Source organism: Peromyscus californicus, unplaced genomic scaffold (genome assembly GCF_007827085.1).
Source record: "Peromyscus californicus insignis strain IS unplaced genomic scaffold, ASM782708v3 Scaffold_17__1_contigs__length_78620276, whole genome shotgun sequence".
Classification (NCBI taxonomy): Eukaryota; Metazoa; Chordata; class Mammalia; order Rodentia; family Cricetidae; genus Peromyscus; species Peromyscus californicus.
In genome coordinates, this window is record NW_026294469.1 from 22,482,510 (window position 1) to 22,554,598 (window position 72,089).

At 40.2% G+C, this 72,089-nt stretch overlaps 1 protein-coding gene across 1 annotated transcript; it reads left to right on the forward strand.

Moving 5' to 3' along the window:
* Nucleotides 1-1,422: 1,422 nt before the first annotated feature.
* Wdr36 (WD repeat domain 36) lies at nucleotides 1,423-34,233 on the forward strand. Its single transcript, XM_052741805.1, has 20 exons — nucleotides 1,423-1,537; nucleotides 3,422-3,554; nucleotides 5,259-5,313; nucleotides 6,554-6,686; nucleotides 6,905-7,080; nucleotides 7,391-7,511; nucleotides 8,331-8,396; nucleotides 9,164-9,250; nucleotides 10,562-10,707; nucleotides 12,991-13,105; nucleotides 13,668-13,833; nucleotides 14,016-14,124; nucleotides 16,712-16,791; nucleotides 22,260-22,367; nucleotides 24,025-24,122; nucleotides 24,513-24,658; nucleotides 26,486-26,605; nucleotides 26,764-26,845; nucleotides 28,160-28,347; nucleotides 30,276-34,233. Exons 4-20 carry the CDS (start codon nucleotides 6,587-6,589, stop codon nucleotides 30,423-30,425), a joined length of 2,058 nt encoding a protein of 685 aa, XP_052597765.1. The 5' UTR covers nucleotides 1,423-1,537; nucleotides 3,422-3,554; nucleotides 5,259-5,313; nucleotides 6,554-6,586; the 3' UTR covers nucleotides 30,426-34,233.
* Nucleotides 34,234-72,089: the final 37,856 nt, after the last annotated feature.

The following is a 72,089-nucleotide window of genomic DNA, read 5'->3' on the forward strand; positions in this document are numbered from 1 at the left end:
TGTAATTATTTTAGTGCTCAGCATCTAGAATACTGTATAGAGTTTTTAGGTTAGTCCAAGTTGCGATTTACTTTTCAGTTTTTCTTGGAATTATTTTGTTTAAACATGTTCGCAGTGATAGCTATTTAGTTGTCCATCTGCCAGAATTTTGTATATTAAGTGCTGATTTTTTTTCAACTTCTCAAAAAAGATTTTTCTTTCTTTAGAATTCTGTTATGTCTGCATGCTATACATATTTATGACATTGAAGTAAAAATTTTATACCCTGATTCTCATCTTTATTTAAATTTGAAGTACAGTCGTGAAAATATTTTATGTATATTTAAGATTTCCGATCATTCCAGAGTCCTTAACAACCACATTTCTTTTCTGTTTTCCTAGGTAACTCTGTTCCACGGGATATCTGTTGCAATGGGCAGCTGATCGGAGGCTAGTCTTTGCTGCATATGGGAATGTTTTCTCTGCATTTGCCGTAATAAAGAGGTTTGTTATGGTTTTTGTTTTGTTTGTTTTTCGAGACAGGGTTTCTCTACAGAGTATCCCTTACTGTCCTGGATCTTGCTCTGTAGACCAGGCTGGCCTCGAACTCACAGAGATCCACCTGCCTCTGCCTCCCCGAGTGCTGAGATCAAAGGTGTGCCGCCACCACCACCTGCCTTTAAGGTTTAAATTATGAACTACTTTAATTTGCTTTATTTTATATCAGTTTCTAAAGGAAGAGAAGATGGGTTTCGTGTGTGTGGTGTGCGCAGCGCTGCAGCCGCGCGCTTGTGCGCGTGTGCACGCAGTTGAATAAACATTAAGTATGCACTGTATGTTTGAGGTTAGGGGAACAAAGTAAAGACAAGGAGATGTTGGAGGCTATCAGCTGTGGGGAAACTGACCACCTGCTGGGCAAAGGACCAAGGAAAAGAGTAGAATTGTTGGGTCCTGGTGGGAACCGAGCCCTGGAGGAGAAAGTTATGGAAGGACTAGCTACTGTAATGTGTTTCTGTGTCAAACCAGAATGGTATAAGGAAGAAGTAGTCTATGCCTATTTTTCCTGTCTCATCAGCAAGTCACTATGGTGGAATCTCTGGAGGCCAGTCTTCTGTCGCATACATTTTTCTAGGATATACGGTTTTACTCTGGTAGTACTGCGGCCGGGGCCCTGTGTGTGTGCACGCCACTTCTTGAACTACTGCAGAGAGGCTGAGCTCTCTAGCTCTCATTTATGACATCTTCCTACTACACTTCCTTATGAATTGGCTGGTTGAGCAGATGAACGGGCCTGGTTCCTTTTTATTTCATCATTTAATCTTAGCTAATCAAAAGTTGGACTACATTTCTTAGCATGAACATTTTTAGTGTTAACATGCTTTCTGATAATACATGATGGACTGAGTAACATGAATTTCTTTTAAACTTTCACATTATAGATAGTACATACTTTTAAGGGCCATAAAGCAGAAATCCATCTTTTGCAACCCTTTGGGGATCACGTTATCCTCAGTGGATACTGACAGCATTCTTATCATTTGGCACATATATTCAGAAGGTAAGACTTTATTTCTCTGCATGGGGATATTATATATACTTATGTATGTAGTTAAAAGTCTTTGAAAACTGTAAGTTCTCTACCAGAGTTTTCACATGTATACAACAAAACACTGGGAGTATTTAGCATGTATGAAAAAAGGTTCTCAATAAACAATTACTTAGACTGTGCACACCTTCAGTATATTAGGTGTACTCATCTCAGCTAATACATCCTCCAGGGTTGGGGATATGTTCTGTGGTTTTCTCTGTGAAATTAATTTGGACACACAGTCACACCTGAGTCATTCTTGGGTAATATCTTCAACTTTAAGTAAAGGAGATTGTGGTTGTAAACTTGAAGATCCTGTAGCCTGAAAGAAAATAGTCATCCTTTTCCAAAGGATGTGAGTCAGTGCCATTTAATTGATGTTCCTTTGCAGCAGCACTGTGTTTAAAGCTTGTGTAAGCCTCAAAGGTGAGGAGTTTACCACCAGGCTATCCCTAGTTTTTCCTTCATCAGGGTACTGTGTGTCCATTCTGAATTGGATCTTTTCATTGCATTTTTAGTTACTACTACCTCTCGGTGATCTATTGAACAGTAAGCATGTTTGTTTTTAGTAAATAATGTTTAGATACTGCCCTTGTGGGAGGTATCCCATTTCCTCATTGAAGTTATAATCCTTTGTTTCCTTTTTACTCATGTAAGGGAAAGTACTTCCTGTGATGACAGGTGTTCATAAGGTCTCAGATGTGGCTCCTTCTTAATGCCAATTCCCAGATTTTTTGCTGCTGTTACAGCAGCGTGGAGCTATTTATAGTGACTTCAAGTAAAACTGCTGGCATGAAAAGGCAAGGACATAGTAAAGTACATTCTGATGTTTGCATACTTTTCCCTTATCCTTCTCCTGTGTGCCTTTGGGGGACGGTCGTTGAGGCAGGGTTTTCTTCATGTAGCCTTGACGGTCCTGGAACCCACTCTGTAGACCAGGCTGGCCCTTGAACTCACAGAGATCTGCCTGCCTCTGCCTCCTGAGTGCTGGCATTAAAGGTGTTTGCCACCACCACCCAGCTATTGTGTCTTCTTTGATACTAAATTTTTGGCACATTATCGAAACATTGTTTTAATCACAAACTGAAATAAAAAGCAAAATAAAGAGTAATCTGTAAATGTAGTAAACATACAATTTCTAAGAGCTTTTTGATTGTTCAGCAAGTAACTCTTCGCTGTACCCCCCCCCCCACACACACATACACACACTCTGCAGGATTATAACTTGACTTCCTCTGTTGGAAACTCTTTTGAGGAAATGTGTGATCATTACTGTTGTTAGTTTTGATGAGGTTTGCCTCTTTGTATTTTATTTCAGTGACTCATTGAGCTTTGTAAATATTTGTGTTTCATTTAGAACTTTCTTTCCTGCTTCTTTATTGAATTATAAAAATCCTAATGCTGATCCTCAGGATCATTTTTAATCCTTTCTGTAAACTGATTTGGCAGTATAATTTTGAGCAGTAGTATTTACACTAGAACTTGTCAATTATTTTTGGTAGTCTAAATGGCATTTACAAGGTGACCTATTACATTTTATTTCTCAAGAAGTGTTTATTGGATAACGGCATTTGCCGGTGGTCGGTGTTAGTCCTGCATGGAGTGAGAGAACCAGCAACTCCATGGGCTGTTCTCTGACATCACATGCACACTGTACATGTGTGTCTGTCACATAAACAAAATAAAATAAATGTTTTAGATTAATATGTAAGTCTTTGATTTCGTTATAGTAAGTCTCTAGTGTGCTATATTGACTTATGTAGTAGATGTGACTATATGAAAAATGTAAAAAATTATTTCATAAACAATAATTATATTGTTAATAACTTTTGTTAATAACTTTTACTTTTGTAGAAGAATACCTTCAGTTGACATTTGATAAATCAGTTTTTCAAATTTCTACAATTTTGCATCCAAGCACCTACTTGAATAAAGTCCTGCTGGGCAGTGAACAGGGAAGCCTGCAGTTATGGAATGTAAAATCCAAGTAAGCGCTTCATTTAAGTGCCTTAGGTAACTCCCACTTCCTCTACTGCTTCCTCAAGGATTAGGAAGTCTCTTCACTCATTCTGTTTCCCTTATACTCCCTTTGAAATACTGCCTTGATAGCACATGTGAAAGCTGGTCTGTTGTCCTGGTACTTGATGAGTAGTGTCATAAGTGCCAATGGCTCAATAATGGAGAAGAATCCATGGAGTCCTAGTGAAGGTTTCCATAAAGTAATTGGGCAGTAACTAGTAAAAATCTTTTTAAACACAAATTACTTTAATCACTGTCAATCTACTGTCTACTGTTAGTAGAGATGGAAGACTGCCAAAATGATTTTAAGTATATATTTACCTGTTATTTGAACACGTATCCAAAGAGAAGGGAAGGCAGCTCAACCTTCTTTATGTAGTGTTTTAAAAAGCAAACAAGGGCCTGGAGAGACGGCTCAGTAGTTAAGAACATTTTCTGCTCTTGCAGAGGACCTGGGTTTGGTTCCCAGCACCCCCATCAGGTGGCTCACAAATGCCTGTAACTATAATTCCAGGGGATGTGACACCTCTTCCTCAGGTACCAAGCGTGCATGTGGTGTGCATACGTACACGTGGGCACTCACACATAGACAAAATATTTGAGTCCTTCCCAGTTGTCCTTTCTGAAGCCTTTATAAGGTTGCAAGAGGAAGGTTTGATATTAATCCTATTTCTTAGTTTCCAATCAGTCTTCAGTTCAACTCAACGCTTTTGACTGCCTACTCTGTGCCAGGTTCAGGGTTATTGACCAAAATCTGTTTCTATCCATAGTGATTTTCTTAGATTTTTCTTTTACATTATTTGCTGTCCTTTATCCATTGCATAGTTTTTGAGTAATCTAAACTATGCCCATTTGCACAATTGAATTTATGATTTAATTCTTTGGTGATTGTTTTGTTTTTTATGTTTGTGTCATGACCTCATTTCATTGATAGTTTGATTCTGAAACCAAGGGCAGCATCAGAATTGTCCTATATAATTCATGAAATGTACAAATACTATTCCCATCTGTGATGATGTTTCTAGAAATAATTAATTTGTAATAAAAAATGAAGTCTACCTATATTTTACTTTTGTTATTGTACTCTAATATGATTTTTGTTCATAATATTTTTTTTCTTAAGAACTGGCAATTAGCAGCTTGAGGTCTAAAATCCATCTCGACTCCCTTCCTTACTACGTTATCTTAGCCTAATTATTTCACTTCTGTTTTCTGGGAAATGGTGAATACTGATAGCATTTATTTTATGTGATTACATTTGAAATATTAAGTAAATTAACATATGTTCTAAGAATAGTGAGTGTTGAAGCCAGAATTTATAATAAACAGCATCTAGGTGCCAGAGGGATGGCCCAGGGGTTAAGAGTACTGGATGCTTTTCCAGAGGACCTGGGTTCAATTCTCAGCACCCAGATGGCAGCTGACAGCAATCTGTAACTCCAGTTCCAGAGATTCCAACACCCTCTTCTGGACTCTGAGGGCTCTGTAAACATGTGGTACACAGCTATAACATTCAGGCAAAAGCACCCATATGCATAAGAGTCCTTTAAAAAGAGACTATAGCATCCCTTGATAAAAAATAAACAGCACCTGTTATTTTCTTAAATACGTAGTTGCTTTTGTGTGTTTTTTTTTTTTTTGAAAACTAAGTTTTATCTCTTTCTTCTTACAGTAAACTTCTGTATACATTTCCAGGGTGGAAAGTTGGAGTGACAGCCCTTCAGCAGGTTAGTGTTGTTTATTAAAGAAAAACAAGGCTAGTGTAGCCACACCTTTCCTAGAGTGACCGTGTTTTAGACTTAAGTAAAGATTTGTACCTTACTTTCTTTTCAAACTGTTACCCTGAGGAAATAGTGTTATAGAAACTTAACTGAAAATAAGAAAACTGGCTTTGCTATGAAAGTTTGTGTGATTCTATGTACTTGGAATGTCCTAGTGATTTCATTAATGAGCGTATCGTTCAATGCCTTAACTATGATGGAAAGGAGACTGGAGAGCACAGAGCAAAGTCCATCAGGACTGAACTTTGGCGTTTGAAATAATTGAAGCTCCAAATCTAGTGTTTATTAGATGGTAGAATCTGCCATAACCAACTGCTTTTGTTTTCACGTTTAGTCAGCCAAGCGTGTGCATGGATGTACATCTGCAGGATATCTGGTTTATCTACTGGTGTAGCCTTACTTTTCTAAACATGCGCTGCCCACACCGGCTTAGTTTGTTTGCATTCCACCATTGGCGTTGTTCTGGTTCTGATTGTATGCCCTGAAGCCTCCAGTTCTCAAGTGATTAAGTGTCTGGAGGACAAGGACCTTGTTTGTTTGTTGTCCTTAGCTTCTAGAGTCTAGCTGTAGTAGGCACTTAACAGCCTGCTGATGAAATGTATAGCCTGACTCATTTCATAATGATACTGGATATTCATCTGTATTAAAACAGGAACTCTTAGGGAAGCTTCTCTGTTAGACCAAAGACCATTGTAATTATTGACTATTAATGCTGGAACCGACTAATTATAAAACAGTAAAATGCTTTATAGGTTTTTCCTATTTTCTTTTAGTAAACAGTTATTTACTTCCCATTTAAGTGGGTCACTTATGTTTCCATGCTTATGGCAAGTCTTTCCATGCTTTTAAGATTTGACCTTCCCCCCATTTTTTCTAGTCAGAGATCGTAGTGAATTCATATAAAGTCTCCTTTTCTGTATGACTGTTTTCTTACCAAGTCAGCACTGATGTAAGGTTGGAAAGTCACTGTGACTAGCAGAATTGAAGCTGGGAAGTAATTTGAAAAATACATTGTTAAATACTTGCATGTTAGTGACTGATAATGCCAGAATGATAGTATTAGTGGGGTTCCTCTTCTTCCTTTTAGAAGATACTTCATTTCGTTGATAGCACATAGTAGTGTACATCATCAAGAAGTTATATTTATTGTTTAAGAAAATAAAAGGCTGAGTCATTTAATTTTCAGGCACCGGCTGTGGATGTTGTTGCCGTTGGTCTTATGTCTGGTCAAGTTGTCATTCACAACATTAAGTTCGATGAAACATTAATGAAGTTCCGTCAGGACTGGGGACCCATTACTTCCATTTCATTTCGCACAGGTAACTTAACTTACTTAAGTAAGAGTTAAGACTCCTTAGAATTCATCACTAAAAAGATAAGGTTATTTTTAAAAACCATGTTTTCTTGTAGTTTAACCTAATAGAAACTAAGATAAGACTAAGGTAGAAGAAAGCATAGAAATGTGGGCAGATTAATTATACATCGAGAGAATTATTGTCTTGGTATGTTTTGGTAAATGCTTTTATTTTATTAACAGATGGTCATCCTGTAATGGCAGCTGGAAGCCCGTGTGGCCATATTGGACTCTGGGATCTGGAAGACAAAAAATTAATCAATCAAATGAGAAATGCACACTCCACAGCAATAGCTGGGCTGACATTTCTCCACAGAGAACCGCTGCTTGTTACAAATGGCGCTGACAATGCTCTTAGGGTATTATGATTATTGTCCTCTTCTAAGCACAAGTGGCTTGGGGTTATTATAAGTTTGTTTTAATATGTCAGCCTTGAACTTATGGCTAATGGAGTGTGGGATGAGATTGGTACAGATGAAACAGAAATCTAGCAGGGTGTGTGACTGGCGAGCGGTTAGGAATTGCAGCTGATTTTTTTCTGAAACCCCTCGAGGAGCCAGTGGCGGGCACTGCAGGCACTGCCCGGTGTTGGTTAACGTGTTCAGGAGACGACTGAACTCCTTGCGGATGGCACATGGTTGAAGCAGCTCGTGTTCTGTTTCTCTGTAGATATGGATATTTGATGGCCCTGCAGGGGAAGGACGACTGTTGAGATTCAGGATGGGACATAGTGCTTCTCTTACCAAGATCAGATATTATGGACAAAATGGACAGCAGATTTTAAGTGCAAGTGAGTCCCTGCTTCTTACTTAGCATTATTTTGAGTAAACATTAAGAGGTAGAAACTCAGTATTCAATTGGTTTGGTATTTACAGACTTTTCAATTGAAATAGCTCTTTGAAGTGTTCCAAACTGTAGCTTTGCGTAGAACCAAACTTTCCAACATCTGTGATTGGCATGTGTTTACTGCTGTGGTTGGTGGCGTGAAACCTGGGAGAGCGGGGCCAAAAAATGAGGCAGACTAAAAGTCTCATGCCATAGCCAATTTTATTCAGAGCATTAGGTAATTTATAATCTTAGGGTTAAGAATCACATGATTAGCTGGGCGGCGGTGGTGGTGGTGGCGGTGGCGGTGGCGGTGGCGGTGGCGGTGGCGGCGGCGGCGGCGGGGCGGCGCACGCCTTTAATCTCAGCACTCGGAAGGCAGAGCCAGGCGGATCTCTGTGAATTTGAGGCTAGCCTGGTCTACAGATTGAGATCCAGGACAGGCAACAAAACTACACAGAGAAACCCTGTCTCGAAAAACCAAGGGAAAAAAAAAAAAAAGAATCACATGATTAAGGTGTTCAACCACAAGGGCAAGATAGCTGTGGCAAAAACCTGTTTTTCTATAGAGGCCTATGAATAACAACAGCTGAAGTTCACTCACTCCTATCTGCTACACCTGGAGCACAAAAACATACTCTAAGAGTAATTTTATGTTTCAGAGAAACAGATCACAAGACTCTTGTTTCCTTAGACGCACTCACATGACCGGCTCCATTGTTGGACTGTCCTAACAGGCGTGTTCTGTATGAAATGTGACTGGGGTTTCTGTTCATATCGCTAGGTCAAGATGGAACTCTGCAGTCCTTTTCTACAGTCCATGAAAAATTCAACAAGAGCTTGGGGCATGGTAAGTCATTTGCAAGGTAGAAACATGGTGTTGGTCACACACACACACACACACACACACACACACACACACACACACACACACACAATCAGTTCAGGGTTCTATGAGAGACCTAAAGTTCCATTAATTCATTTCTTCTCTTGGATAACACTTTTCTCTTTGAGAAGTTTACGAGGGAGGCATTATTTAAGCAAATACCTTTGTATACCCATGTGTTTTATATTCACATTTCTAAAGTAACTCCTGGAATAAAATTGGAGAGAGGTAATCCCTTCCCAGCTCTTCTCACCTAGGATTGTATGATTTTCAGAGAAAGTTTTTAGTTCTCATGTGCCACTACACATATGATGGTACTCAGTGGGACTTTACAGGTTTTCGTGTGTGTTTTTGCTAATAAGCACACAAAATTTTTTTAACTATATTTTTATCAGATTACTGCTACGGTGTTGGCCACTTACTGGGTGGCCTTTCTATTGGTTGGGAAACATCCCAGTGAAACCCTGACTGGCACTGTTTGGTTCTTTTGATTCATTTCCTCTATGACTATAGTATCCTTGAAAAGTAATAGTGTTTTCCTGTTATTTCATACAACTTATTTTCATGATTTCATTAACTTCAGACACTATTTAATAGCAGTGGTAATAACATCTTTGCTTTGCCTCTAATTTAATTGGGAATATTATACATTTATTATAACAAGGAAAAACTTTTCCTCACCATACTTTTTCATTAAAGAACTTTCCCATTACGCCTTTTACCCACCCCAGGATTAATTAATAAAAAGATAGTTAAACGTAAAGGACTTCAGAACACCATGTCAGTAAGGCTCCCGCCTATCACCAAGTTTGCTGCTGGTGAGTAATTTCACACTTTTTCATGTCTCCTTTGATTTATGTTTGTATCCCCTCTTTTAATACGTGTTTCTGGATATTAAGTTTCCAAGAAGTGAACTCAAGTGCATGCTAATCTTGTGTGAACACTGACAAGGTTGCCTTTAACAGGAGCTTGTTTTATGTTAATCCCCTTTTCTTGTAACAGCCATTAGTAACATTTGGTTTTATAGTTCGCTCTACTGTATCGTATGCCTACTAATGAAAGATCATTCAGACAGCAACACTTGAGAACACAGTTCTCGTCCAAAGTCCCTGACTTTGCATTGCTGTGGCATTAGGACAGACCTTCTTTGTAAGGAGGAGGCACACAGATAATAGGTCATTGAAAACTACCAAGAAATAACTCTGTAAACTTATGTCAATTTTAAGGTTATTTCCAGGTTACAGAAATACCCGAATTACCGAGTGTTTTGACCACTTTCCTGTCTGTTTTGCCTTTCTAGACATACATCTCAATCATACTTAGAACCATTTAGTGGCTCTGGGCTAGAATATTGTCTTCGAAACATGACTTTCAAAATCCTCTGTATTTTGACTAGTACTTTTTCTTCTCCCACCTCTTCCAAGAAAATACTTCACCTACTTGCTCTCCTCAGTTTTTCTTACTTACTTTTTTTTAATGTTTAAAATTTTTAATTCATTTTTAATGTGTATAGGTGTTTTACCTGCATCTATATATGTGTACCACATATGTGCCTGGTGCCCATAGAGGCCAGAAAAAGGTCTTGGAGTCCCTAGAACTGGAGTTACAGATGTTTGTGAGCTACAGTGTAGGTACCAGGAATTGAAATTGAACCTGGGTCCTCTGGAAGGGCAGCCAGGGCCCTTAACCTTCCCCATCACTCCAGCCCTACCTATTGGGCTCCAACACCACCTCTACCACTAGCCTGCTGATTTCTGTTTTATTACCACTCTTGGTGAGCTACTATTTTTATCCTAAAATCTCAGTAAACTGTTCTTGAGTCCCTTTAGAAAACACTGTCATTCTATCATACTTGATTATAATAAACTTTTTTCTCAACAGAATCTATGGCAAGATGTATTAACTTCATTTAGCCATTTTATGTTGCATATGTCTAACATTATAAAATAAATGATTTTTATCTGTTCATAATCTATTAAATTGGGAAGTTGGTTATTATTAGAGATAACCTGTTTGTTTTACTCTTGGGCCCTTGGGACCATATGTGCATGTGGACTATAAGATGCCTAGCTCATAGGTGAATGAATGGAAGGACCAGCATTTTGATTTATGATTTTACTGTGTTTAAGAGGAAGCTCGTCAAAGTGACTGGGATGGTATCATTGCTTGCCACCAGGGAAAGCTGTCTTGCTCAACCTGGAATTACCAAAGATCTACAATAGGTGCTTATTTTCTCAAGCCAAAAGAATTAAAGACAGATGACATCGTTGCAACAGTAAGTGACCTTGTTTATATGGTATTTTCTCCTTAAAGAAACACTTAAGTAATTTTGTTTCAGGTTTACTAATACTTCTAATAGAAAAACAAACAAACAAAAACAGGGTTTAACATTTTGGAGATAATGCCTTAACAGTATCAAGTTTTTTAACTCGTTGAGTTTTTTGAATTTGTGATTGTATGTGAAGTACTGTCATCCTATGGTTTTGATTTGCACTTCCTGCAGGACTTGTGGTGTTGAGCATCTTTTCATGTGATCTTGGGCCATTTGTATGTGTATATTCTTTTTTGGGTTTTTGTTTGTTTGTTTGTTTTTGTTTTTTGAGACAGAGTTTCTCTCTCTGTAGCCCGGGCTGTCCTGGAACTCACTCTGTAGACCAGACTGGCCTTGAACTCACAGATCTGCCTGCTTCTTCCCCCCAGTGCTGGGATTAAAGGTATGCACTACCACCGGCTACATGTGTCTATTTTTAACAACTACTGCCCTGTCTTATGTTTGTGTTGTAGGAAGGTTTGAGAACAGGAAGTGTGATTCCTCCAAGTGTGTTCTTGTCCAAAGACTAGTTTGGCTCTTTTGGTCCTATGAATTTTACAGAAAGACAATTAAGATTTTTTTTTTTTTTAATTTTTGCTATTATAAGTGGGGTCGCTTTTAAATTGTACTGAGCACTAATGTATTGAGATATAATTTACATTTACATATGCTTCTTGTGTCTTGTGACCTTGATGTACTTGTTCATTCTATTGATTCTTAGTGGATATCTCTGCTTTTGATTGAAAATGCTTATTAAAGTATATAATTCAGTGTTTCACCCTATTTTGTGCAAATTGCTTTAGAAGTATGTATGCAGTATTTTTTTGTATGAAAAGCAAATCTTAAGCATTTTTTATGGATTTCTAAACCTCAGAGATCTTAAGCTTCTTTAGGAAGTCTATCTGCAAAATGTTTAATAAGACTTATTTTCATATAAGTAGTGAAGATGATTACAGCTAATGTTTTACAAACACCTGTTTCATCCAGCCTCTCTGAGTAGCATGTACTATTTCATTTATCCTCACAATAATCTCTTGCTACAGTCCATTGTTAGCTGGTACTATAACAGTAAAACTGAGGCTTAACGTAGTAAGTAACATGTCTAAGTCCAGTAAAAGTAGTAAGTGATCAGGCTGGAATTTAAATGTACAATTGTACTTTACAGACTCCAGTGACCACTCAGAGTATAATGTGTGTACCTCTGTGGTTGGTGGACAGATATATTGTGGGATCTTAAGTGGTACTGAATCATTTGTCTGACAGCTCAGCTACCTGGAGCAAAGCCAGTAACCAGTACCAAATAAGCAGGAGCAGCTGTTAGAAAGTCTGCTCTGAAGGCTATCACTCAGAGGTTGCCTTCATGCTTTTTAGTTTTGCTTTGCTTATTCTATCTTTGGTAATATATTTGAATGAATTAATTAGAAAAGGAAATTACTAGAAATAGGTTTTCTAACAGTACCAGATACTATTAAATAAATGCAAGAGACCATAGGGACCTGTTTCACTTGTAAGTAATGCCTTAGTTCCTGAGGGTACACTCTGTAATACGACATCAATATGAGGTACTCAGAACTGGGTAAGACTAAGTATTCCATTCTCAAAGAGAGAATGTTTTTAAACAGAATGTTTTGTTTCCTTTTTTTGTAAGCTCTGTTATTTAGAGAAATATAGATACATTCAACATTCTTATGCAGTGCTATAGAAGTACATCTTGCATAATGATGTGTAAATTTTATGTTACCAGTACAGTAAACTTTAAATATTTTCTACTTAAGTCTTAGAAGCCATCCATTTATTTATTTGTGTGTGAGTCTTTTGCATTGTCTTTTGGGTGAATAACATGTAATTTACACATTGGCATCCAGTGATTTCTCTGGCCATGACCCCAAACAAGAGATAGATAATCTTGTATTTTTGACTTAGAAAAAAAACCAGCTTATTGACACATACTGATATTTAGAGTATTAAGATATTTATTTTACATAAATGCATATAAATTGATGTGTTCTATCCAGTGTTTTATATATATATATATGTATGTATATTCTATTAATGTGTCACAATTAAAATATTTTTGGTTTCTAATAGGTATTTATTATGTTTTCAGTTTTATGTCATCTCTGAAAATAACTATAAAAAATTATGTTTGTAAATTTCAGTTAACTAGTTATATTTTGTTGCCTTAGTTAATTTACACTTAATTAAAACAAAAATAGAATTGTCCCTCTTTTTTTCTTTTGCCTAAAGGCAGTAGATATAACATCCTGTGGAAACTTTGCAATAATTGGCCTCTCATCAGGAACTGTAGATGTGTATAACATGCAGTCTGGTATACATCGAGGAAGTTTTGGGGATGATAAAGGTATTGGATCTTTTTCTTCTTTTAAAAATAAGATTTAGATGGGTTTCTACAACTCTGTGAGGCAGATATTGTTATATATGATGTAAACCCATATCAAAGCCAGGCAGTGGTTTCACAGACCTTTAAACCTAGCACTTGGGAGGCAGAGGCAGTCAGATTTCTGAGTTCAAGGCCATGCTGGTCTACAGAGGGAATTCCAGAACTGCCAGGGTTACAAAGAAGCCCTGTCTTCAAAAACAAAACCAAAAAACCCACCATATTAAAATATTCAAAGGGAAGAAAGTCATGAATACATTAGGGGGAAAGTAGATACATATTATTTTTCTTCTTTGCTTTAGACAAAATTTTAACTTTTATTAAATTATCTTTCATGGAATCAAATGTTTTGCTTGAACAGTCTGATAATTATGAATTTTTCCCCCACTTTGTAATTCAGTTTAATTTCAATATTGTAGGTTTTATCACTAATGAGACTTGAGGTGTTTGGATAAAAGAGTCACTTGGTCTGCTGTGGAGATGCTGCCAATCTGATTTCTCTTTTCTTTCTACATGTATGTAAAAGCTCATACAGGTTCTGTTAGAGGTGTTGCAGTGGATGGATTAAACCAGCTGACAGTTACAGCTGGTAGTGAACGATTACTCAAATTCTGGAACTTTAAAAGCAAGGTTTTAATCCACTCTCTGAGCCTTGATTCATCTCCAAATATGATGCTGCTCCATAGGGACAGGTAAACATGTTTGTTTTTAGTGAAAACTCGTAAGCAAAGCAAATTACCAAGTGGGAAGAAACCAAAAGCATTTTGGTAAATAACTTCATAGTTTAATTTCCTCAAAGATATATTTTAATTAACAAAATTCGGGTTCCCATGTTTTTTCTTTGTTTATTAAACTTGTGCGTTTGTCTTCCCAGTGGCATTCTGGGGCTTGCCTTGGATGACTTCTCCATCACTGTCCTAGACATAGAAACTAGGAGGATTGTCAGAGAGTTCTCTGGACACCAAGGCCAAATAAATGACATGGTAAAAACAGAACAGCTTTTGAAATCTTTGAAATCACCTCACTCATTTCTCCTTCTGTTTAGGATAAAGATGTTCAAGTAATTGAATCTGTTATTTTTAAGAAGATTTTCAAAATGAGTGTTAATTTTCAGGCTAATTTTTAAAGAGATTTTAAGAAAACTTTGGGAAATGGTTTATTACTATGCAGAGAATTGATACTATCAGATTGAAGTATAAATGCCAGAGTTTATTTTGTCTTTAAATAAAGTCAGATATATACTTTGTAGAGTGAATGTTCCATTGAGTGTGAATATATCATTTTTCATTTAGTTTTAAAATGAGCTGAGAGAATTTACCTTTTTTTTCTATTTGTAATGAATTTATGTAGTTGAACAACAGATTTGTTCTGATATATTACTCTAGAATTTTTTTTATTAAGTTTTATTAAATTTTTTTCCATTTATTTTACATACTGACCACAGTTTTCCCTCCCTCCTCTCCTCTGATTCCCTCCTCCCACCACCCATCCTCTTCTGTCTCCATGCAGAAAGGGGCAGGCCTCCCTTGGCCATCAACAAAGCATGGCACATCAAGTTGAGACAGGACCAAGCTCCTCCCCCTGTATCAGGGCTGGGCAAGGTAACCCAGCATGGGGAATAGTTTCCCAAAAGTCAGCTCAAGTGCCAGGGACAGGTCCTGATCCCACTGCTACGAGTCCCACAAACAGACCAAGCTACACAACTGTCACACACATGCAGAGGACCTTGATCGGTCCCATGGGGGCTCCCCAGCTGTCGGTCCAGAATCCATGAGCTCCCAGGAGCTCAGGTCAGCTGTCTCTGTGGGTTCCCCCATTATGTACTCTAGAATTTATATAACTAAACTACAAAAGGTTTCAATAAAAATAAGTTTTCGTTATGTTTCTCAACGGGGATGTGTAACATTGTTAAAACATAAGCAGATTTTAAAGTATATTATATTTAAATAAATCTAAAACCTTTAAAATTGTTAACTGAGGACTGTATTGAGTATATGGTATCATCTAGTATTAATTGCAGATTTATTTATTTGAAAAGAGAAAAAAATAAGAAAATGGTAACTACTGAATGATAAAGCTAGTAGTTAACAACCATATTACTTATGAGCAGAAGTCAGAATTGACAGTCCTTTACCCTTTCCTTTAAAAGTAGGAGAAATTGGTTTAGGGAATTACATTGTGCAACTTGGAGAAAATCTGCCTTCAGCAGATTTTGTTTTGACAGTATCTGGAGGAACCAGGGTAGGAATGAGATATTATGATGAAGTAGCATTTTAAAAACATCTGTTGTTGTCAGCTTGCTCTTCCTATTTATTCCTTTGTAGCTTTTTACTTCCCCATTTGTGTCTGTAGTTTCTCCTGCTCAGAGGTGTTCACTTCCATTTAATCCCTCGTGTTAGCTTTTGTGACACAAGCCTGTCTCTGAGAACCAGGTTTTCCCATCCTCCACTGTCTGCACCACCCCTCCCTAGACTGAGCTGTCCACACCTAAAGTCTGAGTTTTGGTAATCTTGCTGCAGCCTGAATAGATAAGCTTTGAGTTTACTTCGGTAACATTTGCTAATAAGAAATAATCCTTGTGGTATATATAAATTTTAATTTTTCCTTTGGAGTTTTTTCACTTCTAAGCTAAGACTGTCAATACTACATGGAGGAGGAGCTCTTGTCCATCCTTTTATGGCTGGAAACAGATATTTAAAGTGGCATCAGGAATCTGTTACCTCAGTGTGTTTTGAAAATGTTTTTGCTCATTCTTAGAAATAAAAGTTTTGTTACAGGGAAAAGGTTGTTTTTGTTTTTTTGCTAACTGTAAAAGTAGGATTTCTTTGTTAACATGGTTTTAACAGAATTTTCATTCTCTGTCTTCAGATTCATAGTGATTTAGATAAATTCCTAGGGTTAAGTATAGTAGATACAGTTTTCAGAGAAGCAACATTGTTTTATTTACAAATCTTTACAGCTGAAATTAGAGTACAGAATATCTCTAACCACAGTTTCAGAATATTTGAATTTTTTTAAAATTTACTTTTAATAATGATGTGTAGTCACAGTTTATTAATTCTTTTTTTTTTTTTTTTTTTTTTGGTTTTTCGAGACCGGGTTTCTCTGTGTAGCTTTGCGCCTTTCCTGGAACTCACTTGGTAGCTCAGGCTGGCCTGAAACTCAAAGAGATCCGCCTGGCTCTGCCTCCCGAGAGCTGGGATTAAAGGCATGCGCCACCACCGCCCGGCGCAGTTTATTAATTCTTTAGGTAAATAAATAGTGCTATAAATATTGGCACAATGTTAATTTCATGAACCTGATTTGATTCACTTAAAAACCTAATATTTATGTAAGTCCCAGAGAAGTGATAAATAGGAAATATATTTTTATTTATGTAAACTAAAAGTCTGAATTTTGCACAGTCACATTTATCATTTCTAGAAACCTAAAATCCTTTCAAGTTTTGTATGCTTTAAGGTATTCATGTGTATACATGTGTCTATATATGCATACCTATGTAGTATACATAAAAATATCTATAATATATAAAAAATACATTAAAAAATATATATTTGTTTCGTTTTGAAGACATTCAGTCTTGATGGCCGTTGGTTAATAAGTGCTGCAATGGATTGCTCTGTTAGGACTTGGGACCTTCCATCTGGCTGGTGAGTTCATTTTTAAGTCCCTCGGATGATTTCTCAATCACTGTCTGAACATGTGACTTTTGCCCGTTGTTTATTGCTATGTAGTTGGCATGTTTTACTTGTCGAGTGTCGTTGATCTCTTCAGCAGTGTCAGACAGCATGACAAACAAATGAGCAAGGGAAATGCAAATCTCTTACTCATTTCTGCAAAACAGAGATACAGAAGTGAGGTGTGTAAATCTTGAGAAGACCCGCATGGTCTTGGCACTCTAAAGTAGAGCCCAAATTTTATTTTGAGGATTTTTGCTATTGTTCATACTGAATTTAATTAAAAACCAAAAGACCATAGCTTTCCTCGATATTATTTTTCTCTCTTTTCTCAATGATACAGCAGTATCAGAAATCTGTTTGCTGAGTGGAACTCACTGCTAATCCAGCACATTCTCAGGAATTGGTTAACTTCAAATGTGCAAGCAGTCTGACCTTTAGAAAGGAAAAACCCGTATTTCTCATTTCCCTGTAACTTTGCTATAGGCAGAAATCACACCCACCTTCTAGCCTGAGCAGCTGATTGAGAGTGAGCACAGCTGAGGAGCCAGTGAGTGAGTCCACCGTAATCCCTGGGGACTTTGGTCTACAGCTGTGTCCCTTCTCACTCACTGTAGAGGGAAGCAAAGTGTAGTTAGTTTAGCATAGCTTGAAGACTGAAGAACAGAAGTTTGAAGATACTTAGAAATACTGGTAATCTATTACCTCCTGACCTGTTGCAGTTTCCCAAAAATGAGTATCATAGAATTGGAATTAAAATAAGAACAGTGACTTTTTTGGTAGCAAGTTTATCTTTGGAATGGAAAACTAGGATCTGAAAGTAGCACTTAAAGCCTTGAAGCTTTGATTCAGCAATAGCCTATTTGCTGAACATTTTATTTTAGTAATTAGTTGAGTAGATTTAAATCTGGTAAGGTTTCAACTTTTTTTAAAAATATGCGGTGGTGGCGCACGCCTTTAATCCCAGCACTCGGGAGGCAGAGCCAGGCGGATCTCTGTGAGTTCGAGGCCAGCCTGGACTACCAAGTGAGTTCCAGGAAAGGCGCAAAGCTACACAGAGAAACCCTGTCTCGAAAAACCAAAAAAAAAAAAAAATGTATGTTTTAGATGAACACTTTAAGATTAATGCACAAGCAAGAAACAAGACATTGAGTTTTAGAAAAAAGTGAAATCACCAATTTGACAAAGGAATATTTTTATTAAAGAAAAAAACAAGTAATTCTTGGACTGAAATTTGGAATGGAACATATAACTTGAAAGGCAGTATCAAGCAACAAATGCTGTTTAATGTCAACTAAGCTGGCGTGACACTGGTACTGGGTGCTTCTGCACTTCTGCTTCTTTCGTGTCCGTAAACATGGTGGTATCATCATCATCATCATCATCATCATTATTATTATTATTATTATTATTTCTGTTGAACAAGTTAGGAAAAGGAGGCTTAAAGAGATTTAGTAATTTGCCAAGGAATTGCACTGTAAGTGGCTGAGCAAAATAATAAACACAAGATGAAGACCTTCCATATCAGCTTTGTTCAGGTTGTGTCATGCTCTCTAAGAATGGACCAGTGTCTTTTTTTTTCTTTTTAAGATTTATTTATTTATTTATTATGTATACAGTATTCTGTTTGTGTGTATGCCTGCAGGCCAGAAGAGGGAGCCAGATTTCATTACAGATGGTTGTGAGCCACCATGTGGTTGCTGGGAATTGAACTCAGGACCTCTGGAAGAACAGCCAGTGTTCTTAACCACTGAGTCATCTCTCCAGCCCCAGGACCAGTGTCTTAGTGTAGGAGACAGGTGATAGAGAAGTGCTGGTGTCTCAGTGTAGGAGACAGGTGATAGAGAAGTGCTGGTGTCTCAGTGTAGGAGACAGGTGATAGAGAAGTGCTGGTGTCTCAGTGTAGGAGACAGGTGATAGAGAAGTGCTGGTGTCTCAGTGTAGGAGACAGGTGATAGAGAAGTGCTGGTGTCTCAGTGTAGGAGACAGGTGATAGAGAAATGTTGGTGTCTCAGTGTAGGAGACAGGCGATAGAGAAATGTTGGTGTCTCAGTGTAGGAGACAGGTGATAGAGAAATGTCGGTGTCTCAGTGTAGGAGACAGGTGATAGAGAAGTGCTGGTGTCTCAGTGTAGGAGACAGGTGATAGAGAAGTGCTGGTGTCTCAGTGTAGGAGACAGGTGATAGAGAAGTGCTGGTGTTTCAGTGTAGGAGACAGGTGATAGAGAAGTGCTGGTGTCTCAGTGTAGGAGACAGGTAACAGAGAAATGTCGGTGTCTCAGTGTAGGAGACAGGTGATAGAGAAATGTTGGTGTCTCAGTGTAGGAGACAGGTGATAGAGAAGTGCTGGTGTCTTAGTGTAGAAGCTTAGGAAGCTGCTATTTGTTTAGATTCCACCTTTTAAAAACATACCAGAACAGCAACCTTTGGTTCTTTGTTTTTCCTTCTTTAACATTTTCATCATTTATGTAGCATGGTAAGTATTTGAAGAATGAATATACTCAGACTGGAGAGATAGCTCAGCAGTTAAGAGCATTTGCTGTTCTTGTAGAGGACCTAGTTTTGGTTCCCAGCACCCACAAGGTGATTTACAGCTGTCTGTAATTCCAGTTCCAGATACTGTCTCCTGGCCTCGGCAAGCACTACAGGATATGAAATACATATTTACATTCAGTCAAAACATTCTTACACATAAAATAAAAATAAGTATCCTTAATTAAAAATACAAATGAGTATATTGTTATGCAATCTAAAAAGTGAGGTGATGCCTGAGTGAATATTTGAGTGTAGTGCCCTGCAGCTGTGTCCCTCTGGAGCTGCTCCTCTTTAAAGTACCTCTTGACCTCACTGATGGCAAATGTAAGTAGACTTCATAATCCCTGAAGTTACGTGCATCAGCTAATGCCGACGCCACTCCTGTGTTCTGTTCTGGTTTCTGATCTACTGGACATTCAGGCTAACTCTAGGTGATGAGAAATACATATGATTAAATGGCTTTATAGCAGAAGTTTACATTTGGTTTTATCTCGTTCCTTCCTCAGCTTTACATTTCGTGGAACTTTAGCATGAGACAAATTGGAAGACAATACTGTTTTAACATTTCTCTTAAGGCAGAAGCATCTATTTGTTCTCCTTACTGAAAATTCCTGTGGAAAGTGATTCTGCCACTTCAGCAATAGAATATGCTAACACTAGTTCAGTTTTCTGGAATAATAGAAATAACTTAATGTTCCTCTGTATATGCAAGGCTCTGATGTTAAAAGATTAGATCCCTCTGAAGGCTAATGTCCATCAGGAAAAATGACACCATACCCGGGACTTCTCATTTTCTAGGGTTATCAGGAGACTTCTGTCTGGGATTAAGCTTGCACACTGAAGTTTTGTGAGCGTAGGTGATGGTGGAATATGCTGTATATGTGGAAACTGCTTCCTCAGTTTGGTGCTTTATACAGTGGAAGGCCAGTCTACCCACACACTACAGCTGTAGAAATGAAGTTGCACAATGAAATTGACAAAATTGAATTCTCAACTAGAACAAGTTTTTTCCAGCAGTTAATTTTCTGAACAGATGGACTAAAACATGGTAGGGGTTTCACCCCTACATACTTCAACCTCTGCTGTGCTTCAGGACAAGGGAGAAGTAACAAATGAGGAAATGGTGTGCCTTATATGCTGGGGTAATATTGTCCTCTCTGAGTTGTTCAGGTTGTGTGAATTAAGAGAAATAATTTGACATTTAATCTTCACTGGCTTTTAAGTGGTTGAGCTCTTTGCTTCCTTAAGTCCCTACCACAAGTGTTTCTTGTGAGTACCCCATGCAGGCTTAAGCAGAAGCCAGACCACTTATTGCCTCTCTTTCCTATAACAGAGAACTGGCCAACAGTGATTATCTTGAACATACAGTTTGGCGTTTGTTAGTTGTTTTGGGTTTTTTTCCCCCTCTCATTTTGGGATTGTCACTTAATGTCTTCCCTGAAGAGCTGGCATGGACAATTGCACTGCTTGTGGAGTGTCCCATACACTGCTTGTGTATCTTTAATGACAGCTATGGTTTTATTGTAGCTGTGTGGTTAAAAGTGCAGTCTGATTGGGCTTAAATCTAAGTCATAAATCTCACTGAGACTTGGTTTTCTGATCTATAGGGAAAGATGATTGTGTCTCACAGGCTGGTAAAGATTGCATTAGTTATTTCACTCAAGTGCTCACATCAGGATACTTGTAAGCACAAAATACAGAAGCAGGGGACAACTTAGGTGCTATTATCTCTCTTCAATCACATGTATGAGCACAGAGCCTGAACTTCAGACATTTGTTATATGTTTCCATGAAAAATGTATTGTCTTTGACCTGGTTTTTTTTTTTTTTTTTCTTTTTAAATAATCTTAAAACTAGTCTACTTTGGGGCTGGAGAGGTGGATCAGCAGTTAGGAGTACTTGTTGCTTTTGCAGAAGACTGGGGTTGGATTTTTAGCACACATAGTAGCTCACAACCATCCATAACCCCAGTTCCAAGGGATCCAGCAGGCATACACATGGTGCACATACATGCATGCTTGCAAAACATTCCTATACATAAGTAAAATAAGTAAATCTTTAAAAATGACAACAAGAACTCGCCTACACTTCCTGAAGGTATTCTTCCTCCAGCAGGCTGAGGAGCCTCTGCTCTAGACGTTCTCTTGCCCCCTGGCCTGCTTGGACTTTCTGCAGCCACTAACCATCCTCTGGAGATTTTTGCTGCTAGATGATTACTACTGCAATCCCACTGTTCTTCCTGTTCAAATGTAGTCTGCATTATTCTGATGGGGAATTTCTTTATGAAGTCATCTCCTCAGAAACATCCAGTGGCTCACTATCACGATGTGCGGGTTGTGTTGGTATGCTTTGCATAATGGTCCCTCCCTACTCTACTTTCAATGTCTGATGTGTGATGTCTTTAAAATTGTTCTCAATATATAGTGTACCAAAACTGGGGTAAGAAAAACAGTATTTCTTGTATTCTCCTTACTGTTGAATCTTCTCCAGTTTATCAGTCTGTTTACTGTTTTGGTTCTTCCCAGTTGTCTGTTTTCACATAGCAGCTTAGTTGACAAAGCAGTGCTTAGTGATCTTTCTGGCTATAATTTGTAAAAAACAAAATGCTTTCCCCCCAACTTTTGTTGCTTGTTATTTTAGTAAAAAAAATACTTTTTTTTAAAAGTACACCTCTACAGCTCGGCGGTGGTGGCACACGCCTTTAATCCCAGCAGTGGGAGGAAGAACTAGGCGGATCTCTGTGAGTTCTAGGCCAGCCTGGTCTGCAGAGCAAGATCCAGGAAAGGCACCAAAACTACACAGAGAAACCCTGTCTCGAAAAACTTAAATAAATAAATAAATAAATAAATAAATAAATAAGAGTACACCTCTACAAGTAGAGCTAAGTACTTAAACTTCTCTTTGTAGCCTTATTGACTGCTTCCTGTTGGACTCAGCTCCTCTCAATGTCACTATGTCCCCAACTGGAGACTTTCTAGCAACTTCCCATGTGGATCACCTTGGAATTTACCTGTGGTGAGTTCTTTAATACACTACCTCTTTTATTTTGGGGAGGAGGAGGAGGAAGATGACAATGGTCAAAATCAGTGGGGGTTAAAATTGCCATTTCGTTTGTTTTTATATATAACTGTCACATAGACTAATTAATCTACTATGAGTCTACAACTGATGCTTGATAATTTAGACAGCTTTGTTCAAGTTTACATTCTAAATTACATCATTTATGTCTATTATTAAATTTGTCGATTAGATTCAATTGCTAAAGAGATTTCAAGATTAGCAAAGGAAGTCCCCATTAGGACCTGACCCCCTGTGTAGCTGTGTGACCTTGGCTAACCACTGCTGAACTTTAGTGTGCTTCATAATATAAAGCACGGCACACGTGAGCCAAATGCTTCCTAAGATGGAGTCTAGGTGCATGCAACTAGAAAGATTTTATTTCTTTCCTGAGTTTATAAACCCAATTCTTTTAGCTGTCCTGAAGTTTGTATATTTATTGCATGCTGGTCTTAAGCTTGTAATCCTCCTGTCTCAATTTGATGAGTGTTGGGACTGCACGCGTAGTCCGCCTTATCAGTCTTTTCTAGTTATAAAATGTGTTCCAGTTTTAATGGGAAAAAAGTCAATTTGAATTATCATTTTGGCCATCTTAAAAAGTACAATGTGGTGTCATCTGCAATCAGTGAAGCTTGAGCACTTAATAGGTTGGTAGCAGTTGAGGGAGGAGGGAGCTGTGTAGGAGTGTGGTGTTTCTCCATAGAGTACGGCTGATAATACGATTTGGGACCTGAGTTCCCACTTCTGTTTTCCACTGAGATTCGTATCGTAAGTATAGGGAAATCTGCCCCTGCCCCTACTTTAGTACAGATATTTCTATCCTGAACACTCACCTAGGGGCTGCTTTGCAGATGCATAGCAGAAGCATGATTACTTAGCCCTTTTAGAAAAGGCCACCTGACAACTATTTAATGCACCCAAGAATATAATTAGGGTATTCACTTTAGCTCACTTTCTCAAGCTTTCTTTTTGCCATGCTTTTTTTTTTTTTTTTTTGAGTAAAGATTGGTATTTGTCAAATGCTATATGGAAGTTATTTTATCCTATTAAAATACTATCTACTGCTAGTATCTTGTCAACAAGTTTTTGTTCTATGTTCAAAACAGAGACTCGGGCTTGCCATGGTTGTGCAAGCCATTAATCCCATTACTCAAGACCAGCCTGCTTGATGCATAATGGGTTCCAAGTTAGCCAAGGCTGTATAGTAAGACCCTGTCTCAAAAAATCGGAAACTTCGTTTATTTTATTTAATGTGTGTGTGGTTAGCTAGCATGTTTGTCTATGCACCACATGCATACAGTGCCTGCAGAGACCAGAGAGGACATTGGATCTGCTGGGACTGGAGTTACAGACAGTTGTAAACAACCATGTTAGTGCTGGAATTGCTCCCAATCCTCCTGAAGAGCAGCCAGTACTCTTAACTGCTATGTGCTCTGCAGCCCCATTAATGTGTTTATACAGCTTTTTTATGATAACATTTTCAAATTAATAGTCTCTTTTGAGGTATTAACTAGTTAGCCATTGTAGTCTCTGGCCAAATTCGAGATCATTACCAGATATTAAAGTTTCTGTAGTAATGATACTGTTATTAAATACTTGCTTTTTGCTTCCTCAGGTCGAATATTTCCCTCTATTCAGTTGTCTCCTTACGACCACTTCCTCCAGATTATGTCCCTTCGGTAGTGATGCTTCCTGGGACTTGTCAAACCCAAGGTAATCACAAAATAACAAAATAATTTCTGAGGTGTATTAAAAATCTGTTGGGTTATTGCTACAAAAAAATCAAAATGTAATGCATTCAAAGTTTTTTTAGCTGATTTAAAATATGTTGAATGACTTCAATTTATAGAAAGCCATAACTGATGATATATCTTTGAGATATAAAATATTACCAGTGTAAAAGTATTTGAAGTCTACTGATGAGAATTATAATTAATAGGAGGAAAGAAGGAAAAGGGAATAAGCAAAGGAAATATGGGAACAGAGTTTGCAAAGCTACATTGATTGAATGTTATAAAATGCAAATGAATGTGGGATGAAATCAGTTCTTTTATATGATAGAGCTTTGGCCTTCATTTGTCTTACCTGAGCGTCTGTTTTAAGGTCCGGAAGTGTTGGAAGAACAGATTGAGCCAAGTGATGAAATGATAGAGTATGAGTCGCCACAACAGTTGAGTGAGCACCTGGTGACTCTGTCACTTCTCCCTGAGTCACGCTGGAAAAACCTTCTGAATCTTGATGTTATCAAGGTAACATTGTAGTAGTCTTGAGGCTGCGTCCCAGCCTGTACTCCAGCAGCATTTCCTGCTTTGAGGGTTTGAGGGGAGTGGTCGTCAGGCTCTGCTGTTTGATGAATGGTGTTTCATGGATGTCATCACAGAGGTCCCCTCTCTATGTCCGCTTAAGCGCACTGCAGGTGTTTGGTTGTAGCAGAAGCAGTCCATGACTGCAGGCTTTTAGAACCAGGCTATTTTAATATCTGGTCCAATAAGTTATATTTCTTGCTTTCAAAACAAAAGAAAGAGAAGTGGTTATCTAAATATGTGTGTGTCTTACTGCTATGTTTAAGAAAGTTATACTAGGGTTATTATTATTATTATTATTATTATTATTATTATTAAGCCACAATTAACCTTTTACTGTTGCATGTTCTTTCTGCTGCTAAGTAGACTTTCAGAACTTTCTGTGTCAGAGTCAGCAAGTGAGTTCATGAGGCAGGACTGAGGGATGTCTGATGATACTGTAGTGGTGAAAACAAAGGGAGCCCATTTATCCCTGAGGACAGAACAATGTGAAGAAATTTTTCCAGCTGGAGAGATGGCTCTATGGTTAGAGCAGGTACTGCTTTACAGAGGACCTGAGTTCAGTCCTCAGCACCCACATTGGTCTCAAAACCACCTGTAACTCCAGCTTCAGGGGATCTGTTATCCCCTTCTGGCCTCTGTGGTCACTGTACTCAAGGGCACAAACCCCCCCACACATGCACATAATGAAAAAAATAAAAACAATTTTGCATAAAATAGAAATTCTGACAATAGAACTTTCAGTGGAATTTTTATGACATGAAATATTTTATAAATTGGCAATAGTATTTTCCTTTTAAAAGTATTAAAGTTAAAATTCCCTCAAGAGGCAGAGCCAGGCGGATTTCTGAGTTCAAGGCTAGCCTAGTCAACAGAGTGAGTTCCAGGACAGGCGCCAAAGCTACACAGAGAAACCCTGTCTCGAAAAAGAAGAAAAGAAAAAACAGAAAAAAAAGAAGTAGTAGTAGTAGTAGGCAGGAATCATAAAAAAAAAAGTTAAATTCCAACAAAATTAAAGGAATCAAGGTCTCTAGGTGGTGATGCACACACTTTTAATCCCAGCACTTGGGAGGTAGAGAGGCGGACGGATCTCTACGAGTTCAAGGCCAACCTGGTCTACAGAGCAAGTTCCAGACAGCTAAGGCTACAGAAAAACCCTGTCTTGAAAAACAAAACAAACAAAAAAAGAATTAAGGTCATATTTCTCCAAAATCGTAGCAAATTATTTCTTTTTTTTTTTTTTTTTTTTTTTTTTTTTTTGGTTTTCCGAGACAGGGTTTCTCTGTGTAGCTTTGCGCCTTTCCTGGAACTCACTTGGTAGTCCAGGCTGGCCTCGAACTCACAGAGATCCGCCTGGCTCTGCCTCCCGAGTGCTGGGATTAAAGGCGTGCGCCACCACCGCCCGGCAGCAAATTATTTCTAATGGGGGAGTCTGCACTTCTAGTTTTGAATTTTCTTCTGGAGACTAGCCATTTGTTAAATTGTTTATATTTTATTTTGTTAAGAGATACTGAGTATAGCAATTCATTTCGTGAACATGAACGTTGTCTTAGAGCTGCTCCTGAGCAGCACTTATACATTGGAAGCCTGAGTGAAGGCTAGCTACAGCATTGTTGAAAATGATTTTATTTTAGCATTCTACGTGGAAAGGTTTTCTTCCTACTGTTCATTTTGATGTTTGTTTTCAATTTCATTTGTACTAAGACATTCAAAACTGTTAATAGGATAAATACTTACTAGTATTTTTTTTTCTCCTTATTTTCTCTTCATCAGAAAAAGAATAAACCAAAAGAGCCACCCAAAGTACCCCAGTCAGCACCATTTTTCATCCCAACGGTTCCTGGACTTGTACCCAGGTTTGCTGTACCTGAGCAGAATGGGGACCCCCAGCAGGTAGGAACCAGATCAGTGTTGTAAGTTTATGGGGTGTCTGTCACTTTGTATAGCTCCCAGTGTCACAAACAGAGTAAATTAAGAAGCATTTAAGTTATAAACTGTATTTTGAGTAATATTTATGTTCTTTAAATAATGTGTGTTTGTTTTTATTTAAGTCAAAGGTGGTAAATCTTGGGATTTTGGCTCAAAAGTCAAATTTCTACCTGAAACTTGAAGAAGGATTGGTAAATAATCAGTGTAAGTTAAATTATGAAATATTTCAACAAGTTTCTTCATTTCTGGTTCAGTTTATCTGAGAGAAAAGTTGAACAGAGTTCATAGTAGATAAAAGAATAAGTAAAAATAAAGGTGTTGAGAATTTGGCTCTAATCTACAGCAACATAGCTTTTCAGTTATGCTGACTGAGTGACTAAATTCAGATGGTGTTGATAGTAAGTCTATTGAGACTCTTCCCAGCCTTCTGGATGGAGGCTCAGGTTGTGTTTGGAAGGAGAACTCCCTGACAGCATGGGCTTTTCAGTGCTGCATTGCCAGTTCCAACAGGGAACCTCAAGCTCCTTGTTTTCATTTGAGAATCTGCTTAGTAATGTGGTTCTTAATATAGCAAAGGCAGATATTTCAGGTAATTTTATATTTATTGCAATACCTACATTTATAAAGATTTTAGGTAATTTTATATGTAATTTTAAAGGAAAATTTTATTTTATTTAAACTTTTTAGGTTACTGTGTAGCTTATAGTAAATATAAGCAATTTTTAAAAATGGTCACTCCCCTGAGAAATTTGACTCATCTTGTTTTATGGTCAGAATGCTTGTGTTTCATACCATTATCACTTGAGTTCACATGGGCAAAAGTCAGAGAATGATACTAATTTTCTTGTTTATTGAAGAATAAAGAATAAACAATTGTTTAAGATATACTAAAGGACAGAAAACAAGATCAATCGGATTTTTGTCATGATTCAAAAGCTAAAACCATAGACTAAGATAGCAAGGGACTGATAACATTGGTGGTGTTGAGTGTGTTTTCATGGGATGCATAGTAAACAGTAGTGCTGACCTCTAGAGGAGCCTTGGGGTTGATAGAACAGGCTAGAGTCCTCCCCTTGTGTGTTTCTATATTGTTGATGTATCTTAATAACCAAGTGATAGAAAGAAAAGGTAATTCGCCCACCTCATCCTGTTCCTAATGGTAGTCACTGTTAATAGTGCAGTATGTTCCTCGATGACTTCATGTTACAGGTTTTTTGTTCTAATTGATTTATGATTAATGAAATGTCTACTGTGAAGATTTGGGATTTTTTTAAGAGCAGCAAAGTTTAAATTCCTGACAATGCAAAATGTTAAGGACTTTTAGTACTTTTACTGCTATTGAAATTTTTACTGTTTCATTAACCTTGGCGCTCATCATGCTGTAATGTGAAAAAAACATGCACAGAAAGAAATTCTGATTCCATTTACATATATATTGCTTGGGGTATGAAGGAAGAGTGTAGCTTCTTAAATTAAGTAATTGTAAGAAATAACTAGATTCCTTTTACAACAATGCAGATGAAGCTGCTCTTCACCTTCTGAAAGAATTAGGCCCATCAGGAATTGAAACAGAGCTGCGAAACTTGTCTCCCGATGATGGTGGCTCCGTAGAAGTCATGCAAGCCTTTTTGAAAATGATCGGGATGATGTTGGACAGAAAGCGTGACTTTGAGTTAGCCCAGGCATACCTTGCATTGTTTTTAAAGGTGAGTGAGATGGAAGAAACTTCCCTTCCTTTGTAGTAGTGTTATTAAACAATATTCTGCAAAGATGGGTGTTGTAGAATATTATTTTAAGGTGTGTTACTTTTGTTTATGTTGCATTTTGAACTCTGTGAAGCTGTGCTACTGTGCCTGTCTAAAACACTTGACTGGTCTAATAAAGAACTGAATGGCCAATAACAAGACAGGAGAAAGGATAGATGGCGCTGGCAGGCAGAGAGAATATGTAGAAGGAGAAATGTGGGAGGAAAAAGAAGAAAAAATATGAAGAAGTGAAGAAAGAAGTAGCCAGGCAGGGAAGGAGGAGGACTCAGGGGCCGGCCACCCAGCTACACAGCAAGCCATGGAGTAAGAGTAAGATTTACAGAAGTAAGAGAACAGGAAAAGCCCAGAGGCAAAAGGTAGATGGGATAATTTAAGAAAAGCTGGCTAGAAACTAAGTCAAGCTAAGGCCGGGCATTCATAATCAAGAATAAGCCTCCATGTGTGATTTATTTGGAAGCTGGGTAGCGGGCCCCCAAAAGAGGAAGAAAACAACATTTTAGTGCCCCATGTTGGGCATGAACCCATGACACTGGAATTAAGAGTCCCATGCAGCCGGGTGGTGGTGGCTCACGCCTTTAATCCCATTACTCGGGAGGCAGAGCCAGGCGGATCTCTGAGTTCGAGGCCAGCCTGGGCTACCAAGTGAGTTCCAGGAAAAGGCACAAAGCTACACAGAGAAACCCTGTCAAAAAAAAAAAGAGTCCCATGCTCTGCTGACTGAGCTAGCTGGGCCATTCAGTTCTTTATTAGACCAGTCAGGTGTTTTAGACAGGTACAGTAACACAGCTTCACAGAGTTAAACGAAGTAACACACCTTAAAATAATATTCTACAACAGATGGACATGCTCTGCATCCACAGTGTCAAATAGGTAGCCAGTCATTATGTGGCTGATGAATACTCTGGCTAACTGTAACTAAACAGTAGCTTTCTGGGCTATGCGCTTTGTAGTCTTTATTTTATTACTTGGCATAATTTTGACTTTATCCCTATTTGTCATCTGTTTGTTACTTGTGCTGAACCTTAACTTTTTTTTTTTTGGTTTTTCGAGACAGGGTTTCTCTGTGTAGCTTTGCGCCTTTCCTGGAACTCACTTGGTAGTCCAGGCTGGCCTGGAACTCACAGAGATCCGCCTGGCTCTGCCTCCCGAGTGCTGGGATTAAAGGCGTGCGCCACCACCGCCCGGTGAACCTTAACTTTTTAAGTAGTTACTTTTTTTAAATTTCCTGTGATCATAAGGGAAAGTTGGGTTCTTTTGTTTGTTCATTTTTGTCTGCTGCTGAAATTAAAGTATTCACCACCATCAGTTTCAAGTAATTTGGCACAACTTGGTTTTTGATGAATGAAATAGAGATGTGCTTTGTGGGTCCACTGTGGTAGTGTAATGTGCTGAAGACACAAGTATTTTAAATTCATTTACAAGCTGGATACTTGCATAATACCAGATAGGTTGTTTTTTTTTAAAGAAATCCCAGAATGTGTCTATAGGTTTTCCTGTGTTTACCAAATGTTAGTCCCTACAAACAAATTTGCATAAATCTTTAGAAACTAAAATCAATGACCATCATCAGTGGGGTATAGAGAAGAAAACTGGAAGCACAATCTGGTAACTGGGGTTTGTGGTATGGAAGAATGAAACTTACTTAGTTCTGTTAAGAGAGATGGTGGCTTAAAAAATGTTTGAAGTAAAAAAAAAAAGTTTGAAGTAAAAAATAGTTTGATGGAACAGCAGGAAATCAGAGAACAATAAACCACCATTTCAGAAAGAAATTTAGATACTATTTTCTTAGGTTCCTTGGTAGAAAAAAATCAAAATTTTAATATTCTTAAGTAAAATGTCCAACTTAACCATCATACTTTTCTTTCCAGTTACACCTCAAAATGCTTCCTTCAGAGGCAGTGCTGTTAGAAGAACTGGTAAAGTTGTCATCACAGGTAGAAGAAGACTGGACTCATTTACAGTCTCTCTTCAATCAAAGCATGTGTATTTTAAATTATATCAAAAGTGCTTTGTTGTAAAAAATAAACTTAGTGATTACAGAAATCAAAGCTGTATGTGAAATGTTGAACTTGTCTTCATTCCCAGCTCAGTATGGAAGGACGTGCTGGCAATGCTCGACCAGCAGTGTTCTGTATTCTAAGTGCAAAATACCTTGTAGCTGTAGAACTATACCTTCTTTATGCTCTGAACACCTAGGGGATCTAAAACCACCTGAGTTCCTTCACACTAGTCACATACATGAGGCTTTTTGAATTATTGCCATTTAGTATTTTTTCAGTATGTTACATATAATAGTGTCTATTTAGTATGAAGTTTTGCTGAATTAAATTGACAATGTCAAGTAAAGCAGATCTATAATGTATTCCTAAAAATGCTTTTTGTTATATTAGAAAAATGAGTGTTTCTTTTCTGGGTGGCTTTTGATGAAGCATAAATTGTTGGTTCTTGAAGCTGTGCTTTATGTCTGGTACCTGTGGTACAGCCCTCCTGTGTTACAGAAGAGTCCAAGTAAGGTTGTCTGGGACCTGTGGCACATCTAGTTTATAGCACAGGATCTAGAGCTTTCTCTGTTGACTCCTTCCTAAACAAGTTTTTGTTAGATCAAAATGTGAGAGGTCCTTGCTCCAGGCAGGCGCACCAGGAAGAGGTGCAGCAGGTACTTGCACAGGGAGATTCCAAGGTCCGCTGAGACTGGCTTTGACAGTTTCTCCTCCTCCTCTGACATGTTTATTTGGGAAGAAACTGCTGACTACACTTGTCATCATTTTCTTTGCTATGGCCCAGGCTTTAGCAACTCAGGAATTAAAATGAAGCAATTCTTGGGGCTGGAGATGTAGCACAGAGCCTGTATAAACCAGGCTTGCTGGTGTGCACCTGCAATCCCACCACTCCAGAGGGAAAGGCTGGAAGACTAGAAAGATACTGGAAACCATAGCTGGAGGCTAGCCTGGAATACATGAGATCCTGCTCAAATAGTAACAAACGAAGAGTAAGCAATTCTTAAGGACCCATGCTCTAAAAACTACTCCTAGAATACACCTGGGTACTCTTGCTCAGCATTAGCTTAGAGAACGTTACAGATTTCTTTCCAGGAAAGAACAGTCCATACAAAGAGGGGCTGGTAAGAAGGCTCAGTGGTTAAAGGACCTTGCCACCAATCCTAGAGGCCCAAGTTTAATTCCTAGGGCCCACCTGGTGGAAGGAGAGAACTAATTCTTTCAAGTTGTCCTCTATCCTACACACACACACACACACACACACACTCAAATGTAGAATCAAACTTATGAAAACAAACCAATGAGAAATGTATTATTAAAGTGCTTTTTGATCTACTTGTGTGAGGTAAAATTTGTCAGTTATTATAGGAATAATGCAACCCTCCTTTCTACTGACTTTGTATTAATTTGTCAATGGCAGTGACATGAATGTTAGTAATGACTTAAGTTCTGACTTTGACAGACAGTGGCTTAAAGCTGCAGTAAAGCCTGAGTGCATATAATCCCACACTGTAGTAAGTAAAACAGAATGATAGGAGCTGTGAGCTCAAGTGGGTTTTTTTTCCTTCCATAAATCATAAACTAAATTTTCTTACCCTTTTCAGGTAAAAGTGCAAGCTTGATCCTGTTGTCATTTTTATTAGAGATGTCTTAAAACAGTGCTACCACATTATTTTGTCAATAACCCTCCAAAACCTTAGACATTTGACATCAAGGAAGAGAAGAAAAAAAAATACAAAGTATTTTGGTGTACATATTTTTCTTAAAATGTTATCAGTCTCTGCATACTTACTTACTTACTTTTGAACTTTAATCTTTACTTTTGAAATTTAATATGCATCATATATGATGACATTTTACTTATAAAAATATCAGACAGATTTGTTTTTAACAATAGTTTTTGATCCCAATACATAGCCACAGAAAACGAAATGTAGAGCTTTGGTAATTTTTTACATAAAGAAAAGTCTGTAACTTGAAATGTCTTCACTTGCACATTGTATGTCTTACAATCTACTCTGCCTATCATATACCTAAAATTAGGGAGTTTTCCTCTGTTCCCCCCAGATCCCCGCCCACACACACAGTAATTACAAACCACTGCTGAATTACCACTGCTGAATTAAGTAAACATGTTGCTTAGGTCTCTGGCTCTAAGGATTTCTGTGTAGCATAGCTAAGGGTTTGAAGGGGTGGGCCAGAGAATGAGCATTTTTAATTTGAAGAGGTATTTCCATATGACTTCCAAAGGGGTTTTATCGTTTATTCTTTCTACTCACAGTGAGTACCTGCTGTCTCCTAACATGAGGGATATTCGGTATCATATCTTTACCACTTGCATTAATAGGATAAAAACTCTGGTTTGGTTTTTACTTAGAACTCATTTGTGTGTTCTATCTATTGAATCATTTGTCTTTTTATTATAGATTGGTTGAAGGGTTTTGTTGTTTTGGTTTTTTTTTTTTTTTTAAGGCAGGGTTTCACTGTGTAGCTCTGGCTGGCCAGGAATTCACTATGTCAACCAGGTTGTCGTAGAACTCACAGAGATCCATCTGTCTCTGCCTCCCAAGTCCTGAGAAAAGGTGTATGCCACCATGTCCACTCTTGTTGAGGTTTTATGCAACCTAAACATAGGTCTTGGTTACCAGTAATTCCTCCAGGTGGTTGTATGTTTCTGACTTTTATAGGCATTTTACGTTTTGTATATATGTTTAAGTTGATAATTTGTATGTCTTTTTCTAAGTCATAAAGTAAGTCCTCCATTTTCTAAGCTATTTATCCCGTGTGCGTGTGTATGTATCTGTGTGAGTGATTGATGGCTAAATCTTCATCTATATTCATCAGCACGATGAAGACAAGATATGGAAATGCCTTTAGTTGGTCATTTGTTCAAAAACCATGAAGATCCAGTTATTTTTGTCATTGAGCAAAAGTGCTGTTTTATTGTATACTAAATTTTTTTTTTTTTTTTTTTTTTTTTGGTTTTTCGAGACAGGGTTTCTCTGTGTAGCTTTGCGCCTTTCCTGGTACTCGCTTTGGAGACCAGGCTGGCCTCGAACTCACAGAGATCCGCCTGGCTCTGCCTCCCGAGTGCTGGGATTAAAGGCGTGCGCCACCACCGCCCGGCTGTATACTAAATTTTTATTGTGCTATTTTGATATTTTAATTATGCAACATGCTCCAATTATAGTTAGGTGGGGTAAGGTTATCTTAAATATATTTCAAATATTTCTTGTCTCCTATTAGGCATATCTTCTTGAAATCTGGGTTTGGGTGGCATTAATTCATAGGATTATAATTATATTTTTCTAATAGTACTAAGCCAAGTATTTCTCTTCAAGAACAATGATTATTATTAAATATTTGTGGACTGGCTTTCTTGGTATCTTAGTTTCACAGTTTGTATGTATGTGTGTATGTGTAAAATACATTTTTTGACATTTCTGGGGATTTTTGTGTTACTGTAATCAAATCTCTTTGAAAACATTTTATAAATTATTACTACTGCTGTAATTAAAAAAACTATTTTTATATGCTGGTTTGTCATGACAATACAGAATTCTTTTAAAGGTGTTAATTAAAATATTCTTTCTGGAAAATCATCCTTTGCGGTTGCTGAGGCTATTTCTAACTCAGTGTTCATGTGCCATATAATTGGTTTGAGTTGGGATTGCTTGATCTCCATAAACTACTAGGCCTGCCTTGCAGAAGTGCTTGTCTTGTTGCTGGATCAGGGGCAGATGCCTTCAGTGGTCTTTGTTACATGATGATGCATGAGCTAGGTTTCTGCTAGATAACCATCTTCATTAAAGTCTAATGTATTATGGTATTGCTGGTTTCATCTTTCTTCCATCTCCCCTTCTGTTGAGAACCAGTGTCCTCTGTGGTCGCCACAGTTAGCATATCTGCAATTAGAGATCCACACAGGCCTTGTAGTCTTCACGTAACTGGACTTCATATGCTTCCGTCGCACTGGATTTCTAGGGAGAAGCACATACACTAAGCCTCATGAGTTAGCCTCAGGACGAGAAGGGCTGCGACCCATGGCTCATGCAATTACTACTACTTTGAAACAAATGACTGTGGCTTTGGAATCTCAGGATCTCAAATTGATTATCAGTAGAAATAAGACAGAGCACAGAGCAAAACTCTGACCAAAGTGTGTAAGAAAAATACCTTTCAGACCAACTGCCTTGAAATGAAAGGAATGAAGTACTATGAAAAGAGCAGACTAAAGGCTGGGACTATAATTCAATGATAGAGATCTTGCTTAATGTGCCTGAGATAAAGGCACCCTTGAATTCTTAAAAAATAAAATCCTTCCTATTAAACAAGTACCAAAGTCTTCTATAATTTGTGATCCAGAGCCCTAAATAATATACGATAAACAATTTAAGGGGCTGAAGAGCTGGGTTGGTGTTGAAGAGAGCTTACTTTTGCAAGCATGAGGATCAGTGTTTGTCTCCAGCTGCCACATAAAGTCAGGTCAGTGCAGTGTGTCTGCAAGCCCAGAGCTGGGGGTGGGAGGTGGGTGAAGAGGGTCCTGGGGTGTGATGGCTACCATCTTAGCCCTGGGTTCAGTGACAAACCTTCCCAAAAGAGTAAGGAAGAGAATAACATTGCAGGACACCTAAGACCCCATGTTCTGTAGTCTATGCAAGCACTAACACCCTACCTCACGAGCATACATGAGCGCTCTCTCTCTCTCTGTCTGTCTCTGGCTCTCATGTGTGATGATCACAGAGGACACTGATTCTCTGAAAGTGCAGACCTTCAGTCAGCATCGGCTTGTTTTAAAAGTGCACTCTACGGGCGGTGGTGGCGCACGCCTTTAATCCCAGCACTCGGGAGGCAGAGGCAGGCGGATCTCTGTGAGTTCAAGGCCAGCCTGGTCTCCAAAGCGAGTTCCAGGAAAGGCGCAAAGCTACACAGAGAAACCCTGTCTTGAAAAACCAAAAAAAAAAAAAAAAAAAAAAAAAAGTGCACTCTTGAGCCCAACCCCAAACCTCTGCCATAAAGGCCTGGAGGGATGAGACCTCACGATGTTCTAAGGCCTCTGGTTTGACTGAACTTGAACACTGAGAAGAACCAGAAGGAGGAGGGGGCCATAAGGCTTATTCTATGACCCCTGTTAATTTATCGGACGGAAGAACGGACCACAAGATACAACAAAACCCACTTTAAGAGTTTTATTGGGGGGATAGGAAAGATGGGCAAGTGAGCAGGCCTGCCAGAGAGAAAAGTGCAGGATGGGAGGGAACGGGTGGAGTCTGCTTTTAAGGATCACCTCGAGCATGCGTATAGGGGCTTACTTAGCCATGTCAGGCATGCACATCGATTATGTGACCAAGCTACTTGCAGATTAGGTAGGATGGAAGGCCCTGGAGTGACTAAGCATTTTGCCTGAATGCTGACAGCACATGCACGGCCATGGGACTCGGGAAGCAGTTAGGGTGTCGGGAATGATAACATCTCCTCCTTTTCTGGGGGGAAGGCTAGAATGAAAGAAATGAAGGCATTGGTTAAGACTTGCAGGCCCTGGGCTCCCCATAATGAAATGGGATTAATGAAGCCATATTAGCAAAATACCTGGGTGCATTGCAACCCTGGAGTTAGGAAGTGTACTACTGCCCCCCTGAGGAGCCTCTGGGGGGGGGGGGCTTGTGCCCTTGGACACATGGTGGTCATATTCAGTATGTGTATGTGCTGACATGCTTAGACAGAAGGGCCTGTTGCTGCTCACACATTGTTTCCCCATAACAGAGATGTTTGAAGCGCGCTGGAAATTTTTATCTGCTTCCTAGAAAAAATGGGGAAGAATGCTGGGAAAGAAGACTTGACAGGCCCCCTGTGATGGAGTGAGCAGCGATCATCCTCCACCAGAGCAGAGTGTGGTGGTACCATCTGAGCCCGAGACAGGCTGGCAGCACAAACTAAGTGGGCTCCTGGACTTGGGTGTAGGGAAGATGAGTAGAGTTCTCCTGGAAGCCTTTCCTTCTGCCCATACATGGAAAAAGGAATTAAACTGCCAGCAAAGAAACAGCTAAAATAGAGAATCTAGACAAAATATCACTATCCACCCATTGCCTAAATGAATGTGAGAGGCAGCAGTTTTGATTAGTGGTTTATCTTTGCCTCGAATTTATAGATGTTGGTCTTGGGAGCTTTATATGAAGAATTCCGTAGTGACTTATGTCTTTGTCTATACTGAACCTTCAATCCCAGTTATGCTTGGGCAGGTAACATGGGTAACATAAGACAAGCAGAGCAAGCCATGAGGTGGAAGCCAGCAAGCAGCTCCCCTCCGTGGCCTCTGCATCAGCTCCTGCCTCCAGGTTCCTGCCCTGTTTGAGTTCCTTCCCTGACTTCCTTCAGTGATCAACTATGATGTGTAAGTGTAAACCAAATAAATCCTCTCCTCCCCAACTTGTTTTTGGTTACAGTGTTTTGTCACAACAATAGTCACCCTAAGACAGGCCCATAAGTTGTTCAATACTTAGTTTTTATCTGGTTGGTTTTGTTTGCACTTGTGGGTGGTGTATGAATATGCAGATATTCATGAGTGTATCTTCTGGCATGTGTGGGAGCCAGAGGTTGATGCTGGGCATCTTCCTCAACAGCTTGCCCAGACAGATCTCTCAATGAACCTGTAGCTCACTAATGGACTAAACTTGCTGGCCAGCAAACCCCAGGGCTCCTTCTGTGTCAGCCTCTCAGTGGTGTGATTACAGGCTTATGTTTGAGCGCCTGTGTTTTACCTGGGAGCTAGGGGTCAGAGCTTAGATCATTATTTGTGTACCAGAAGCATGTTACTGGCTGATCACCTGGACCAGAGTCATGTAAATAATTCAGTGTTCATTGGAAAACAAAAGGGTAGCATATATGTTAGCTTTCTCCTTTCTGGGTAGAATGCCTGACGCAAGCAACTTATTGGGAGGAAATTAACTTAAGTTCCCCTCACCCCACCCCACCCATGGCCCTCATAGCAGGGAGCTTGCAAAGAAGTATAGCATACCACGTGATGACTACCAGGAAAAGAGAGAATATGCTGTCATGTAGGCCCCCTTGGGTCAGATCTTCCCCTATTAGTGTTCATCGTCTCCGGAAAAGACCTCACAGACACTCCAGTTGTATGCTTTACAATCTTATTTTCTCATTCCAGTGATGCTGACAGTGGAGACAGCCATCACAGCATAAATATTAGTATACAGGTTTTTTTTTAAAGCAATATGTATTTTTTACTATATCTAGTCATAGGTTAACTATTCTATTTGTTCTGCTATCCCTGACTGAATTTCATTCTTCACAACTAATTTATTTTGGCTCCTTGCAAGGGTGGCAGCCTCTCCCACAACTTTGACCCTTTTATTTCCTCCTGATCACGCTCTGCTTGAATGAATAGTGCGAAAGCCCTGCCGGTGAGCGAGTGGCAAGTGGGTGAGGTATGGAAGGCTAATTGTTTCCATAACTTGGCAGCCTCTATCCAGCAGGCAGGGTGCAGGTGGGCGTGGCACGACAGGCTGCTGCTGAGTGCCCTTGAACTGCTTCAGAATACGAAGCATGCTGCACCCTCGTCACCGGGAAGTTTATGTTTTAGCTCATACAGCCGTTCCACTTGGCTCAGCCTTTGGCCTTTCTCTCTCAGAGAGCAGTAACAAAGGAGAAAGAAGCCTTCACACTCTGAAAAGAGTACATTCTGGGAGTTTCTCTTGTTTCAAAGTGTGTGTGTGTGTGTGTGTGTGTGTGTGTGTGTGTGTGTGTGTGTGTGTGTGTGTGTTGGAATTCTCACTAGCCTTAATATGCATACATAGCTGCATGCACGAGAGATAAAATATCAGAGTGCCCATGTGCCATTTTTCTGTCATTGTTTTAACAGGGAGTTTGAGAATGTGGAAATACACAGTGTATATAAAGAAAGAAAATCAGGAGGGAGAAAAGGAGCCTGCCTTTCTTTAGAAAAGACTACTTCTCTGTTCTCTGGTTAGTAATAGATGACCAGATTTGGAGAAGAGGAGGCCAGGCATCCACGTTGCTGATCGTGCAACATGGCTTCTGGAGCAGAGGGCCACTCCCCAGCAATCTAGGTCCAGCTTTAGTTCTCGGCTCATTAGGTAGAAAGATGGAGATGGTGCAGAGGTGGGTGGCTCCTTGTGGCTGCTGTGGCATCATGGAGGTGAGATGAAGGCAGGAGCTCAAACGTGAGGAAATAGCAGTGGAACTCTGTACCTGTACCGTTCTCCACCTCTCTTCCCTTTCCTGGGCTGTTTCCTTAGTAAACCTGGGATGAGAGGAAAACATGGCCAGGTGGTCAGAATCCTAAAGCGAAAGAGACAAGTTCCTTGATGCCCCTACTTTCAGAAGATGAGCAGGGCAGGAAAGACAACGTGTGTCTATCCATCTCCAGAGCCAGGGACCATGGGAAGTCATATGCCCTGGACCCTGAGTGAAGAGAGTGAGGAGGGAGGGCAGGTAGCACCGAATGTGAGGGGACTAAGAAAGCAGGGTGACCACATGCAAGCTCACTGCCGTCTCCAGGCTTTGGGGAGGTCGGTGGACCTCACCTGGGCACAAGGGAGACTTGGATTGTGTGTATTTTTCTTAAGCAAAATAGGATACAGTGTTAACAGCCTGATTCTGGTGTTGCTATATATAGTTTTAGTACTCTAGCTTATTCTGTTTTACCTCTGGTTTAGCTTTTCAAACAGAATTTTACATTTGTTATAAGATGTATGTATAGACCATGTTCATACATCCTGTTTACAAAGATAAAGCCTATGTGGTTGGTCCGATTTCATTTTCTCCCAGAAAAGTATGCCAAGAAGCTACAGCCATGTTTGTTGCTTGAGTCATTGGAGCTTCCCCAAAACTCCAGGCTCCTTCTTCACCTGAGCAGTGATCTGGATGTGAGTTTCTGGTACTGGCTCTTCGGAGCGGTGGGTGGTCTCCAGGTCGGCTCTGGCATGAACTAAGAGGAGATACAGGCAAGTAGCCATGAGTCACAGGGTGAGTGCTGAGCCAGGCAGCTCTCCAGGAAGTTGTGGGAAGTACAATTCTTGTCTGATGAGCTCCTCATCCAGCAGTGGTCAGGCCCTGTGTTTCCCAGAAAGTGGGTGGGATATGGGTTCAGAGTTTCACTTTCCTTCAGCAAATAAACAAAAATAGTCCAACTGACTCCAGGCCAACAAAATGGTGAAGAGGTGTTATCTCACATTAGCTTATCTCTTTGACCTTTCAAGTGCTCAGGAGGAAATTACCACTCTCCTCCTGCTGAGAAGTCACACTCACTCTGCAGGTATACCACACCTATCACCTGACAGTTTAGTTTTAAAATCACTGATGTGGGGCTAAAGGTATAACTCAATGATAGAGTGCTTTCCTTGTCTACATGAAGCCTGGGTTCAGTCCCCTAAAACTACTGACAGACAGACAGACAGACAGACAGACACACACACACACACACACACACACGCACGCACGCACGCACGCATGCACGCGCACACACACACACGCACACGCACACACACAAAATCACATTTATCTTTTGAGGAGAAGAAAAGGCCATTTTTATAGAGCAAAACTTTTCAAATAGTAGCATTGCCCAGCAACATTTAAGGTAAGTCTAGATGTCCTCCATCATTAATATCCCTGTATCTTCGTCCCCGCCCAGTTGGTGATGTCATCTTGGGTCCTGGACCACTCCCTTGTCTCATCATCTTGTGTCCACATGATAATCTCATCCCTATTGCTCTGCCTTGGCTTCTGCTTCTGTCTTAGCTGAATTTACAGATTTTCTACAGGAGTCACATCAGTGCTTTGTACACAGCTGGTATTCAACAAATACTTAATTTAGTGGTTTTTCAAAGAGTAGCCCAGGATTCCCTGGCCTCCTTGAAACTTTTTCAGGAGGTCGGCAAACTATTATGAAAATCTGTTTTCATAGTCACTATTATCTGAATCTTTTCACTTTCAGTATGCCAAGGACATCAAATACCAACAGAATTTAATGGGGCTAAACCAAAGCTTAATAGGGCCCTTAGTTTTTAAGACTGAGTCTTAAGACAACAACAAAAAATTGAGGATCACTACCCTGCTAGTCTGGTTGAAGAATCATGGCCTCATCAGGAAATGTTAACATGCTCTGTATAAAAAGATTCATCTCCAAAACACCTTCCATCTAATGGAAGATATGGAACCTACGTTGCTACTACTATCAATCCTTTTGTGGGGCCAGAGGGCCAGGCAGCTCTCGAGTATTAAGACACCATTAACCCTTATATTTAGATGGTATCAATGAGTTGAGTCCAGTTGTACCTAGATTGAAACTCTATAACAAACAAACCAATATATCCAGAATGTTTAAATTGTTGTTACAGTGAAATAAGTCAATGTGGGTGATCAGTCTCAGCATCATATATTTCAGGATAGTATTTGAAAAATAGTAGGTATGTATCTAAATCTTTATTACCCTGTATGGCTGAGGACAACATTCAGATCACCCCAAGGTACTCTGCCACAGTGGACACTGAGCGTTGTGACGTCAGCCTATGATGCCTCTGAACACTGGAAGCTACGGTCACCACCCTCCCTGGTCAGGTTCCACAAAGCCCTTGCTTCACAGCACTCACAACTCATATTATTGCCAGCCAAGACACAGAGGTTCAGGATTCTACAGTGCGAATTCCTGAAGCATAGAAAAGATATTCACGAGGGATCTGTCCTCAAAGGCAGAAAGAACTGTTCTCCCCTTAGCTGTCCACTTCTCAGCAGCAACAACAGGCAGTTCTACCCTCCAAGCTAATAAACCACAACAAGTTCCAAGCAAGAACAGTTACGGATCTCTTTTTCTTACATTCCAGGGACCATGGAGGTGGGCAGTTACTCTCCACTGGCTCAGTTATTCAGTGATATGATGAAGGACGCAGATACATAGGACAAGGCCATTTTGTTTTTCATTGCTACCATTGTGTGGTCTCAAGGTGGCTGCTACAGCTCCAGTCATCAGACCAGGGAAAGCCTTCTCAAGCAAGGAACCCAAGGGAAACGGGGGAAGAGAAATTCAGGATTTCATTGGAAGGAAAGAAACCACAGAACTTGCTACATTGGCAGCAGCCACTGCCCATGGCTCATTATGTACTGGGGATTTTTAAATATAAGTTATGGATAAATCTGATTTCAACCAATAAAATTTGGTATATACATTATCAAAGGTAAACCCATTTAGTAGGAAATGAAATTATGTGGCTATTACAAGATAAAATAAATAAATAAACTGGCCTAAATAGCCCAATCTTCAGTGGTCTGTGGATATAGTGCATTCTCTGAGTAGCTATGAGTGATGAGCAATGTTCCTGAAGTTGGCTTTTACGTGAGAATAGAGAAGATGATATTTGTGGCAAAGCCCAACTAGTCTTCCTTTGAGTAAATTTGCCCTTAAATAGTTGCCCAAACTCCAGGCTTCCTCCCGCTTAACGGGTGGCACTAGAGGTCGCCTGCTCTTACCTGGCACCACTCCAAGTCCTGCCCTGCCCCTGCTGCATGCCCCAACTCTACTTTTGAGCAGACCACCTCTACTGGAGTAAGAAAGGAAGGAAAAGCAGGGCCAGAGCCTGACTGCTTTCGTGCTGTTGGACTTGGGGATCAGGGTGCTCTCTGCATTCCATACCCAGTCAGCCTAAAGAATCCAAGTCAACTTCAGACCCAGCCAAAAGTTCTGGAGAGTCTAGTCTGTCTTCTTACCTCCTCATCTGTCAGTGGTGACAGCCTGTAGAAATCCAGGATGAAGGAAAATTGAACCTAGGAATGGTAATCAGCTGGCTAATCTCTCTCTTTCTCACATCTACATATGTTAAATGCCCTCACATTAGGAGGCTGTTTGGGAAAGTTTTAGAACCTATTTCCGAGTGTTACTTTAAATGTCACCTGGATATTACCTTCATGAAAATAATGCTGCATTGGTTGCTGTTAACAACAGAGATAGCGCCACGTTTTATTAAGCAATAACAGAAGAGGGCATGGCATTGTAAGGAGGAAGAAAAAATGTCATGCCACTTTCTGGTACAAATAATGCTGTGTTTTCAATGTTGCCTGTGTTTCTCTTTAAACTTACTACAGCAGCTTAAAACATATCCCTTCTCTCCCTTCCTCAATTCGGTAACCACTAAACTGCCTCTTGTAAAAGCCATATCCTTGGACACCTCAGTGGCCCAGCACAGATTGGGAAGTTCACATTTTTAGTTACCATATCTAATACAAGGCAGATGTAATGAGCATGTTGTCACACTAGATGGTTCAGGGAATAGTAGCAAGCAAGAGTCTGCTGTGGGATGTTCTGTGTGTCAAATGTGTTGCTGATTAGTCAATAATTAAAACACTGATTGGCCATTGGCTAGGCAGGAAGTGTAGGCGGGACAAGAAGGAGAATAAAGCTGGGAAGTGGAAGGCTGAGTCAGAGAGACACTGCCAGCTGCCAAGATGAGAAACAGCATGTGAAGATGCCGGTAAGCCACGAGCCATGTGGCAAGGTATAGATTTATAAAAATGGATTAATTTAAGCTGAAAGAACAGTTAGCAAGAAGCCTGCCATGGCCATACAGTTTGAAACCAATACAAGTCTCTGTGTTTACTTGGTCGGGTCTGACGGCTGTGGGACTGGCAGGTGAGAGAGATTTGCCCTGACTGTGGGCCAGGCAGGAAAACTCTATCTACAAATGGCGTCCAACGTGGTGGCAAGAGTTTCCACCTAAAAACTGAGAAAAAAGATTCTAAAACGGAGCCAAAAACAGCTTCCTAATTGTCTCTCCCAAATGAGCAGCAGCTGGGTTCTCAGTGTGCGAGCTTGACCTGCAGTATGGCAGGAATGAGGCCTTTGCAAGTGGCACTTTGAGCTGCATAGTGGATTTAGCCTTTGCTGGTGCAGAGCAAAAGGGGAGGTTTCTGGGCTACACGCTGCTTGGCTAAAAGCATAGACCCCCGATAGCTCCCAGAGCTGGCGGTAAACCATGGCCATGTTGGGAAGCTGAGGTGGGTGGATCCAGCAGCCACAGCTGCTGCAGTTTAAGGCAATAGATTCACAATAAGACAGATTCAGATGTAATAGTTTACAATGTGTGTAAAAGATACGTAGGCTTGAAAGAGACAAAAAAGATGATATATAGTTATAGAAATAAATACATAGTTTTAAAAAATAAAGTCTTTAAAGAGACAGTAAAGGTAGTATAAAAAATAAGCCACGTAAAAATGGATATTACACAGAGAATCTGCATTGTGTTGTCTTTGGGACTTTTAACTGCAGAAAAATATTTGATTGTAAAAGCTGTTGAGTTATGCCAAAATGTATATTTTAAAGGTGCCTTGACTTCAAAATTTGGATATAAGGATATGTTACTTTGGAAAGGAGACTCTGCTTTTGTTCCCACAGAAAGCCAAAGGCTATGGATTTGTTCCAGATTAAGATACATCAGGTTTGACCAGCCAAGACCCCCTGAAAGGTCTCCGATGACACCATGGCCCAGATGATCCAACATCCAGAATGGTTTGAAGGCAACTGGCTCAGACGATACACCCTCATGGACTTTTCCATGATCCTAAAATTTTCTTTGTATCCCCATAAGATACAGCGCCCCCCTCCAGCAGGAAGTAGTAAGAGAAGCTACGCCCAAATTCCCAAATTATATGTAATTTTACTTTGTTAAGGTTAAAACCTTCCTTTTTTTTTTAAAAAAAGAAGGGGGGAAGTGCTGTGGGATGTTCTGTGTGTCAAATGTGTTGCTGATTAGTCAATAATTAAAACACTGATTGGCCATTGGCTAGGCAGGAAGTGTAGGCGGGACAAGAAGGAGAATAAAGCTGGGAAGTGGAAGGCTGAGTCAGAGAGACACTGCCAGCTGCCAAGATGAGAAACAGCATGTGAAGATGCCGGTAAGCCACGAGCCATGTGGCAAGGTATAGATTTATAAAAATGGATTAATTTAAGCTGAAAGAACAGTTAGCAAGAAGCCTGCCATGGCCATACAGTTTGAAACCAATACAAGTCTCTGTGTTTACTTGGTCGGGTCTGACGGCTGTGGGACTGGCAGGTGAGAGAGATTTGCCCTGACTGTGGGCCAGGCAGGAAAACTCTATCTACAAGAGTCTATATGTGGTCATTATAGAGACTTTTTATTTTTTGAGACAGGATCTCATGCAGCCCACACTGGCCTCAAACTTGCTATGTAATTAAAGGTGACTTTGAGTTCTTGATTTCCTGCCTCCAACTCCTAGGAGCTGAGATGATAAGCCTGAACCATCTGCTTATGTAGTTCTGGGGATCAAACTCAGGGTCTTCTGCCAGGAAAGCAATCTCTGCCAAGTGGCACATCTCCAGCCCTCTAGGAACACTTTTTCCCAAATATTTTTATGTGGTTTGTTAAATCCATGAATGCAGACCTATAGATTCTGCATAGACACTGCACACAGGGGGTGGGGTGAGTTATGGATATGAATTTATATTAAACGTTATTCTTTGGAGCAGTAGCATTTTCACAGAAAAATTTAGAGTTGGGATTTTGAAAATATTCTTCTGCCCCTAAATACACACAACCTCTCCTGTGATCAACATCCCCTGCCTGAGTGCACATTTCTTACAGATAATGAATCTGTACATTATTACCCAAAGATCACATGGCAAAGATTCTGATCCTTATGCTTAATCCTTGAAACACTGAGGAACACTGAGCAAGAACGTGTTGAATGTTTCTCTTTTTGAAGAGTTCAGTGACTCCATAATAGAGAACGTATTAGTAGGTAGCCTGGATCTACTGGCAGAATGGATGTCAAGAAAGCTGGAAATGTTCAAAATAGATTTAAGAATTAGACTAAAAGGTTTTCAATAGACCACTGCTCCTATCACAGCAGGAACACCTGGGAGTTTTATTGTAAATAACTAAACATAAAGAAGGATAAAATTTAATACTATATACTTTTAAGCATCAAAATGTGGATAGAAAGAAATATAAAGGAAGGAGAAAAGAGCTTCTGTGATAAATGAAGACCAATGGTCATCACTTCAGGTGGCTGCTGAGTGAGGTTTGGCCAGCAGAGACTGGCAGCTGATCTTACGTAAGACGAAATCAGAAAAGGCTTCCAACTACTGTCTGTGGGCTGGTGAGATCATTTGGAATCCAGAGGTACTTCGATGTGTTGTTGGTTGTTTTTTACTCTTTACTCTTTGGGGCGGGGAGGGCGCCACCCAGCTCCCAAATAAATACACACAGAGATTTATTATTATTTATAAATGATCAGCCTTAGCTTGGCTTATTTCTAGCCAGCTTTTCTTAAATTATCCCATCTACCTTTTGCCTCTGGGCTTTTTCCCTTTCTTCTGTAATCTTACTTTCACTCTTATTCCGTGGCTGACTTTGTGTGGCTGGCCCTTTTCTCTCTCCTTGATCTCTCTTCCCTCCCCCTCTTTTTCTCCTATTTATTCTCTCTCCCTGCCAGCCCCACCTATCCTTTGTCCTGCCTTTCTATTGGCTGTTCAGCTCTTTATTAGACCAATCAGGTGTTTTAAGGAAGCAAAGAAATACAGCTTCACAGAGTTAAACAAATGCAACATAAAAGAATGCAACACATCTTTACATCATTAAACAAATAAATATTCCACAGCATCAACAAATGTAACATATCTTAAACTAATATTCTACAACATCGATTAAGTTTGTTCTTCCAGCCCACAGTCTCCTTCTCAGGGAGTGTGCACTGATCAGATGGTTCAGTGTGGCAAACCAGAGCAGGAGCAGTGGGAGATGCATGGGGCTGAGCCCCCAGGAGCCTGTCAGAGGAAGGAACCTGCCCTACACACTGCTCTGATCTAGTCCTGAACATATTTGAAGTCAGAGATGATCTAAAGCTTGTAGGAATTGTTGACAGAAGTATGAAAGAAGAAAAATAGATGAGAAGTTGGAGAATATTTACACAAAAATGGAAATTGACCAAAATAATGCCTAAGAAAAAATGTAGGTAAGAATTCATTTTGGGGAAGAGGCAGGTAGAATAGTACCCTGGAATGAAGGATGTCCTGGTGTTGATCCCCTCCACCACATAACCCCGGTATGGGGGTGTACACCTGTAAATCTCAGCACTCAGAAGGCAGAGGCAGGAGGATCAGAAGTTCAAGGCCACCCTCAGTCTACATAGTCTTTGAAGCCAACCTGGGATACAGAAGACTCTGTCTCAAAACAAACAAACATACAAACCAAACCAGAGGCAAAAAATTCATTGGGAAAGTTAGGCGGGAAAGACAGTATAGGAAATAAAATGTTTTGAGAAAAAAATTAGTCATGAGACTGTTATATTACAGTGTGAGGAACATATTTAGGAGGGTGTTTAGAAACAGCACACCTGGGTAGAGTTGAAAGTAAGTTAGTAATGTCAATTCCTGTTTCTCCCTCCTCAGCCCCTGAGCTGAACCTTGAACTGAGCCTTGTACTAGCTAGGCAAGGGCTCTACCACTAACCTAAATTCCCTCCTGTTCCAGCTTTGCAGTTCTGAATATATGACCTTACCATTCACTGGATTGGGGGTCAGAGTAGTTGAGAATGAAGTGAAAGCTAGTTCAATTTGTAATGTCTTTGAGGCATCCAAACAAATGTGCCCATTGTCCCAGATTGCATTTTCCCTACCTGCTCCAGAAGCTTTGGTTCTCCCCCCGACAGGCAGCTCTTCTTATTCATACAAATATGCTGACGTTTTTTCACAATTATGAAACCACAGCAGCGAATAGCCTGGTAGAATGGTGGATAGTTTACTAAAGACCAATTTTGTTTCTGACCAAGTGTGTTCCTCAGAAGAAAACCACAGTTGTCTTACCATGTCCAACAGGAGCACATAGGTCTTCAGAAGTGATGAACAGCCCTAATCTCAAGATTTACATTTATTGACCACAACTGGTAACATCATCTCATTTTAACCCTTCTGTTGCTTCCTTCCTGACTCGGAAATAGTTTGTAGTTTGACAAATTCAAGCTGAAATTGGGAAGTATTGGCTTCCTGTTTCCAAGCATTCTATTTAAGGAAGGCAATGCTGTACCACTAACAGGAACACGGGGTTAATGAAGAGCTTGTAACACTGAGGTGTCCTGGTTGGGATTCATTATCACAGCCAGCTCTTGTTCTTCACCCTGGGGGAAGATCTGAACGTGTGTAGAAAAACAAGGTGATGTATTAATTTGTTGATGCATTGGAAAAGCCTTTCCCTGATCTGGTGCCTGGAAGGGGATGGCCGTGAAGAGTTTCCACCTAATTGCCTCTAGTCCTGTTTGCTTAGGAACTGCATCCAAAAAATAACCTGGCTAACCCAGAGCAGGAGTCATCAATCCACGCTTCATTTGCCTCCACTGCCCATGTCTGCATTGTATGTTTAGGAGTATGGCATTTTTTGGAAACTGGCTCCCTACTCACTCATTCTTCTGGTGACCCTCACTACTCCTGGTGGAGAGAGAATCTGCTATTCAGGATCCTTGACTTGGGGGACTTGTTGCAAGGCTATGGATGGTAACTATGAAGACCCTATTTTTTGGGGGGGGGTTATTTACATATTTAACCACAGAGATATTAAGTGTTCAGGTTAACAAATTTTGGCAACTGTCAACATCCATTAAACTATCAAACAAGATATACACCATTCCATCACTGCAGACATCACTCTTGACCCATCCCATCCAGTTCCCCTCTTTTCCACTCACTCTGTACAAGCTGCTGCTGCTCTAGAATATTCTGTGTTGACCGCTCTTGAGTTTCATAATCATGAGATTACACAGCGTGTGGGTTTGTGTGTATAGTTTCATTCATTACTTATACGCTAGCTTTCCTGCTGTGAGCTCACTCACTCATTCCCCCGTTTGCTACATGCCAGGGTTCCCACTCTGAGCTTTGCTGCAGGTCAAAGTTGAATGAGACCTCTTCTGAGAGTGTATAAACAGACGAAGGCCTGTCTGGGCCCCCCTTGATATCCCGTAGTATCACTTGGCATACGCTTGAGATGCTAAGCACACAGGCAGATATAACATTTATTAAGACAAAAACGTGCTCTGGGTTTTCTCCACGTTTGACATCCTCCAACCCACATGAGGGTAGGGTGAACCAATCTGCTTGGGAGAAGGGATTGGGCAAATCAACTCCTTTTCCCGTTCCTCCTTTGGGATGTGTTCTAGTTACTCTTCTGTGGCTGTGACAAAACACTGACCAAAGACAACATGGGAAGAAAGAGCCTGGTTCAGTTTGTGCTTTGTAGTCTGTCACTGAAGGAAACAAAGTCAGGACGCCAAGGGCGGAACTTAGGAGCCGAGAACTTGGAGGAACTTTGCTTATTGGTTTGCTCTCCATGGCTTGCTCAGCTTCCTTTTTTAAAAATAATTAAAATACAAATTAAACCATTTCCCCCTTTCCTCCCTCCAACCCTGTAGGTGCCTCTTGCTTTTTGTCAAATTCATGGCTTCTATTTAATTGATGTTACATATAAAGAGATAGATATACATGTGTATATTTATTCATAAATATATAAATACAACCTGCTCAGTCTTTATGAAGTCAGCTTGCTTTCTTATACAATCCAGGACTACCTGCATGACAGTGGCACCACCCACAATGGGATGGGCCCCCCTACATTAATCATCAATCAAAAAATGCACATGTCCACAGACCAATCCAATTGCTCGTTTGAGGTTCCCTCTTCTCAGGTGATGCTAGTTTGGTCAAATTGACCAAAAAAACAACCAGCATGTCTGTCTACTTCTGGAAATCATTGCTATCCACAGCCGCCATAAGTGAAAAAGGGCTCAGCCACGGGGAGTTGTGGGCTGATCTTGTCTAATTATGCCAGAACTGGATGAGCAAGTGATTTTTCTGAGTGAGGCATTGGGGAAATCACTTGGCTCCATCTCCATTTCTGTGCTCTCCACACCATATTTCCAGTTAAGACAGAAGATAAGTATATCGTCTCCAAGTTTTATCTAGTTTTAATTTAGTTCATACTAAGATAAGAAAATGCAGTGTGACAAAATAGTCTGAAGAGACCGAAAACAATTGAGCGTAAACATATGACGAATACCTGAAAGGTGTGTTTAACTCATTATTGAGGGAGCTATCAGGAATGTCCTTTATTACATTACTAAAAATACTAAATGATAACTCCATTTCATAAACAACAAAGGGGAAAAACCCATAACGACTTAGAACTGAAAGCAACTGGCAGTGAGAAAAACAGAAACTCCGTTCTCAGAACAAATCCACACTCCAGCATCTCTGTACCAGTTGCTTTTGGATGGAGGTGTTTACCTTTTAGATGAGTAAGTTGCAAAATGTGCCTTCAGACAAGTACTGTAACTGATCTGTTTAGTGATATGTACTACCTGGCCCATTGCTCATATTTGTGTAGGTATTAAGCTTTACCATGATTTCCCACATGAACACCGAGGCGGAGATTGAAAACAAATCTTGGTGTTATTGGGAATCATTGATATTTGGCTCTTCTAGCAACAATGGATCTAAAAAGAGTTCTATTGTTTCTTGAACTAACTTTGGGGTGTCGGGCTAATCTAATGTTGTTTAACTAACACTGTATTGTCTATTTCATCTAAACTTAGCTGCAGAATTTTACTATAGTTGATTGAATATAAAATTGTATAGTTTTATAAGTTAGGGTTTCTATTGCTGTGAAGAGACACCATGGTCATGGCAACTCTTATAAAGGAAACATTAGGTTTATAGTTTCAGAGGTTCAGTCCATTATCATCATGGCGGGGAGCATGGTGGCATGCAGGCAGACATGGTGCTGGCTACATCTTGATCAGAAGACAACAGAAAGTGGACTATGATACTCAGTAAAGCTTAAGCAAAAGAGACCCCAAAGCCTGCCCTGACAGTGACACACTTCCTTCCACAAGGCCACACCTATTTCAAAAAGGCCACACACCTAGTGCCACTCCCTATGAGCTTATGGGGGCCAACTACATTCAAACCACCGAAATAAGGAAATCTAAAACAAACAAAAAAATCATTGTTGCCCTTTTGAAAATAAGAGAATTGTTGCATAATAAAATACAGGTCTGAGAAATCCAGTGAAGACATAGTCAGATAGCAACCCAGCATATATCCTCCATGACAGGGTTTCTGTTCAACTGCTTCATACACTTATTTTAGTGAGATGCATTGGGCTAAATTCCAAACTTGGCATTTTTATCTTTTATGGAAAAACATAGCATTGTTTAAAATAAGCTTTGTTAAAGTGAAAGATGACAGAAGGCTAAATAAAAGTCAATGAATGGGACCATTCATCTCTGTTAAGCAGAACTTGATAAATTGATGCAGTTATAAAGGAAGACCACCGAAGGCACAATTTGGAGCAGTTTACAATGAAGAGAAACATATTAACTCATGGTTCTGGAGGCTGGGAAGTCCACAACTGAGCAGCTGGTCCTTGAGGGACTTGACCTTCTTACTGTATCATCCTGTGGCTGAAGGGCAAAGGGAGAGCGAGAAAGCCAGAAGAAGGCTAAACTCATCCTTTCCTAAGGAACACATACCAGTGGTTGAAAATGTGCTCTCATGGTAGCAGCAATGACTTGTTCTTGAGTACAGCACCCTCATGACCCAATTGCCTTTTGAAGATCCCACCTTTTGAGCAGAGTAGTGCATCCCTAGAATCCCAGCATCCAAGAGGAAAAGACAGGAGAATTGATGCAAGTTCAAAACCAGCCTGTAGCTAGTTCCGGGACAGCAGGGCTATATTGCAAGATCTTGTCTCAAAAAAACCACAAACAAATAACAGCAAAACCCCACTTCTTAATACTATTACAATAAAATTTTAGCATTAGTTCAGGAAGAAACAAACATTCAAATCACAATAGTTGGAAACTTGTAAGATATACTAGACAAAATACAGAATATGTATGTATGAATATAGAAAATGTCAAAAGGACCAAGCAGACACAACATTTATCATTTACGGAGGTATTCGATATCTATAAGTTTTCAACCAGATACACATTCTGACACCCATTCTGGCTTCTTTTGTTTTCTATGAGATTAAAAGAAACACTGCTTCTCAGGCCAATTAGTGAGCTGCACTGTGGGCTAAGGGACTTGCCCCTGAACTAATTTGCCAATAGCGTATTTGTAGGTGGCCACGTATCAGGGTATTTCCTGTATGGAACCAGACACTGTGAGAAAGCATATTTCAGGTGTTTTGGAGCTATAATCATATATCATAAGCAGTTAGTTTCATCTTTGTATCCCTTTGTGGCTTCTTCATCCTTCTATCTCTCTTTCTCTCCAAATCAAATGGTTTAGACCTGTAAGTTTCTCCATTGTCTCACTGTGTGGTTTATGTCTTCACACCATCCTTCCATGGAACTTTTCTTTATTATTCCTTCTCTGTGCTGTTTTTCTTTCTTTCCTTTTCTGATCATTCCCCTCTTCTTCCCCCTCTTCCTTCTTTCTCTTCTTCTTGTCTTCCTCTCTCCTTCCCTCATTTGGGGAGGGGGGTAACGTTTTAAAGAGGTTTAATATCCTAAGTGCAGCAACAATGGTATTTGTGGAAGTAACACACTGATTTCTGATGCATCCTCTCATCTTTCAGCTTAGAACAGCACTCTGCATGTTCCTTTGTCTAGCAGAGAAGAACTGGAAACTCCATCGGCTGCTGCCTTTGGCTCTGGTTTGGAAGACTTCAGCTCAGTCTGGGAAAGCTGCAGGTTTTCTTCTCAGAGCCAGAATTGTTTCTGAGAGTGTGGATTGTTGACCACAGATGGATATCTGGGGTATCAGAAAGATACCCTAATCTTTCTCAAGGATGGCTTTACACGATTCAGCAGCAAGGAACACACACAGTTTGAATATTCCTGTCAATCTCTAAGGCTGAAGCGGAAGTAGACATGTTTCCAGCATGATATCAAATGTATCACCAGCACATAAAACTTCCAGACTGAAACAAATGGGACTAAACTATCTGTTTCTCAACCTGCTTTATAAACTCCTGCTTTGTGAATCTGTATAGAAATAACATTGTGGCCTGTGAAACATTCTGTTGATAGGTTCTGCATTGGGCATCACTAAGCCTGCCACAGTGTATCGAAATGAGCATTGAATCATTTTGTTTAGAGAGCTACAGCTAACTACTATGGACTTTAAACAAACAAACAAACAAACCAAAACCAAAGCAACAACAACAAATGTTGTAGAATGTTACTGTAAGATGTGTTACATTTGTTTATGCTGTGGAATATTTGTTTAATGATGCAAAGATGTGTTGCATTTGTTTAACTCTGTGAGGCTGTGTTACTTTGCCTGTCTAAAACACCTGATGGCCTAATAAAGAGCTGAATGGCCAATAGTGAGGCAGGAGAAAAGATAGGTGGGGCTGATGTGATAGGTCACAAGGATATATTATAGAGATTCAGCTGTGTATTAAAGCTATACTTTGACTGGCCAAGGGTCTGTCAAAAGGCAAGCCATTTATTATGAATATTTGGTGTTATCTAGCTCTTAATATTTCAGCTGTCCTCTGTTATGAAATTCTTGCATGCCCAAATATTCCCAGACCAATTGGCAAACAGCTCAGCTCTTCAGACCTACTGAACTTCTAGGTAACTAACCTCCCTGCGGGAGCCAGTACTTAGATAAGGCAAAGACAGCTGGCAGGAGATTCATAGTTTTGTTTCTTGTGCTAATGAAGCTCAGACCATCCTCTCTCCTTGAGGCCTAGCGGCTCTCCAGAACAATTGACTAAGAACAAAAAAGGTTTTTACATATCAAGGTGGAAGGTAGAGCAACATTCTTGAGGAGGCAGAGAACTGAGTGCCCAGGGGAAGGAGAGACAGGCAGTTTCTGTAGAGACAGAGAGAATGGCATGACCAGGGAGAAGAGAAGAACACAGAGGTAATGTAGATGGTAAAGCAGAACTGTTGAGCCTGGAGTGGAGAGCTAGCTGAGATGGAGGGAGAAGAAACAGAGGACAAAGATAAGGCGGGAAGCATAAGGGCATAGTTGTTAGCAGGACTTTGAGGGAACAGTAAGAGAGGACAAAGAGGGAATGAGTGTCAGGATGGAACTAAAGCTATGGAGACAGGATTTCACCCCAAAGATGGATAAGGTGTTTGGTGCATCTAGATTTATTCCTGTCTTGAATGCCTGATGGAGCTGTAGCTGTATTGATAGAATTTTACCTTAGAGGAATAAAGTTAACAGACATAAGAGTATAGTGTACACAGATTTTTTTTCCTTCAGATATCCAACTGCAGACATAGCAAAATCCTCAGACGCTGGAAAATCCATAGGCTGGCAGGCAGAGAAAATAAATAGAAGGAGAACTCTGGGAGGAGCAAGAAGAAGAAGGAGAGAGAGAAGGAGGAGGACACAAGGGGCCAGTCACCCAGCTACACAGCCAGCCATGGAGTAAGAGTGAAAGTAAGATATACAGAAGTAAGAGAAAGGTAAAAGCCCAGAGGCAAAAGGTAGAAGGGATAATTTAAGTTAAGAAAAGCTGGCCAGAAACAAGCCAAGCTAAGGCCAGGCATTCATAAGAAAATAGTAAGATTCCATGTATTTATTTGGGAACAGCGTGGTGCCCCCCAAAAAGAACAAAGATGCAAAAGAGTAAAGAGCAAAAACAACTATCGACAAACAAAAAACAGAATTTATTTCTCATAGCTCCAAGGCTGAGAAATCCAGTATTACAGATTCTTTAAAAAATTGTGTTTTTTGTTTGTTTGTTTTTTTTTTTTTTTTAGATCTCATAAGGCCACAATCCTACCAGATTGAGGCCCCATCAAAAAGACTTAATTTAACCTTAATTACTTCTTAAAGGCTCTATGCTAAAGGACTTTGTGTGGGCATTAGAGCTTTGAATAGTAATTGTAGGGGAAAGATAACTCAGTACATGGCAGAGTTATTTCCTTTTCATGTGAAAGTCTAGACTGTTGTTCCAAGTTGATACAGCAGGCTCTGCCTGCCACCGTGCCTAGTCTTTAGGATAAGCCTCTATTCCCAAGGCCACAGATGAATGTCTAGTTCACATCTGCTTACCTTACTGGCAGAAAGGATGAAAAAAGTGTTTCCAGTTTATTGGGAAGCAAACATTCCTCCCATGGTGATAATTTTACCATACAGAGAGCATTTTCACACTTAGCTGAAGGGATGGGATGCAGACATTGAGTTTTGTAGACCAAGATAATTTTGCTTTAAGCAGAATTGGAGTTTTGCTACTTAGGGTGATGGCATTAACAGATGTTGAGAACTGCTTCTGAGTATGCGCCAGAGAGCTAATAACACAGAGATAAAGTCTGATAAAATTAATAAATCAAGGTTTCTAACATTCTGAACCTATAACTCTTTGACATTTTCCTCTACTTATACAATCTTAGTTTTCTCTGTGTATATGTTTCCTATATTCTCATTCCTTATATTCTTTCTGTATTAAAACACAATTGATCTAACACTAATATCACATTGAGGCCCAGCACCAGATTTAGTCACCACTACAAGGCTCTAGGCAAGACTTTATGGAAGCTAGATGAACCCATGCATTGATAGGAAAAGCATGCTTTCCCAGGCAGATCTCAGCCCCTGCTGGTTACAGCCTTCCTAGTAACATTCTCTCCAGAAAGTCAAAGACAGTGCTGCAACAACGTGGGTTGCAATCCCAGAGTGGATGGGGGAAGCTCACAGGCCCCATCCCTAAATGAGCTGCAGGCAATTAATGACCTGGAAAATCATCCATCCTCTCCAGGGACAAGCTCGCCACCCTCAGGTTATCTAATCCCAAGTGGTCAGTCCTAAATGCATATACATATAAGCAACACTAAATGGATTCAGCAAGTTATGTGTGTATGTGTGTGCATTTGTATATTTGTGTGTGTGAACAGTAATAAAGACAAAAACCAAAAACAAAGAAGTCATGAATTTGAGATGGAGTGGGGGAACATGGGAGGAGCCAGAGCAAATGGAGAGTGGGATGGAAATAAATACAGTATTCCTGTATGAAATTCTCAAAAATAAAACAAATGTTACAAAATAAATAAGTAAATAAAAATTTTTGAAGAGAAAAAGAAAAAGATTGTGCTGCAATAATCACATTTGGCCACTAGGTGACAACACCATCTAAGACTTGAAAACGCAGGCTAGGCACCATCCTTTAAGGAGCTCTCAGGAACTGCTGCTTTCCGTGGCCAGTTACATTATTTTGGCTTTCTACCAGTTGGTTTTATTTAGAATGAGAAACGCATGTCTAAAGAGTTATGCCAGTATTCAGCTATGTATTCATCTTTTAATTAGTGCTAATTACAGCCCTAAGAAAACCCCGTTCGAGACAACATCAGTGTCAACACCCTAAGAGAACTTTGCAGGTGAACACATTGTCTTACAGAAGGAGCCAGAAGCAAGCCAACGAGAGGAGTCTAATTGTGTAGCTGCAAAGCTTTAGGGCGGCTTTTCAATCCTGGCTGCATATCAGAATCATCTGGATAGTTGACAAAAATGCTAATACCTCCTCATTGAAAAAATTCTGATTTAATTGATCTGGGGTGTGGCATTTAAAGAAACAACCCTTGGGGCTGGAGAGATGGCTCAGCAGTGAGGAACACTTGCTGCTCTTCCAGGCAATCCCATGCCTCTGGCTTCCGTGGGCACACCTGCACACACCCACAGACAAACACATATCCACAGTTAAAGATAATAAAAAATAAAGAATCAAAAATTTTAAGCCAGTTTCCTAGATGATTAGGTTGTGCAGCTGGGACTGAGAACAGCTGACCACACTTGAGGCTCCCATTACTTCATGTCTCAGTCCCCAAAATACACAGCAGACTACCTGCTGGCCATGATCTGTGGGGACTAGAAAGGGTACCTTTCCTCCTGAGTGAAAAGCCTGGGCTCTGTATATCCACCCTTATGGTGCATATCATCTTACAGAAAGCAAATAAAAGAAGCTGCAAACAAGGCCCCTGCAAATCATACTCTGAGTTTTATCAAGAGAGCTGCTCATTTGCTTTGTTTCAGTGCGTGCTCTTCCTGGGACAGGAACACAGAGAATGTTCTGGAGCTTGACCACACTGAGGGAGCACAGGCACAGGTGGAAGCCTCCCGAAAAGCAGGGAGACGAGGCCTGGATCCTGGAATGTGTGCAGCTGGGACAAAGCTACCAAAGCCGGTGGGGACATTCTCCTCAGCTGCTCCTCGAGATAGCCTTCTCAAAAAACACTCTTACTGTTTTTACATCACATACGAGGAAAACGAAAACAAAAGCAGCTCGGTGTGGCCAAAGTCAGCTAACCAGTATGTGAGAGAGGCAGAGCGTTCGGAGATCCCACTGATGTACTTCACCCTGCCCATCCATGTCCGACCACCCTCAGGAGCCGAGTGCCTGCATACCAATCCACAGACTCTGTGTCTATTTCCTTGTTCACTACCTCGAGATGTGAGCATCCATAACTCTTAACCACAGTGCTGAGAAAAACAGCACACAGTGTGGAAGCCTGAGAGAACAGATGAAGACTTCACAGTTTAGATCCAAGTGCAACCCGACACGAATGACCTTGCTCTGTCTGTCTAGGCTCATTGATACGGTTTGAGTCCCCACGCCCCAAATTAGTGTGTTGAAATTTTAATTCCAAATATGGTAATATTTGGATGTGAGTCCTTTGGATGATAACAGGTTATAAGAGTACATATTCCATGTACAGTGTTGGTGCCTTTATAAACGAGGCCCTCCAATTTACAGAAAGCTGACAGCCAACTTCAAACTAAATGGAGAGAAACTCAAAGCTGTCCACTCTCCCCATATCAATATAGTACTCAAAGTCTTAGCTAGAGCAATAAGACAACAAAAGGAGATCAAGGGGATGCAAATGGGAAAGAAAGAAGTCAAACTTTGGCTATTTGCAGATGATATCGTAGTATACAGAATTGACCCCAAAAATTCTACCAGGGAACTCCTACAACTGACAAACCACCTTCAGTAAAGTGGCAGGATACAAGATCAACTCAAAAAATCAGTAGCCCTCCTATATACAAATGATAAATGGGCTGAGAAAGAAATCAGAAAAACATTACTCTTTACAATTTCCACAAATAATATAAAATACCTTGGGGTAATTCTAACCAAGCAAGTGAAAGACCTGTATGACAAGAACTTTAAGTCCTTGAAGAAAGAAAAAATAAAACCCAGGGTAGCTAAAACAAACCTTTACAATAAAGCAACTTTTGGAGGCATCACCATCTCTGACTTCAAGCTCTATTATAGAGCTATAATAATAAAAACAGCTTGGTATTGGCATAAAAACTGACATGTGGACCAATAGAATGAAATCCACACAGCTATGAATGCCTGATTTTTGACAGAGAAGTCAAAACTGTACAATGGAAAAAAGAAAGCATCTTCAACAAATGGTGCTGGCATAACTGGATATCAGCATGTAGAAGATTGCAATAGATCCATATCTATCACCATGCACAAAACTCAAGTCCAAGTAGATCAAAGACCTTGACATAAGTCCAGCTACACTGAACCTGATAGAAGAGAAAATAGGAAGTATTCTAGAATACATTGGCACAGAAGACCACTTCCTAAATATAACACTAGTAGCACAGACACTGAGAGCAACAATTAATAAATGGGACCTCCTGAACTGGGAAGCTTCTGTAAGGCAAAGGACATAGTCAAGACTCAAGAAACTAGACATCAAAATACTAAGCAATCCAATTTAAAATGGGCTACAATTTAAATAGGAAATCCTCAACAGAGGAATATTGAATGGCTGAAAGACATTAGACATTTAATGAATTGCTCAACATCCTTATTCATCAGGGAAATGCAAATCAAAATGACTCTGAGATACCATCTTACACCTATCAGAATGGCTAAGATAAAAAACACTGATGGCAGCTTATGTTGGAGAGGATGTGGAGCAAAGGGAACACTCCTCCACTGTTGGTGGGAGTGCAAACTTGTACAATCACTTTGGAAATCAGTATGGCAACTTCTCAGAAAATTGGGAATCAATCTACCCCAAGACTCAATGACACCATTCCTGGCATAAGCCCAAGGGATGCTCAATCATACCACAAGGACACATGCTCAACTATGTTCATAGCAGCATTATTTGTAATAGCCAGAACCTGGAAACAACCTAGATGCCCCTCAACCAAAGAATGCATAAAGAAAATGTGGTACATATACACAATGGAGTATTACTCAGCTGTAAAAAACAATGACATCAGGAAATCTTTAGGCAAATGGATAGAACTAGAAAATCTCATCCTGAGTGAGGTAACCCAGATGCAGAAACACAAACATGGCATGTACTCACTCATAAGTGGATACTAGATATAAAGCACAGGATAATCAGACTGCAACTCACAGCTCCAGAGAAGCTATGAAACAAGGAGGACCCTAAGAGGGACATATGGATCACCTTAGGAAGTGGAAACAGATGAGATCTCCATGAGAAAACTGAGGATGAGGGGGCAGTAGAGGGGAGGAGATGGGGGATGAGAACATGAGGGAACAGGATGGTAGAGCTGGGGGAGGGACAGAGTAGGAGGGCAATGAAAGAAATATCTTGATAGAGGGAGACATTATGGGGTTAGGAAGAAACATGGTGCTAGGGAAATTCCCAGGAGTCCACAAGAATGACCCCAGATTAGACTACTAGCAATAGTGGACAAGGTGCCTGAACTGGTCTATCCCAGTAATCATATTGGTGAATAACCTAACTGTCATCATAGAGACTTCATCCAGTAAGTGATGAAAGCAGATGCAGAGATCCACAGGCCCAGCTCTGAGAGTCCAGTCGAAGAGAGGGAAGAGGGATTATATGAGCAAGGGGAGTCAAGATCATGATGGGGAAATCTAAGAGACAACTGAACCAAGCTTGTGGGAACTCACGAACTTTAGACAGCTGTTGTACCTACATGGGACCAGACTAGGCCCTCTGCCTGCAGGAGACAATTGTATAGCTTGGTCTGTTTGAGGGGTCCCTGGCAGTGTGATCAGAATCTATCCCTGGTGCATGAGCTGTCTTTCTGGAGCCCATGCCCTATGGTGGGACACCTTACACAGCCTTGATGCAGGGGGGAGGGCTTGGAATACCCAGAGTCCGGGGAGATGCTGTGTCTGGCATGGGATATCTGAGGGAAAAAAAAATCTGCATGTACTATGCTCTAATGTCTGTTAATTTTATTCCGCTAAGACAAAATTCCATCTATTCAGCTACAGCTCTGTCAGGCATTCAGGACAAGAATAAATCTAGATACACCAAGCTCTTTATCTGTCTACTTTATTTCTCTGGGATGAAATCCTGTCTCCATAGCTTCAGTTCAGTCCGGTTCCCTCAAAGTCCTGCCAACAACCAAGCTCTTATACTTCCTGCCTCATCTTTGTCCTCTGTCCTCTGTTTCTTCTCCCTCCATCTCAGCTAGCTCTCCACTCCTGACTCAAGAGTTCTGCCTTATCATCTACATTACCTCTGTGTTCTTCTCTTCTCCCTGGTCATGTCATTCTCTCTGTCTCTACAGAAACTGCCTGTCTCTCCCTTCCGTGGGCACTCAGTTCTCTGCCTCCTCAGGAATGTTGCTCTACCTTTCACCGTGATATGTAAAAACCTCTTTTGTTCTTAGTTGATTGTTCTGGAGAGCAATTAGGCCTCAAGGCGAGGGGATGGTCTGAGCTTCATTAGCAAACAAAGCTATATGTCTCTGCCAGCTTCTCTTTGCCTACACGACCTTATCTAAGTACTGGCTTCAGCAGGGAAGTTAGTTACCTAGAAGTTCAGTAGGTCTGAGGAGCTGAGCTGTTTGCCAACTGGTCTGGGAATATTTGGGCATGCAAGAATTTCATAACAGAGGACAGCTGAAATATTAAAGGCTGGATAACACCAAATATTAATATTAAATGGCTTGCCTTTTGACAGACCCTTGGCCAGTCAAAGTATAGCTTTAATACACAGCTGAATCTCTATAATATACTCTTGTGGCCCACCACAGTCCAGTCTTAACTGAATGTACCAGGCTTTGCTGACTCCCCATGGGAGCCCCTACCCTTTTGGAGGAGGGGATGGGGGTGGGGGTGGGGAAAAGTTGGTGGGGGGAGCAGGAAGAGGGATGAGAGAGGGATCTGTGATTAGTACGTAAAATGAGTAAAAATATTTCTTAAGTAAAAATAAAAAATAAAAGAGGCCCTCAAAAGCTGCCCCACCCCTTCACCATGTAAAACACAGCTGGAAGCTGACATCTGTGAACTCAGAAAGTCCTTGCCGAACATTCGGTCTTCTGGTACCTTGATCTCATGTTCTCCAGTCTCCAGAACTATAAGAACTTAGTTTCAGTTGTTTAGAAGTCACTTTATTTTTGTTATGACTATCAAATGGAGTAAGATACCCGTACACCCTGAAAAATTAGACTACTTGAGTAATACAATGCTTTAAATAGAATGAGCACTGTGTTAAGTCTGAAAAGCCATCATCATTCACTCATGAAGCAAGCATGATAAAAATATACCATGTGCCACTCCTTAATTAAGGAAACAGTTAACTGAGTCATAGATCTCCAAGAAATGTTTAGTGTAACGCTTAGACAACTATGTGAATTGTAATTGTACAACAGTGCTGTAAAATGAATCCTCAGAGCACTAACAATAATAACTCACAATAGTCTAAGCTAGTTAAGTACCATGTGTTCGTTATTATGCTCAGTGAATAAAGGATTTAAATGAGTCCTTAGAGCCGGGCATTAGTGGCACACACCTTTAATCCCAGCACTCAGAAGGCAGACACTGGAGGGTCTCTGAGTTCCAGGCCACTTTGGTCTACATAGAGAGTTCCAGGACAACTAAGACTACATACAGAGACCCTGTCTCAAAAAACCAAACCAAAACAAATGAAAAAAAAAATGAGTCCTTAGAATTTCTCATAGGGTGGAAATTAGTAATATGTACACACAAAGATGGGAAGCCAAGGCAAAGAGGTTCAATGACTTGATTACAGTCCTACAACAAGAGTAGACTTTTAATCTAGACCTAAACCCTTGCACCCTAGAACCTAAAGTGAAGCATCCATGAGTTCCCTACATTGTGAGCCTTGACACTTGTACATTCTCATTGTAAGAACCTCCTAAGAGTCGGGCAGTGGTGGCGCACACCTTTAATCCTAGTACTCCGGAGGCAGAGCCAGGCGGATCTCTGTGAGTTTTCATTAGCCCCTTCCCTGCCCTTGTAAGCAATAAAAGCTGAGAGTCTCTCTCTCAGAAGAAAGAAAGCCAAGCTGCTCAGACTCGCAGACAAAGGCGCAAAGATCCGGAGAGCAGACCAGGTGCCCTAAAGAAGCAAGCCCCAGCTGAGCTGCCTGGAAGGGGTCTAGACGAACTAAGGTGTGTAGAAAGGACACTCCCAACCTGTTGAGCTGGTACAACTTTTTTTTGTTGTTGTTTTTTTCGAGACAGGGTTTCTCTGTGTTGCTTTGCGCCTTTCCTGGAACTCACTCTGTAGACCAGGCTGGCCTCGAACTCACAGAGATCCGCCTGCTTCTGCCTCCCGAGTGCTGGGATTAAAGGCGTGCGCCACCACCGCCCGGCGAGCTTGTACAACTTTAACAAACTGTTGTTTATGAAAGATGATAGGTCGCAAGGTTAACCACTGTTTCTGCTTCTATAAACCAAGTTGTTTTGCTGGAAATAACCAGGACACCTGCAAGACATCTATTTGCAAAACAGTATGTAGCCTTCTGATTGCAGGGTGTGTGTTTGCACATCCTTACCTTTATAAAACCCTGACCAATGTGGTTCAGGGTATATTTGGGAATTCCTAGTGCCAGGTAGAGCCCTGACACCAGTATCTGAACAAACGCTTCTTCTTTGTCAAAATATACTCATGGTCAGACTGGTGAATGACCCCAGACCCAGAACACAGGTTTCCAGGTTTGTGAGCTGTCACACATACTTCGATGGGCTTTGGTGCTATAGCTAACTTTGGGTCATTTCTGCTACTGTAAGTAACTCCTCACTCACTTCCTGTAACTATCCCCAATAAAACTCTGGTTCACTAAGTCAGACTTGAGTGGTGTCTGTACTTTGGTCTGTGGTGGGCTGCCTATCTGGGGTGGGTAGACATGTGCTCCATCTCCCTAAGAAAAGTTTGGTCACACAACATTGGCATCCAAACAGGGATACAAAAGAACCTAAGACAAGCTGGTGAGGAGTGAGTTCATGGTCCTGGCTATGAGTAGCAAGGTATGCAATGAGGTTGAGAAGCCTGAGTGGGGAGCATCTGTGGAGGAAATTCTGATACAGTTGCCCTTTCCTGTATGGTGTGTGTAAGTGTAACTTTGTGCTATGACAGTGGTTGTTTGGTTCTTGCTATGGGTAGTGAGACAACTAATTAAGGCTGAGCCTTCAGGATTAGGAGTGTCTGTGGGATCCCAAGATGGTAGTCTTTGTCTGTGTGGTGTGGCGTGGCATGTCTGCTTGATGAGTGGGATCCACCATGTGAATACAGAGGGGACCTAAAAACAGTTCAAGGTTTAGAGGAAATTTTGCAGTCTTTGAGATTAGTGCACAATGGTGTAGATTGTTGGCAAGCAGCAGCAGCCAAGCAGCTAATCCTGGCCTCTGTTATATGTAGTTATAAATACATCTGAGGCCAAGATGGCGGCCCAACAGAAAGTTATATAAAGGAGCAGGTGAAACAAGAAAGGGAGATAACATCCGCCGTGCTAGTCTCTGGTTTGGCAAGAAAATGAGATAAACGAGACATTGGGGGTGGGGATAAAAGTAATAAAAAAAATACTCAAGTCCAACTTATAGTAAAAAAGAGAGAGAAAATCTGTAGGTGGAGTTTCTCTATGTCTCAGCAGTCGCTCCCAAATAACCACACAGAAACTTCTCTCTCTCTCTCTCTCTCTCTCTCTCTCTCTCTCTCTCTCCCCCCCCCCCGTGTGTGTGTGTATGTGTGTGTGTGTGTGTGTGTGTGTATGTTCCGAAGCAGAGTTGTGATTGGTTGATGGGAGCAGGTTTAAATCTTATTTGGAACTTCAGACTAGAAATAAGAGCTATGCCATTTGGAATACAGGGACTTTCCCTTCTGTGTTCCGTCCATTTACCCGTCCAGTTCTGATTCCAATCAGACACACTATTTTTTTAATACCCTGAGTCTCGAGGTCTCTATTTATTAACATTTCATTAGTTGGCTTAATTTTAAACAGTGAACCATGATGAGCATGATGGCTAATCTTCATTGTTAACTTGATGGTGTACTATCACCACAGAAATAAACCTCTGGACATGCCTGTGAGGGAGTTTCTAGATTAGATTAACTAAGGTGGGAAGATTTATCCTGAACATGGGCAGTGCCATCCCACAGACTGAACTGGAGAAAAGGGAAAGCAAGTCAAACATGAAGTCACCTCTTTTTTTTTTTTTTTTTTGGTTTTTCGAGACAGGGTTTCTCTGTGTAGCTTTGCGCCTTTTCCTGGAACTCACTTGGTAGCCCAGGCTGGCCTCGAACTCACAGAGATCCGCCTGGCTCTGCCTCCCGAGTGCTGGGATTAAAGGCGTGCGCCACCACCGCCCGGCTGAAGTCACCTCTTAACTGAGGACCCCATGTGGCCAGCTGCCTCAAACTCCCACTGCCATAACTTCCTCCTCACGGTGGACTGTACCCTCCAACTGTGAGCCATAACAAGCCCCTCCTTTCCTAAATCGTGTTTGTTAGGTATTTTGTCATAAAATGGAGAAATAGTGTAAGTTGAATTCATTCTTCACTGTTAATGACCACCCCTCCCCCATATGGGTTCTGGGAATAGTGGGCAGAATTGGGCATTACTAAATCCTTAGGGCTTCACAAAGCCCACATTTTGTAATACCTGTATCCCAATTCTACTGATAGACAAGATTTACAAAGGGAAGAGCGAAGTCACTCGGATGCCTGTGCCTCGAGCTCTTACACTGGTATTTTTACATAAATAAGCAGCGCCCTGTGCCGCAGACCAATACAATCACCGAAGTATCTTAAATAGAATCCTCGATCCTTTTTACTTGAAGAAACCAAGTTAGTTCTAAAAGAAGTGTCTAGAAAGGAGGGATGGGTGAGTTTGTGTCCTGTCAGGATCCCCAACACCGCAGCTCTGACAGAGCACACGTGTGCGCTGCTATAAGTGTGTTCACACTCCGGTGAAGCACAGGAGAAGTGAAGAGCCCACACACACTGCTTTACTAAGTAACTCACTATTCATCCACTTGCATTGCATTTCGTAAGCTTTGCTGCTATTGATTTGTCTGTTCTATCTCTTCGTGTAGATGTATCCTTTTAAACTTTGTATTTAATTTTAGTTTATCCATTACTGTCGTTTTAGTGGAGTTTCTGTTGGGAATGAACACAAAATACATGTCTCCATACCCCGGTTTCAACCAGAAAATTTCCTAGAACATCACAATTATAATTTTACTCATCTGTCTCCTTGACTAGTTTAATACCCTCTGAGAAAATGCCTAGTGAATCCTTTGAAAAAACAACCAACAACAACAGAATTAGAGTTAGTCTGTTGTAAAGCATCTTCAGTTCTTAGTAATTATTTTAATTAATTTGAAGACAACACCCAGGTAAAACTGAAGGGGACTCCTTGAAGACCACACAGATGCGGAATCTCCCATCAGAGTATGTCACACTCTAATTGAACTCTTTGCATCTGCCAAGGGGTGCAAGTTTTTCTATTCAGTTCTCATTATCTATTTTAATCCATTTATTTTCAATATAAGCTACTTTCTTAGATTTGAAATAAGATTAACTCTCACCCAGAGAAAAACAGAACAAGGCAACAGAGCGAATTGCCTTCCTTTTATGTCAAGAGCAATAAATCTCATGTGATGATGATATTCGGGTAACACTGTGAATAATTCTCGGCACAACCTCTGCTGTTTCCCAGAAAACATGTAAACATTCCATTTCAAGAACTGCTTCTGATGCACAAAAAAACTTGCTCATGAAATGATGTTTCCTTTCCTCAGAATCATTGGATTGATGCCTTTTCCGTATAAAAGCCCTATACTCATTCATTGTGACACATTGTACGTTGGTCTCAATTTGATGTCGAAAGTGGGAGAATTGAATCAGTCATGTCTAAACAGTCTGACTTACACGCATACTGATGCTTATTGACTTTTAAAAGACAGAGTCTGAGTATACCTAAAGCACCAAAGGGCGGATTAGATTTTTATTTTGTTGTGCAACTTAAAAACAGTAGTGTGAGTGACACTGATTAAATACTACAGCTGCCCAAGATGGAAATGTCACGTTGACTCTTAAACAAAATATTAAAATCACCACTTCTTCATCCATCTGCCCTTCCTTATTTTCCTCCCACACTCCTTTGAAGGTGTTATACTCAATAAATAGAAAACAAAACAAAAACAAAGTACAGAGGTAGAAAACAAAAGTAAATCCACAGCCTATCACCCAGTTCTTGTTGCTTGCTGTGTCCGCAGAGGCACAGGGAGTTTATCGTGGTGTTGGATGTCATAACCTCCGCATATGTGCAGTTATTCATGTCTAAACTTCTCTCAGTATCTGCATATTATATATACTTCTAAATCCTTTTCACTTAATACTGCACATGAAATTCCACGTTTAGAAATATTCACACTGTTTAACAGTTGTGATTGCTGATCTATGGCTGCAAGTGCATGTAATGTACACGCTACTTATGAAAGCCTGGGTGGTAGTCAGTATTTGTTACTACAGTATATATCACAGTGCACAGTTCCTCATACACAAGGAGCAAATATCTAACCAAACACATTATTTCTGGAACATAGTGCATCTATATTCAATATTTTGGTAGACATTTCCAACACTAGTTTCTACTCACACTGCCAATGCACACGTTCTTGGGGATTTCCATTTCATATGTATTATTGAAGTCTTACTTCCATGGTTGTAAAATAGAATTTCTCTTGCTTTTTTTTGTATTTTCTTATAAATTCTGGTAATCATTCATGTGTTTAAGTGCTTTTTTGCATTTACCTTTTTATGATTTATCTTCTCATATTTCATACCAATTTTCTATTGGGTAGTTACTTTGTAAAAGCTTATGCTATTATGACATTAATTCTTGTCATGTGCGTATTTTTCTGAATTCTTATTTTTTGAAGTAGTTTATTATAAAATGTTCATTTTAAGCAAAATATATTTTGTTTCTTTTCTGTAAAATAAAATTTGTTATTTATTTATGTGTGCGCCTGTGAGCTAGAATGAGTATGTGAGCACTGTGTGCATTCAGGAGATCACAGAGGCCTGAAGATGTCATCAGGTTCCTGGAATTGGAGTGAAAGGCTATTGTGAGCTGCTGTTGCGGGTGCTGGGAGTCTAACCTGGGTTCCCTGCAGTAAAGGCTCTTAACCGCTGAATCATCTCGGCTACTTTTCGGCCCTCTTAATTCTTGAGGGTAGAGAGAGAGAGAGAGAGAGGAGAAAAAAAGTACAAAATGTCTCCCACAATTTTTTTTTTAGTTCATAAAAATATATGAATTTTTACAGACACCATATGTATATGCACAAATAGGGTTTGACTACATTGAGATATACTCTGTATACTTAGAGTAGATCTTGAGTCTTGAATCCTTACATAGCTCTGGATCGAGACACTGGTTTAAAAGGTCGAATGATGCTGAATTGGGTGCTGGTGATGGAGGAAACAGGATCTTTTTTCAGCGATATTATCAAGGCTGCTTCACAGGAAGCTCTTCTATACTTCAAACTTAAGTCAAGGCACTATTCTGTAGCCTTAAGATTATATAATGGGTTAGGAATAGATTTTTTTCTGTGCCTCTTGACATTGATTTGAAACACATGTACTTGGTATGTGCGTTTGTATATATGAGTTTCTTCAGAAGATTGTTTTCTTGAGATAGGTGAATATCTGACTTTGTCTCAGGTTTTCAGTGGCTATTGGTGCATACCTAAACTGTGTTATATATACACCAGTAGGTGTAGGCCAGCTTGCAACCATTTTTTCTCATGGTCTCCTTTGTAGTCTCACCTGCTAAGGAAATCCATATTCCCCCACCTATTTGAAATGGGGCACTTGTAGTAAGTTCTTACAAATCAAAATTTTCATACAAACCCGGGTGCATTTGTGAATGCTTTATTTGTTCTTAGCGTCAAACTTTTGATTAGTGTAGGCTATTTTAAAGAATTTTCTGTATTACTTCCTAAAATTTGTTGTAATGAGGTAACAATTCTGTTTCTTCCTGTCACCAAATATAAATGAACTGTTCTATCTATCCACTCACCCATTTATCTACCCACCTACCTATCATCCATGTATTTATGTATCTCTCCGTCTATCATCTATCATCAATTTATCTCATACATAATGCTTAGTAGACACTTTCCTTAAATACATTAATTTTTAACTCTAAAACATAGGCTCCCTTACTGCTCCCATGGTGTCATCATATGGGTTGTTCTCCATCCAGGCAGCAATAAATTATTTCCCACACACTCACATCCAGTCTCCTGTGCCTGCGTAGATGTACCAGCAGCCTCTTTCAGGGCCCTCAGTGGATCCTCAGATTCTGAGGCTCAGCAACACAGGGCTGTCTCCTACATCCCTGAAACCAGCACCAGCTGGTTGGATTATTAACCACAAGCTTTGTTTCTGTTGCTCCAGCCATAGAGTAATTCTTATGCCTACAACTTCAGTATTTGCCTTTAGTTTCTTCGTTGTCTGATGTCTTAAACTCTTTACATTTCCCCTCTTAAAATAACTGGGTTGGGTATTTAGCTCAGTGGTAGAGCGCTAGCTACCTAGCAAGTGTAAGCGCCCTGGGTTTGGTCCTCAGCTCCAGAAAAAAAAAAAAAAGCAAACAAACAAACAAACAAACAAACAAACAAAAATCTCCACTATGGTTTCTGTTTACAGAAATAAAGCATGATGAGTAGATTCATTAGGAGTATATGTGTATTTGTGTGTGCCTGTGTATGCATAAGTGCATATGTATGCACGCGCGCGTGTGCGAGAGTGTGTGTGTGTGTGTGTGTGTGTGCGCGCGCGCGCACGCGCGCGCGTGTATGCATGTGTACTCACATGTATACAGGTCAGACATTGATCTCAGGTATCATTCCTGGGAACTGTCCACTTTGTTTACTGAGACAGGACTCCCATTGGCCTAGAACTCACCATGTAGGCTAGACCAGTTGTCCAGTAGGGGTCCAGGTGTTTGCATGTCTGTGTCTCCTCAGTGCTGAGATCACAGGTAGGAGCCATTACTGTAAGCTTTTATTTAAAATATGCGTTCTCACACTCAGGTCCTCAGGCTTCTCAGGCAAGACCATCACTGACGGAGTCAACACCACAGCCCAGATTCATTACTTTTCTAAGACACACACACTTTGTAAGCTTATCTAAGAGACAACAGTAAAATACCCAAAACAGAAAAGGAAAAATAAATTGCAATTCTAATTTTGGAGGATATGAAGAGAAATTTACACTTGAAAGACTAGAAGCACAAAAATTCAAAATTCAAACATGAAATGACTAAATTGTTGTCTTATGAATTTTTATTAAGGTGTAAGATCTGGGGAGTTGGTATTTGTTGTTCATCGTTTTAGGCAAGCTGCACGTGCCTCCACTGACAGTGTTAGGGAATGCGCTCAGCTGCTGGCACCAAGGCTCTCTACCTTACTGAACTGTGCCCCTCCCCTGCGGGCTGCCCTGGTGGCCGTGCTCCATCTGTGCTTTCTGGCTAAGCTCCCAATGTGCTTCTGCATGAACTTGGGACGTGTAACCTAAGGATCTCAGGTATTTCCATTTTCCCTTAGCAAGTCTTTTTTGTTTTATGAAACTCTGAAATTAAAGAAAAAAGGAATTAGAAGACAACAAAATCACTGAACTCTGCAATGAGGAATTTGCTCTAATAAGTGCCTCTGCATGGAAGTACTGTTTGTTACAGCATGCTGCCAAAGAAAGAGCGAGAGGAGACGCTTCCACCTACCCATTAATCCAAATAGCATCTTCCTTTGTGAAACACCCGCTTTCTGGAACCACGTGATCTCGCCACTGTGATATTAATAGGACCTCTCTTTGCTACTGGAAACATTCTTTAGAAATTAGAACCATAGTTGAATTTTGGAATAAATTTTATTAGGAGACCTAAATATTTGTAGATGGGACAGTAATCTATATTTTGGAGATTTTATGTAATATATGTATATGTGTGGGTGCTTGGGTGCCAGTGTGCATGTGGAGGCCAGGGGAAGTCTATAGGTGATAATACTTGCCATTTGCTTTGCTGGACATGGGTTTGCTTAGTGTCCTTTGTCTGCTGCCTATGACTGGCTAGCTGGCCTGCAAGCTTCTGAGATTCACCTGTACCCCCTCCCCTGCATCTCCAGCTAGGAATGCTGGGATTACAGAAGTGAATATTACCACGTCTGGCTTTCTTGTGTTCAGGGAATTCAAACTCTGGTCTTCATGTTTGTGAGGCAGTTGCTTTACTCCCTGAACTATCTCCCTACCCCCAAATAACAATTGTTTAATATCCCAAATAGCCAGATGTATAGGCTTATTGATTATTTATTTTATTAAGCAAGTGCATGATGAGGGGTTATAAATTAAAGCTTATATAGCTTTTATTAGTTGTTTAATTTTCATTGATAAGTAAGATCATTAAAATTGTACATGTTAACGAGGTACCAGATAATGTTTCCATGTATGCATACACTGCATAATGTTTAAGTTAGGTTATATATATACATCTTCTGAACTGTTTATCATTCAAAACTGTAGTGGTGTTTGCTCTGCCCATGACCTTGGGCTATACACCCCAAAGGAGGAAGTGCTTCTTGCCATTGTATGTGACCTCTTGAAAGGAGAGGAGAGAGGGACCATGTGCTTCCTTCTTTCTTTTCTTTTTCTTTTCTTTTCTTTCTTAATGTTTATCATGGTGTTACTGGACACTGGATGGCTTAGAAATTGAACCTGGGTCCTCTGGAACATCAATCAGTGTTCTTAACCACTGAGCCATCTCTCTCCTCTTCATTAAAATATTCTATTGTAACTTAAAAGAATATACAGCATACAATTGTTACCTATAGTCCTTTTACTATGAACTAGCTGGTAAGAGCTTCCTGTTCCTATATAACTATAATTTAGCACCCATTAGTCAACCTTTCCCTATCTTATGTCCCATCTGTCCCTCTTACCACTGATAATCACCATTCCATGCTCACTTCTAGGAGCTCTTCTTTAGATGTGAGTGAGACAGTATGGCTTTTGTCTTTCTGTGCCTAGCCCAGTCCACTCATGCCATTTAACATGATGAGCCCTAGCCCCAACCATGTTTCTACAAATGAAATTATTTCTTTCATTTTGTAGCTGAAGAGTTCTCTTTAGTATTCACATGGACCAAACTGGTCTCAGGCCCTCGTGATCCTGACATGCTTCTGAGTGCTGAAAAGGTAGATACATACCTTATCACCCAGTGATGCCACATCAATTTGCCAGCTGCAAGTAGCAACCAGTATTCTTTGCGTCTGTGTGTTTTACTATTACAGACGTATCAAATAGTGTGTGATTCTACTTTCATTAACTTTCTAAATAATAGTGTAAATGATACTTTCTAACAGTTGCCTTGGCCTGGAGGGTGATGGAAGTGGTGCTGTGTAGCAGTTCCTCCTGGATTGAAACATTACAACTCCCAGGGAAGTGGCTTAGGACAGAAAGTAAACAAAATAGCTTCAGGAAGTTCCTAAAACCTTTCAGATTCACAAGGCTCCTCCCACTGGAAAGTAAACCATGAACTGTGGAGAGTCAGTCTCAGAAGAGACACCTAGAAGGAAGACTCTGAGACCAGACCAGCTGTCTGGAGGAAGCAGAAACCAGCTGAGCTGTCTAGACAAGGTTTCAACCAACAGAGACACCTAGAAAGGACACTTAACCTCCTGCTGAGCTGCCTGAGGGCTGGTGCACTGTGCTTCAGGTTTCCAGTTTTGATGAGCTATCAGAGCTGCCTGCAGGCTGGTGTAGTGTGCTTCAGGTTTCCAATTTTGATGAGTTGTAACTCATGCTGGAGTGGGTTTTAATGATGCAGCTGTCTTTGAGTCATTTCTGCTCCTGTAAGTGACCTCTCACCCATATTCCTATAAGTAACCCACAAAACTTACCGGTTCACCAAATTGGACATTGGTGGTATCTGCACTTTGATCTGCTTTGGGCTCCCTATCTGGGGTGAGTTAGATGCATGTGTGTTGTGTGTCCTCAGGAAAAATCTTGTCACACAACAAAAAATGAGAGGTTATTAAGTGGGTATTAAGTTTTGGGTATATCATATAAATTTTTCAACATCTACTGTTTGATAACTTAGTGTCAGCAATGTGATTTTGTGCAATTCAAAATTTGTTAAAGAGTAGATCTCACATTAAGTATCCATGTACAACATACTCATTACCACATACAACAAACTAAAACCACAAAGAAATGTAAGGAACTAAATATTGGCTCTGTTACTTTGATTGTTCTGGAAGGATCCTGTGTTTGCATATTACCAAATTTATCCAAATGTACACATTAGATATGTGGAGGTCTTTACCTACCAATGAAACTGCTCTAACAACAAACAAACAAATAATAAATAAATAAATAAATAAATAAATGTAATTAGCCCTTCCCAG

Coding starts and splice junctions, on each gene's coding strand:
- Wdr36 (XM_052741805.1), top strand. CDS start 6,587: ATGTCTGGTCAAGTTGTCATTCACAACATTAAGTTCGATGAAACATTA. Junction 10,708..12,990: donor CAGATGACATCGTTGCAACA/GTAAGTGACCTT, acceptor TTTTGCCTAAAG/GCAGTAGATATAACATCCTG. Junction 28,348..30,275: donor ACCTTGCATTGTTTTTAAAG/GTGAGTGAGATG, acceptor TTTTCTTTCCAG/TTACACCTCAAAATGCTTCC.